At 35.5% G+C, this 72,089-nt stretch overlaps 1 protein-coding gene across 1 annotated transcript; it reads right to left on the reverse strand.

Moving 5' to 3' along the window:
* Positions 1-7,681: 7,681 nt before the first annotated feature.
* Positions 7,682-46,984, reverse strand: PCDH10 (protocadherin 10). The gene is made up of 5 exons (XM_067735072.1): positions 43,558-46,984; positions 41,889-41,947; positions 41,223-41,329; positions 32,928-33,233; positions 7,682-8,549 (listed from the first exon to the last, which is right to left on the reverse strand). Exons 1-5 carry the CDS (start codon positions 46,171-46,173, stop codon positions 8,530-8,532), a joined length of 3,108 nt encoding a protein of 1,035 aa, XP_067591173.1. The 5' UTR covers positions 46,174-46,984; the 3' UTR covers positions 7,682-8,529.
* Positions 46,985-72,089: the final 25,105 nt, after the last annotated feature.

Consider the following 72,089-nt stretch of genomic DNA (forward strand, 5'->3'; position numbering starts at 1 on the left):
AAAAATCTCATTGATAACTTCTCCCTCTCCCTCATCGACAGCTGACCATCTAATCCGAGAGGAAGTTCAATCCATCTATTATTTGACATGTCTCTCAATTCTGTCCTTCCCCCTCCATTTTTACTAGTCCAATCTGAAGTTAATTGTGCTCATTTGTTGTCTAGCTAGAGATTTACAACTTTCGGTCTGTCCTTATGAGTTATTTTACTAAATCTAAACTGGGTAATGCTTAGTAATTTGCAGCATTTATTTTTAGTCTTTCAGTTGTTATACCTCATGTCTATCTCATAGACTCTTCTATTAAGAGTGTTAAAAGAAATGTTACATCTTAAACTAAAACTGTATTAATATCTAAAATGCTAATATCTAAAGACTAATATTTTAAAATGCCTACTATGTACACCTTGTTCACTCCACGTAACTGATTTTCAGTTGAAAACTTGCTTCCCACCTCAGCAGCAATACCCTGAAATGATAATCACAGTGCTACAGCCTTGTCGTATAGATTTATGAAATGTTATGACAGTGTCACATGATTCCACATGATTTGCTAATGGTGTCGCCAATTCTTCCCTTGTTCTGTTTCCTATAATTACAAGTACATTATCTTAGGATCATTGAGACATCTTTGAACTGAGTAATATTTGCAAACACTGGGCACATGAATCCATACATCTTTGTCAAAGAAACAATGGAAACAAAGGACGCATATCTTCAGGCATCTCAATGAAAGAGTTTGGTATTACTATATTTTGAAATAAAATTTATGTATTTCTTCTCTTTTTTACTACTTCCTAGGGCATACTGCATCACTTTATTTCATTCTTTGTCATATTTTAACAAGAATTACTCAACAATCATTTATTTTTATTACTTTTCTCCATGTTTTAACTTACATATGTATATGACTACACAGACTTCAGATATCAAACCTGCTTCTCAGTCTCTTAAAACCACAGAATGAAGGAAGATGCTCGTAGTCTCTTTCTTTCTCCCTCTCTCGTTTCTCACTTTCTCTCTCTAATTCATCCTTACTCAGTGTATTTTATTGTAACCACTGTGCTGTCTCTTTGTGGTCTGTGTAGCCCAGTAATAAATAAGGGTGGTTTTCACAAAATGTCAAAAAAAGTTGATCACTGATTGCCCAAGTGTGGAAAAGCCCAAGCCAACTTGTTGACAATCAAATATTATTACCTTTCAACCAGGCATTTTGATATTCTAAACATTAATTAATGGAAGGGCACAGAATCTGTTTACCTATAATACAATTCTTTCTCTTCGTGTATTCACCCATATGAGTTTCTTTTGTTGTTGGTTAATACCTACCCATCACACACATACACACACATGGATATCAATTTTGAGAGAAAGAATTGCCAGAAAACTTTGAAAGTTGCCACTCACTCTGTTGTTAATTAGGAAACACAACTGAGAATGACAGTCTCACACTTTTAGAATAAAATTCAGAATTTCAGGTTTATGCAATTCACCCTGTCAACAATCATATTCTTCCCATTGTCATGATTAAGAGAAGAGTCACTCACACTGATAAGGGAAGGGGAGGGAATGGGAGTTGTGCTCCAGACTAGGTGATGGCAATGTTAATTAAATGGTCCTTACTCCTAAGTGGATTCCTTTAGGTGTTGCCCAATGATTATCAACTGCTCTCAAAAGTACATAAGTTAAAAGGAGATAAGACAAAAAGTATCTTCATCTACACAATATTCTCAATAGAAATTTTCACGTGGATTAATAAATTTCCTTTAAAATATAAATGTTCCCTTAGAAACATTAACTTAGTCATAGTTGAATATGAACTGCCTTATTTTAACTGATAAATTTAAATCCCATTTTTATGACAAGGACATAAAACTTCCAATTGATTAAAGAGAAAAAAGAAAAATGTTTAAACTTTTTGCACAGCCAAAGCACAGCTCTGGAGAACAGAGTCTGCCAGGCTAAGAAAGGACATATTCAAGAAGTCTACAATCAGAACCATTAAAAAAAAAATGCAATTTCCACTGAGCAGATAGTAAATACTGCCCAAATTCATTTTATAATATTTATAATGTCATATGCAAAAAATGTGATTCTGTCAGATATGCAGTTAATTCCAACCCACATTTATTTGCATGGAAATAGAATGATATTCAGAAAGCACATTGGGGTCAGGTCAAAAAATCAGGTAAATATGGCCTAGTGCAAACATACATATATATTTTTCTTTAGTAGGGATAGAGGGCAACTTGAGATTTGCAAAAAAGAGTTGAGGGAGATGACTAGAACTCAACAGCTGTGATTTTGACTTCCTGGACTCTGTACCACCAATAAATAGAGAGGCACACATGGGCTGAGCTGATGAGTGGATATCAAAATCAGGTCTCTTTTCATCTCGAGGTTTTGAAATTAGCACTGCTTAAATACAACTCTAAAGCAGTCTGGAATTTTGAGAAACGAATTATTTCCATTCTCAGACCGTATTCCATACTTTAGGTAACCAAGAATAAAGTAATGGAAAACAATATTAATAATAAAATATGCCACTTAATGGTGCGTTAACATTGTGCTATGCATTTCACATGCATCGATTCACATAATTCTCACAAAAATTCTACAACTAAGTGTACTTCTCCATATTTTGCAAAGGTAAAGATTAAGATTCAGATGCGAAGTGACTTTTCAAAAAGATCTTGCCTGTCTTTTCACAGCATTCAAAAACTTTAAATTTGAAATAGAGATCATATGGTGCAATGCTTTTCTAACATTTAGGACAATGTTCACAGCGAGAAATACAGTTCACATGGTGACCTATTTCACACATGTATCTGAAAAATGTTTTACAAAGAATTATTGGCTTTTACTATGAGTAATGAGTTTTGATACTTTTCTATGCTATTTTTTCCTATTCCATTTACTTATTTTTGATTTAATGCTGTCGTCTTAAAATATTGAATTGCTCTCATGACCCACTGTTGGGTTTTGACCACAAATGTAATCACTTAATTATTTGCTTATTTTATTATTTAATATTCTCCTCTTATTTCTTTCATTCCCAAAGCAGACTAGAATTTTCTTGAAGGCAGATATTACCATGTTACATCCCCTCATTGGTGAAACTTAATTTATGTTTGTAATATAATAAATTTAATTTTAGCTCTGAAAATTCATAATCTGGGTTAAATAGAAGAGTCCATGATATGATTCCCAGAAAGTATAATAATAAGGGGTAGGAGATACAGGTCTATAGGGGAACCAAAGCAACTTGTGGTTATAGCTGTTAACATTTCATTGAGAACTATCATTCCTGTATATTTTATTCAGTTCTTTCCCACCATAACGTTGGCATTATTAGTTGTTCAAATACCTAGTCTTCTCCTTCTTTGCTTCATAAAATGACCCTCTGTCCAGATATGTGTGGTTTGAACTCAAGAAAATAATTTATACAATCCACACGTGGGATTAAGAAGCATACATTTCTTCTATTACATTTTAGCTATTTCAGAATGTAAATTTCTATAAGATTCATTCAGATGTTTTCACATTACAGAAAAGTCTATTCCTTAATTCATATTTTTGTCTTGGGAAATGATACCCATATGATTTTTTTATGTTTCTATCAACTTTAAATATGAAATAGTTTGTTTCTAAATTTTAGATAAAGTGTTTTTTCTTTTATTGCTTGAAGGCACTCATATCCTATATAAAACCTTTGTATTAATCTTTGTGGACCTTTGTATTACTACCACTTAAAAAATTAAAAAGAAATATAACATCAGGTGGAAATATATATATATATATATATATATAAAATATTCATTGTGGGTATCATGAGAATCATATGGAACTAAATGCCTACTTTCAAAGCTATAAATATAGTGAAATCCTTTAAACCTAGCATATGTTGCTTCAAATGAAACAGTTTTGAACAGATGTCCCCTTAGACCTGATATATTAAGACTAAAATTACTAAATCAGCATTAGTTGTTTTTAAACTTAGAGCCATATTTTGCCACTGATTTTTATCCAAAGCTCCCACAGGCGTAAGTGGAAGATCCATGCATGGAAAAATGGCATAATATGTATCCTAGTTTTATTTATTTCATATGTATACAGCAGTATAAAATAATATATTACATTTACACTCATTTTACTTAGGTATCATTATAGCATTCACAGTAACAAACACTATAGTTAAGATTTAAACTCATCTTTTGTTATAATACCCTGTTTTCACTCACAGATAACTGTCTCAAAAATGTGTTTAGAGCTGAAATTCCCTGCTTACTTTCAGCTCAAGGATGTATGGATGTATTGGAAGTCTGAGTTCTCTCATTCAGAAATTTTTGAGTCTCATGTGAAAATTCAATATTTTTGCATCATTAATGCATTATTTTCATGCAACTCAAAAACATCTGGAGTGTAAAACTTCAAACTGAGCATGTGACAAGTTTTCAAGAAATAAAAGCCATTTTTCTAATTTTACAAATACTTAAAAAATAACAGTGGTTAGAAATACATGCATGCACACTAAAGGTATTAGAATTTTAGTCATATTATTGCCTGCAATACTCTGGCGGCACCCATCTACCAGCATTCTCAAAGAATGCTATAATCTAAAACCTATGCCAAGTTTTAGAAGAAAACAAAAATACTCTACCAAACAGTAGTTTCACAAATTACTGTCTAAGGATTTTTGTTTGACCTAGCAGAGGGATATTTCTTGAAATGCTAACAATATATAAAATAATTTTACTACTCCATGGCATAAAAAATATGGAATTTTGTCATTTTCTGTTTTTCCTTGTTAAAAAGGAACATAAAAAGGATGTTAAGTGCAAAGCCTTTACCACTACAAAATTAGAGTTGAAAAAGATAAATAACCCAAGAAATTGCAATATGAAAAATATAAGATTTTCAGAAAAATTATCAAGTATATCAATGTTTTCAGTATTTTTGAACTCCTTGGGTATTAAACACACACACAGAAATATAAAGGGGAGAAAAAAACCACATGCAATGACAAATAACTGCTATTATCAGTCAGTAACTTGAGTAATTTTCTTTATCCTACTTAACACTTGCAACATTCTGACTGAATAACTATATTAAAGATGAACTTTACGCCAGTAAATAACTTTTGGAAGGTAAAATGGTACAATTAATGCACAGTTATTAAAATTTATGTCAAAAATTGTGAGAATTTTCTTTCCACCTCTTACAGGAGATGCAGGAGGGTTTCTACATTACAAACGACCCAACAGCAAATTATAGCACTATTAAGAAATGAAACAGGAGAAAAAGTAATTAAAATCTTTAAATCTTCTACCATAGCACTTAATTTGCAATGTTTGATAAAGGCATTGCATTTAATATCTTCATAAAATAAAATATGCATATTTCCTTAGTATTTACCAAGAAAGATGATACTTATAATTATGCAGACATCATTATATCTGTAAAGTAATTCTGATGTGATATTTAAATATTTGATTTAAAATGATGTCACAAACTTATGTTCACAAGTTAAAAATTAGAATTTTACATACAGATGGAATATTTCTAAAAATTGTCATTTGACATACCTCTGAAACATCAAGACACTGTTTCCACAGAAAAATATTGACTTTTACTACTCTAAAACTAGCCATGTTAACAAGAAGTAAATGTCATGATTATTTTCTGAAATAATTAATTGATGAAATACTGTCTAATAATTTGGGTATTATTTTCCTTTGATATGTGTACAATTATGGAAGATTGGATATTAGGATGACTAGATTAATTATAAAACTTATTCTAAAATTCCTTTTCATACAAATCTCATAAATGTTTGTTTGAAAAACTTCATTATTGATTGGTTGCATCCTTGCATCTCAAGGTTCCCCTCACTGGGAGAAAACATTTTGATAAATGTTTAATAAAATCATATCTTTACTCTGTTGTAACTTCTGACTTATTCTGGATGCAATAGATACATTAATAGCTAATCTTTTACTATTTTTTGTTTAAATAATTCTAGTTATCCCACAGATTAGGTAAAAATTTTGTGTTTTTTTGTTTTTGTAGATTGATGATAAAATTTAAGAACTAAAATGCAAATTAGTATAACAGGTTACTATAATATATTAAAAAACAAATAGACAAATATATGGTATGAGAAGTTGGTTCAAGGGAAATTATACACAACGATATAAAGGATTAAATAATTAAATAAAATTTCTTTAAGTCAAATGAATTAATATAGCTGTTACATAGGAAGTGAGTATAACCTTATTTTCAGTGCGTGTAATAAGGCAGATGGATATGAGTTTCCCCCATAACTGTAAAATGGTGAGTGAAAAGTTTTAATTAAAGCAGAGTGATTCAACAAGAAAATAATTTTCTTGTTTAAAAAGCAGTTACAACCAACAGACTTTTTTCTAGTTAAATTATATAAAAATGTTTCCTTACTAAAATAGTCTATCATTCAAAATATTAATGTAGTAATGCCAAAATTTTAAGAAAAGCTTACTGCTGGATCTAGTGAGTGTGTGTGCTTTATGTGTCGTATGTGACAAATTAGCTTCATTTATTTTTAAAGGGTCCCCAAAAGGCTGGAACATCACACACATTACTTTGATATATAAATTGGGATTATGACATATTAATGTCTAATCTGATAAGAAAAATGAGTGATACCAAGATATCACTCAAATATACACATCAAGGACCTAGGAATATATGTATGCATTTTAATGTCAAATCTAGGAAAGTATTCCCATTTAGATGACATAAAATTAGGTGGAAAACATTTGTTACGTGCTAAGTTTAGTCTGTTCTTTAATAACATAGCATGATTCAAACTATCATCGAACATAAGATCTGTTAAAATTAAGGGAAATATTTCAAAATCAGTCTGCAATTTGGGTTTGGCAAACATTTAGACATAATGTTGAGGGAGTTTTTAGAGGGGAACTGTGACAGATCTGGTTTTTGCTTAGAAGATTATCACATCCTCTGATTCTTCTCTTTCTTAATTGTACTTCAACAAGCAAGAAACAGTATAATAAAAGGAAAATATGTAAAAGAAAGGAAAATGCATCTTACTGAATTTAATAATTAACCTTGTTGACATAAACATGAAAAGCAAACTTCACTTTTCAAGGCCCACTCATGAAGAATTTTCTCATTAATAAAACACTGACTACATTTAAGCTATAAAATTTTCACATATAACACTAAAAGAGTAATGTACCATGTTTCTGTCTCCAAATTTATGTAATTTGTTTTAAATTTAGAGATCCTTTATATCTTATGGTTATTCTTTACCAGTTCAGATATTTATGTACCTCTATATATTCATATAGAGTTATAGATTTTATATGCATGTGTTATTAGAAGTCACAAAACTATGTAAAACTATGTAAAATAAAACTTTGTGTGAATTATATGATTGAAGAACTTCATTTAAAATAATAATTTTCAATTACATATTTTACACCACAGAATGTACAGACACACCCAGTGTTGTTTTTTTTTTCCTAACAACAGATACAGGTGAATTTATAGATTCTTTATAAAATCTTTAAATGATTCTAAATTCAAAGCCATAGAAATAGAATCGAAATAATGTAGATTGTTAGATATTTTGATAATACATGTTCAGTGCTCCTCTGATAACATCGACAGCTATATCTTTGGCATTGAAAATCAGTACGAGTTCTTGACAAAATTTTGCAGCTTAGAGCTTCATTTTCTTTTAAACAAGGAAAAACAGGGTTGAATAAGATACAAAAACTGGAAGGAACAATTAATGATTATTTTTTTCTTAGTAAGTTTATCTTTGGGACCCTGAATTACCTTTTACTTTATTATATGATGTGGACTGTATGAATCCATTTAAAAACCAACTAAGTTGTACCACATTTTAGGAAAATTATATAATATAATATATATATTTTATATTTATTTAGAAGCTTTGAAATAGTACAGTAAACACTTTGCAACACGGTGTATAAACTACAGAATGTCTTTGATATTTTGTGGGTCTTCAGAATACAACATTTTTTATAACCCACAGGTGAAAAGAACATAATCACAATCTCTCTTGTAAAGTTGGAATAGTTTGGGGAACACTTGATCACACAAAAATAATATAAAACAGTCAAGTTTAAAACAGTGATATTGCATTTATAATGCACAAATTTCCTTTATCTTTATAACTGGCTTCTCGTGGTGAATATAAACATCTAAAGGGCTCAGTGACATTTGGAGAGAGAAAGATATATAGTGCTGTAAACAGGCACACACTGATCGGAGAGGCAAAATCAGTTGCCTAAAGTTTCTACAGTTCTGCACATTTCAACTCATTTCTCAGGCCTGCTGAGAGCAATTAGGTCCTATAATTGGCCGTAATGACTCCGCTGGCAATCTAATACTCAGTTACACACAACTAACTGGATGGCCAAGATAATGAAGTTGAAAAGTTGATGCTTTTGTTGGTCGACTTTGTGCAAATCATGCTGCTTCAGGTAAGTCCTGTAGAATTGACTAGCATATCCTTTTCCGTGCTGTGAAAAAGAAAAGAAAAATACTCTAAGAGAAACAGCCTGACTGTTGGTGTTTAGAATTGCACAGTATTGTAAAAGAAGCAAATACAGCTGGAAACAAGTTGTATCCCCCTACCAGACCCAGGTAGTGTGTCACCTTGGCTTCTAATAACCACAGTCATTCTGTTGTTTGGGTTTCTGAAAATGACAATTTTGACATTTATACAAATCAGTTTTGCATGGGAAACGTGAGCTTTATATACCAACCCTCAATTATGCGATTAACTTTTTAAAGTTATCTACAAAACAATCCCTACTTCACTATTTATGCACAATCAGAATAGAGGAAAAAATTGTGGTCCTTACATTTCTAGAACAAGTCTTTAGAATATCTATGATAAGTGGTTATATATTTAATTTAACAAGCTCTAAGTTAAATCTATTTATAATAGATTTATATATAGATTTATTAAATCTATTTATAATAGATTTATATATAAATCTATTAAATCTAAACCTATTAAATCTACATATAATAGGAGAAAACTGTACCAGGAAGTGTTCATGTAGTTAAAAATTAAAGGATGATTCACATTTTTGATGTTTATTTTATCTAATTTTTTTAGAATTATATAAAAACCAAATCTTTTTATGGCCTATAATTTTGTAAGGTAAATTTATCCCCTGAAAGGAATCAGTTTTCTTCTAAGGTGGGAATAGGCGAAGGGGAGAAAAAGATATTATTGAATGTGGCCCAGTCTTATAAAATGAATTATGAAGCAGGATGTCCAGATTCAATCATTCAGAATTTATGATCTTAAGTATTTAATTTATAATGATAAAGGATACTTCTTCCCACTTATTCATAATCTTTGTGATATTTGACCATGAGCACAATGAGAACAGAGACTGCATCTCCTAGATCAGTGTCTGGGACATAAGAGATGTATAATAAAAATGAGCTAAAAATCAAGATGGTTCAATTGTGATTAAAAAACACATATATGTGTGTCTCATTAAAAAATAAGTACAACATTAAGTAGCATAACTGAATTGTTTCAAACTGGTGAAAAGTTACTTTTTTTGTTGTCTTCTACGAATGTAAGAACATGCTGATGAGTTCACTTCCTCTCCTACGGTATTTCCACTCATTTCAAGTAGATTTTCTAGTTATATATTTTTTTAATTTATTTTCCCTGATTCTCTCATTTATTTTTCCTCACAAACTCAGTTTCTGACCAGACCATCAAGCATTTCTTCATTAGTTCACCTTTTAGCAAAAATACATCAATTAAAATTGTAAAAATCAGGTACCACCACTGACAGAAATCAAAGTGAAAATGGTAGCTATTATAACTTACCTGGTCATAATGCTACAAAGAGTATTCTATTATATAAGCAAATAGAAACTTCACTCTTTTAAAAGAATAGAATCTTATTTTCCTATGCCTTTGAATTCAAATTCTCTGCTTCATGATAAACTTTATAAATATGAATGATTTACATTTTGTTTATGTCAATCAGGATTTAAAATTCTCAAGTAAATTAAAATATTTAGCCATCACAGAAACTCGGGTTTATAAAATGAATTGGAACAAATAATTATAGTGATCAAATAACGTATTGTCTAAACTGCACAATTGTGTAGCTGAAAGGGAGCATTATTAATAACTACACAAGGTGTAATCTTGCACTTTTCTGGACAACCCAGAAAATATCATCATCTTACAAATAATATAATTTTTTTCAAAATAAGTTGGAGATATTACTTACAGTTTGAAGTTTTTCTTAAACAGTATAAATCAGAAACTACTGATTTTTAGGAAACATTCTACTAGTTCAAAATAAAAAAGAAACTCAGTAATGACCTATACTCAACCTATAAACTAACTCATTATGTGAAAAAAATGAATACACTGAAAAGCTACTTCTTAGTGTAAATGCAGAGATTAGTCAACCTAACACACGTTTAAATGAGTAAAATATTTCTCATTAGGTTAAAAGATTACTTATAGGGGGCTTCCCTGGTGGCGCAGTGGTTGAGAGTCCACCTGCCGATGCAGGGGACACGGGTTCGTGCCCTGGTCCGGGAAGATCCCACATGCCACGGAGTGGCTGGGCCCGTGAGCCATGGCCGCTGAGCCTGCGCGTCCGGAGCCTGTGCTCCGCAACGGGAGAGGCCACAACAGTGAGAGGCCCGCGTACCACAAAAAAAAAAAAAAAGATTACTTATAAAATAAGTTATTAGCCTAGATATTATACGTTCATTTGATTTAATTAGGATACAGAAAGAAATCGTGTTATTAAAGTGGTTCACTGTTACAAGAACACAGATGTTTAGCATATAATATACTCAATATCTGAAATATAAACACAAGCTTAAAAGGTATATTTTATTACTGCTTAGGCTTACATGTGTGCTGCTTTTATTTAAATTGCACCTATTTCAGTAGTTCTCCGAATAATATAATCACCTTTCGTTACATTTACCTCTTCCCATCTATCTGTTAATTCAGGAATGCAAATCTGAATAGGACAAGTGTAAGGGCTGAAGTTGAAGGTCAGAACAAATTAGAATAGAGAGGGAAGATTTCCTTTATTTCAAAAGCTAATTTCCCGAATGTTAAGGATTGCTAGACAAGCTAGAGAAGATAAAATATATTATTACTAAAGTTACAGTCATATACATTTTGTTTCAAGGCTTTTTTTTTTTTTTGTCCCACAGGCCTAGCCATTCCGCGGCATGTGGGATCTTCCCGGACCGGGGCACGAACACGTGTCCCCTACATCGCGGACTCTCAACCACTGCACCACCAGGGAAGCCCCCTGTTTCAAGGTTTTTAAAAGGTGAGTCTGAATACTGAAAAATCATTGTTCTTTGGGGGATATATGGGTTAATGTTGGAAGTAGGACACGTATATAAGAGACAAATTGACGCTATTATATTTTAGAGTCCGTACCAAGGACAATTATTCTACAGTATTAACGATTATGGTCATGCATTTGTTAAGCATTTCAGGCTAGAGAGTATGGGTCAAATACATTGAATCTTCATGCTTTCTGTTGTATTCTGTATATGTTTTGGAATTATCAAAGCATAGTTGGAGAATTTCTGCTTTTTCTTTTCATTTCGCAGATGCATTTTTCCTTAGCTATTCATCAGCATGTATAGGGATTTGGTTACTTGATATGAATAAAATATTTTATTTTAATTCAAGTCAAAAGTAATAGAAAAAGGACTATTAGCATTCCTTTTTTTATAACTATGTCAATTCTTCCTTAATTATATGTTTTAAAAAAGCTGTACTTATAAGTATTTACAAAATATATATATTTTGTAGAATTACACATATTTACTTTAAAAATTCAAAAATAAAATAAAATTCATTAAAAATTTAAAATTCAAACAGCACAGAAAAAGCCAAATAAGAATAAAAGCACTCAAAAATACCCCAAAAATGATAACTGCTGCTAACAACTTTGTGACTATCTTTCCAGATACTGTGATTCCAGATTACTGGAATTTTAATTAATTAATTAATTTGTTTGTTTTTACCTCTATTTATTCATTCAATGCATTTATTCTTCAAAGTGAGTCATATAAATGTTACATTTAACACATTTATCTTACTGCCTAAACTACAGATGAAAAATTACTATTAATGGAGAAGAGATTCAAATATCTACCTTTTATAATTTAGCATATATATGTGTGTATATATTTAACATGTATATGTATGTATATTTTCAGCATGTACATACTATTTTAATGAAAGTTCCATGATGCATATTTTTCCTTATACTGTGGAATCGTGTTACTGCCTTTGGTAATTTGTAAAATCTGATATTAAACTGTTGGACATTTAAAAATTCTGATGAATGACTTAAGAAGACTGCCTGTAAATATGTATGTTGCAAAATAAAATTGAAAAACATCACCAGCGATATTCTATTTCTTCAACATACTATAGTTTACTAAAAATCTGGTGAAAAATAATTTTGTATAATATATTAAAATGACAATTTAATCATTTGAATATTCACATTCCTCTACTTGCGTGGCAGGAAGCATAATACTCTTTATACTTTATGACAGCGTAAATCACAGAAGCTAAAGTAATCAATAAAGCTTATGAAGTGATCTAATCTATTTCTGCCACTGAAAGAAAGAACAGCCTTCAAATATCCCGGATGATGGAGACTCTCCACTACAGTGAAAAACTTCTAGAAGCTGAGATCAGTAAGCTACTCGGGAAGTCATTCAAATGTTTCCTGAGCCTCAGGGTCAGGACACTTCTTTATGTATAAAGTGAACCTACGGTACAAGAGTTTAAGCCCATTACCCCTTGTAGGAGTCAGAAACATCTACTCTCTGTTCCCTGTGTGAAAGCACATCATAAACTGAAAGATCATTTAAAAGTAAGCCCCATTAGAGATCTGTCCAGCGAATAATCAGTTCTTTTAACTTTCCTCTGTCTTATTCTTGAACCATTTTTGAAGATTCTCTTCAAATATGTCTCTAAAGAGTTTTTTTTCTGTTTAACCCTAAAGTGCTGAGATGAGCATAGTTGTGTTAACTATTAAAATGGGTCGCTGCTTTGTCTTTGATCTTCCCACTGGAACGCCCTTATATTTGCTTTTATTTTTTTAATATAGTTGTATCTTGTTCATATTGTAAATGTTTTCCTCCTCTCAAAAAATTACAAAAATATTTGAAATTAAGTATGTATATAATTTAAAAAATTACATGCTATGGTTTATTATGAATTATAAAGACTGAAAGCCTTCTGTTAGTATAATATAGACTGTCTTTCTGTCTAATAATTGTAGCTCAGAGCAATATAAACTTGCATTCTTATATTTATTTCATAATGTTCACAGCATCCTCATGTTAAATTTCCTTTCATCAAACAATATGCCTTTTTATTCTAGTTTGACAGTTAAGAGATTATAGAATATATCTAGAAAGCAAGAGTTCATTTGAAGGAGGTGATTCCCATTTGTAAACTTGATTAGTTTTTTAGAAAGGAAACTTTTTGAAATAAATGACTCAAATAAGACTTCAGACCACTCACCTAAGAAATACATCGTAAAGCCAAGTGTTTATTTTTAGTTTAGTCTATATATGTACGCAATGCTTACAACATAATTTGCAATTATTAAATGCCTATTAAATTAAAAGATAAATCCATGGGTATTTTAAGGGATAAGAAATCGGTAAGTGTAGTTTTGTGGATTAGAAATGTACATCAATAAATGCATCCTTTCTAAGATAGGAGACAAACATATTGAGCATAATATTCTCTTTATAGACATTTTAGCTCTAGAAATTCTGGCACCCCTAAGTGCCAGAACGTAGTTACCAAAACTGCTATTTTTTAGTTGTGATAGAGACTGTATATGAACTTGAGGTCACAAAATAGAAATGAATTGGACTTCATTTGCTTACTAAGAATGGTGTGGGCAAAGACAGAATTAATTTCATAAGCTGCAAGCTACCCTTGAGATCAAGCAGTGTTCATGCACTGTGCAAAGCCCTATATGTACCACCTGTGAAAATTACAGTATTTAGTATTACAAATGGAGCTTATTTTTAAACCACATTTTGTTGTTAGTTAAAAGACTTCATAGCCTTGAAAATAGGGGCTTCTATCTGTCTACAAGTAGAATCCAAAAGTATGGCAGAATACCATTACCTTCACATAGCTTTGTTTGAGCAAGTGAGTCTCCCCAAACATCATGAATTTCTTGTAGATAGAAAATCCATAGGCTTTTAGAAATTTCTATATACTTGTATGTGTTTGTGTGTATGTGAATATGTGTGATTTAAAACTACCTTCTTATTAAGGCAATAGTACATTCACCAAGAAATATCTACTCTATGGGTTACTGCAACCTTGTCAACTACCATTAATATATATATTTTTAACATTTTTATTGGAGTATAATTGCTTTACAGTGTTGTGTTAGTTTCTGCTGTATAACAAAGTGAATCAGCTATATGTGTACATATATCCCCATATCCCCTCCCTCTTGCATCTCCCTCCCACCCTCCCTATCCCACCCCTCGAAGTGGTCACAAAGCACTGAACTGATCTCCCTGTGCTATGTATTAACAGGGTAGGTGTAATTACAGTAACTCAATTTTGTTTGGTTTAAAAATCTTTGTCTCTAATTAATTACTTTAATTAAGAGTGCTTTAAAATCTACAACAAAAACCAGTGATAGTATATTAACTCCTTTAATTAGACAATATACTTTGATTATTATCATTACCTGAATTGATTTAAGCAAGATATCAAAAAACACATGGTAATCATCTAGACACAAAAATTGTCAATATTCTAAATATCTTTTTAAATGCTAAAGAAATAAACTTTTATATTAAAATATTTGTTTAAAAAAACTTAGCATGACAATGTACTTGCATTTTATAGATTGAATGGATGTATTCCAAACTTACCTAGAAATGTCAAAAATTATGCCTTGAAAGCTTAACAAATTTTTCCTGAGGGCGAAAAAAGTAATAGGACATGACCCTACCAAGAACACTTTGGTCACCATCCAGGCTCTCTTTGACAAACAAAACCCCCTTGCCTGAATGGTATCTTAAAATCAAGTCTGGAGACTGAATTCTTTTTAAATGCTCCGCCCCTACATTGGCATATATTTAGGAAATGGAACTCTCTAACACATATTGCTCTCCATGTTTATAATATCATTGAAAAAATTTCTGGAATTCTTTACCATAATGCACTAAAATGTGGAAACTTATTTTTTCCACAACTATTTGAAAATTGCATTCTTTAGCTGGCAATAAAGAAATACCCTTGAAACTTCTTTTGAAGAAAATCCACTCAATTAACTCTTACTTTAATAATGACAAAAGATCTTTCATTTAACTTAGACAAATACCTTGATTATGTGTCTCTACATTCTAACAAGACATCCATATGCTTCTTTAAAGAATAAATGGTTCCTTTTTTCTTCTTTGAGAATTATGGAGCTGATATTTACTGACATTTAGATACTTATATTTCTAGTAGTTTCCTTCAAAACAATATTATAAGGAGATCAAATTAGTTACTTCCCTGTAAGGTTGAAATTAGCATTAATTTTCCAAGTAAAGGTTTGGAAAATTCCTGCAAGGCATTAGTTATTCCTCTGAGTATAGGGATGTTATACCTGTTTAGACTTATTTGCAACAAACAACATCACTGTATCACAATATTAAACCAACTACTAGTGACATGCACAACTTTGTCTTCTATATGAAAACCAAGCAGAGAAATTCCAGCAATGAAAGATAGGGAAAACTTAAGAATAAATACATAAGATCTTCATTTAAAAAATACATAGCCATGTATCTAATTTATTAACCACTAATAGCCTACTTAAATAGTGATAAGATTTCAAAATAATTCAACTAACACTTTAGATAACTAAGCCATGAAAATAAGTGGAAAATCTTCTGGGCTGGTAAATAAAATACTAATAGCACAATTTTTACAAGGTTATTTTCAAAAAAGAGACACAACACACATGACTTAGAAACAGAGTGTAGAAGTATGGCTATTTATTTAATATACTTGATGATCTAACTTCCCCTAACATCATTCAGTTGCTTCTATGTCAAAGCAAATAGCAGATTAATAACAGGAACTGCAGGCTCAGAAGGGTTGAAATCTGACTCACTGAAAAGTGAAAGCTAACCACTGGTTTTCTGTATCTAGAAAAACATCCCCACACTAAACAGGTTAGGAACCCAAGACTACAGGTGCCAATAACTTCTTAAGCAGAGTTGCCAGATAAAATACAGGGTGTCCAGTTACAGTTGAATTTCAGATAAACAGTGAATAATTAGTTAGTATACATACCCCCCACGCAACATTTGGGTGTCATGTATTTTTATTTGTTAGATCTGCCAACCATATCCTCAAGATATCAGCTACATGATAGCACAGATGATACTAGTTACCACTGAGGAGAATGCTCAATGCTGTTTTTCCTAGAAAAATATTACACTATATTCTCTAATTAATTTGTAGAACTGTAGTTCATATAATATATTTTGTACATATTTCCATGTAAAATGATTTTAAAATTAAGATGTAAGAATTCAAAAGGAGATAAAATATAAAAAATCAGTTATCTATTATCATAGATGAACACAATCTTGTCATTTAAATTTTTTTGTATTATAATTAAATTTTAACCTTGATTTCAATTGAAGTATTTGTTTTTGTGAGGTAGATATAGCATATTTGATAAAATGTCCTTTCTTCTTTGCATAAGAACCATACTTTTTAATTATTTATTCTAAAATTTAAATCTAAATATACATTCTAATTTTAGTTCTATTCTAGAAACTCATTAAACTACCTCCCTCTTGGCCCTTCAATTTAATCTAGAATCAGATAATTAGAGATTTGAAAACCGATAAGCAGTGAATCAAACTCAGATTTAAAAACATCACAAAAATGCAAATTTGTTAAAATAAGATCACTACCATGCTTGTTAAACATTAAAAATCATTTTAGTTATGTTCTAATTAAATGACAAGAGTTAAATTCTTACACAGTTATATTACATTCCATAACTTTAAACTTTGTGTTTGATTAGGGTTTTTCCTAATTACTGCAAATATTTAACCACCTAATAAAGTCAATAAAAGTCATGTTATACATTTACTATTTATGAAAAGTATCACAATAAATCTAGGAAAAAGTTCAAGTTTTAAATAATTAACCTGTTAAGGCCAGTATTTGTTTAAATAATTAACCAGGTTAAATAGTATTTACAATGTATATTTATATATAACATATCTACAACATTATTAAAATATGACTAAAGTACAAATGTACCTACATGTCTCGTAATAAAATTCTCACAGAACAAAATAAAAATGTTGTATCCTTGTTTTAAAAAAAGTATCTGAGATACTCTTTAGTTGCCACAATGCCATAAAGAAAAATCTGAAAATAACTTGTGCAATACTGATGATAAACAAAAATACCAAAGGCTTAAAAACTGTTACATGAAAACCCCAGGAACCCAAAGGAAAGCCAGATAAATTACCTCTAGCCCTGGTTATCCCGTATTACAACAGTCTCCTGCTTATACTCATATCTACAGTGGATCCCACTTTATGTTCATGTATAAGATTACCTCATTTTTACTTAATGTTTATGTATATGTTTGCGAATTATATGCGACAGACAACTGAAAAGAAATAGACTGTGAAATTAGCAGTTGGTGATATTGAAATATGAGGATTAAGGAGTTATTAAAGAGAAAGCAATCATTCAGAAAAAAAATAAATAAATAAAAAATAAAAGAGCTAGTAGCAGTATATGTAAGGCCAGAATAAAAGAACATGAAAATCAAGGAACGTTGAAAAATGATGAAATCCAGGAGAGTGTATGTTAGGAGTGGAAATGGTTAGGTTTTGGGGGGTTGTTTGTTTGTTTGTTTTGCCATTCAGAGATTACTATAATTATATTAATTTATGTAAATTGGGAAGATGCCTAAATAACTAAGGAGAAAAAGAAATGCACTCGCTTCCTTGGTTTCAGGGTGGTTCATTTATTGATTAATTGATGTAGTCTAATATGGCTTTATGGGTATTTACTTTGCTCCAGACAAAGTTCTGGGATTTGAGACTGTAAAATGAATACACATGGATTCTTCCCTAAAAGATCTACCAGTCCAATAGGCTAACAATTGTTTTATAGGATAGTTTAACAATAGCAATTACATATAACATCTATAACAAGTTACAAGAAGATTGGATATATCTCTTTGTCTGGGAAGGCTTCCCATTAAAGGTAAAAGGAGTTGAATCTTGATGGATGAGTAGATGGCCAAGCAGCCGGGGTGGGAGTGGTTTTTCCAATGAGAGAGCATTCCAGAGGGAGAATGGAATGTCAAAGTGCAAGGGCCTGGGAAAAACAGTGTATCAAGAAGCCTACAATCACTGAATGGCATGAAACTAAAAAATGTAGGCAGGGTTTAAACAAAAAACTTTTAAAGCTAATAACAGCGTGAACGTTATTGCAGCCGAAACAGAAAGCCTCTCAAGATTTTTAAAGAGGAACATATTAAAGTCAAATGTCTATGAATATAAATAAATTCTCTAATTATTTGACAGTGGAAGCCAGACAGAGAAGTAGAGGGGTTTTCATTAATTTTTGTGAATTAGGAAGAAATGACTGGGTTCGGGGAATGCAAAAAAGAAAGTACGCCTGTGTCTTCTCACAGAGCCCAGCCGAGGATCCAGGGTTTATACTTTACACATCTGGAAATAGTTTGCATTCCATCACCCTAAATCTTCCAAAAGTGACAAAGTGTTCTGCAGTCAGAATGACTGCCTGGATGTTTCGTGGTTGATAACTCAATTCTAAGATAATTGTGACAGAAAAAAAGCAGTGATATGAGCTGCTCAAGGAAGTGATTCTATCCCATTGTCTCAAGCCTCAGGTTCTGTCAGCAGCAATTAAAGCCAGGAACCCGTAGAAAAGATGGGACATTTTTTTCCACAGATTTTAACAAAGAAAAATAAGGCATATAATGATCACAAATATTAAATACACTGTATAAGATTTATATATGATTTATGTAAGATTTTTATATGAATTTTTTTTAAAAATAAAATACTGCTTCAGGGTTTATTTTTTTCACAGAGAGACCCTCACAAGTAAATCTCACCCTAGGAACATCTGGTCTGCAACTCACAGAAATGGTGAAGACACAGGGACAAATTTAATCATGGCATTTAAAATAACGTATTTAAAGTGATTAAATGTCACATACATTTGATCAAATCTTTCCTATCCAAAAATAACTCCCGTTGTATCTCGATCTACTAGTATTTTCAGTTATCATCTTCCCTAGTATCTACTTTTCACTTCTAAAAATCTTAATTTAAAAAAGAAAGCATACTTGTTTTCTACACTGTCTCACAATTAATTGTGAGATTGGGGATGCAATCTTCTCCCAATCATGCAGTCTCAAGACCTGAGAACCATCCTTGATAACTACTTTCTTTGCCTTTTATTCTTACATTTATAATTCTAATACTATAATTTTTTTTCAGAACGTCTCTGATCCTTCCCCTATCATTCTCCGTCGGGCCTTTATTACCACAAAAATTGACAACGGCAGTAATGCTCTGCTAGTAAACCAAAAACAAAAATTAAACCCCATGTAACAAATCCTTACTGACTTTCTTCTAAATAGTCATAAAGATAAAAAGAAATAAGCACATATAATGCATGGAACTGGGCACTGGAACTTAGTTGTTAGGCCTCTTGTTTTCTAGGCAAAATCATGATACCTATGCAGAACTGATGGGAAGGTAGAAGACAGAAAACAGAGAATCATAAAATCAAGAGAATTACACCTGAGAGAGTTCAGTGAATAAGGCATAAACAAAAAAGTAAAGTTTGGGCAGTTTTTCAGGTGTTTCTCAAAAGGGCTTGTGACATCATTTGCTAGTTCTTTCTGACTGTGAAAGACAAAAATACAAAAATATAAATATAAGGGTAACTGAAAGAGTTTATCAGATAATAGGGTTTTAGGGAAGAAAAAGGAGGCAGGAAAATCTTTGGGCTTCTGCGTGTGAAGACTGATTTATGGCAGACATAGATATCTTTGGTATATCTTATAGAAAAACCCAATTTTCCACACTAATAGACTCTTTACATTTACTTTTTGTGATAATTTTAGGGCATTTGTGTCTCTCACACAGGGATATCAGAACTCTTTGGAGTAACAATATCTTGCCTAAGGCCAGAATTTATCTAAAGGGTTAGTACAATTGTCAAAATGTAGGTTAAGTCAAATTGGATATGGACATCTATTTGTATCACTTTAAAAAATTTTTGACCTGAAGAAATAGTCTTTATTTTTCTACAATCATCAAATATAATATGCTGCTTTCTATATGAAATAAAAATCAGTTGTTTCAAAAAAGAGTATTCTTTATCAGTTTATTTTTACTGTTCATTGCTCATAATCAAATATCTCCACTCATTGGACAAGTAAAATAATGAGAATACGAAATGTTTAAAGTTATAATCATGCTTCGTGACTAACATCTTATAAAACAAATAAAGCTTAGTCTTTACTGGGCATTATAACTTTGGTTCTCATCTATCCATTTCATTAGTTTCACAGATGAAAAAGAAAAATAGGGATACTGTACTTTTAAAGCATATGTATTATGTGAAAGGATATACACTGCAGATGTAAAATAGTGATATATCATGAAAAGAACATTTGGAGTCTGATTTTTCTCTGGGAGTAAAAGAAAGCATAATTAGTTCTATTTAAACCCAGAATTTAAATTTTCTCCATACTCAGGCTGATGTCATTGTTCCAATTTTAACTGAATATATGGTTGCCCTGAACACCTAATGAGTGCTTCCTTTGGGCCAAGCACTCACTGCTTTAAATATGTTAAATAATTTAATCTCCACAATGAGCTTTTGAGGATCTATGTCACAGATAAGGAAAATGAGTTACAGGAAGATTAAAGAAATTACAGAGGTCACACAGCTAGTAACTGGCTGGATCAGTATTTGAACCATGGCAGATTGGCAGATTGGCTCTATAACTGGAGCGCTTAACTACACACAACTTCTCTGATGTGAGGACCAGTATAGAGATCCACTCTTGTAATTCTGCAGCAGGCTATGTGTCCAAAGAAAGTACATGCATACTTTGAGAACAAAATCAGAAAACGATGTCTTGTGAAATTAAATGTTCCAAGCTATCGTAAAGTCAAAATGAATAAAATTAGTGATGCTTAGGAAAACCTATCCTGAAAATAATGACTAGAGTCTTTTTTAAATATTTACTAAGGACACCACAATCCAAGTAGGTGAGCAGGTGGTACTCCACATACATCATAAAGGAAGAGGAAAACTTTTCACTGGTATTGTAATATGTCCGAGGTTGGTTTCTTCATTTTTTTCAAAACCACTTCAAAGGAAGTTTGTATGAGGTATTATGAGGTATGGAGTGGAGAGATATCAATAATTGAAAATGCTTTTGCATGTTTCTAGCACGGCCCAGAGCAGATGACACTGAGATGACTTGATCCGAGTTGATTTGATCTGTGCAGGAGGTATAGTATCCTTATAGGATGAGGATGCCTGAGGCTTTGATCACTAGTAATGAAGTTGATCTGATGTCCTTTACACCTTCTCAACCACAGTTCTCATAGTATTTCTATTTTTCCCCTGGATATCTCCAGGAGTATTTCAGTTGATTGTTATTACATCTGTATTTTAAATTAAGATATTGATCCTATTTTCACATCAGTCTGTGATAAGAATCATTTTCCTATATGGCTGGCCTTGAGAACATTTACATAATCTAGATCTACGGCAGACAAAACTGAAGGCCACCATGCCTACAATATAGTATGTCTTCAATAATAAGTTTTCTTGAATGTGGGTCACACTGTTTTTGTCAGTAGCTTGGGAAGGTCAGTTTAAAACAGCTGGTTAAAAACCTTTTTACAGTTTCAAACTACCATAGCACTACTTTACAATAAAGAATAGTGTTATAAACAATAGGACCTATTGATATCTACCCCTCAGAATTAGAAAGCAGTTGAAATGTGAAAAACTTTAATAGATTTTTTAAAAGACATAGATTTAAAACGAATTTCAAAACAATATAATATACCCTTTGTAAATTATGTTAAATGCTTTTATTTAAAGCAAAGGTAATATTCCCCCATATTGAATTTTTTAGCACACCTTTTATAAGCATTAAGAAATCACAGTTCCTATGAAGAATTCCTACAAGGCAAGCAATTTAAGTTCTTAAGGATTATGTTTGTAGATTTCAAGGTCAATTTTAAGTCTGAGAGACGAAAATAAAATTATTCAATGTCAAGTATTTGCCTAAAAACAATTCTAAAGTAAGCCTGCATTAAAAAAAAAACAAAACTTTCCCAGTCACATTTCAATAGAGTCAATATTTTGTTGTTATAATTTGAGAAATAATTATCTTCCCACCGTTTCATAATATAATTTAAAAATATAGATTTCTCAAATCCTTAGTTTTAATTCAACTTCAAAGGAGTTAAAATTCACTCCAGTTTATCAATAAAAGGCATTTCTACATTGTCCACTACCAAAAACCCCTTTGCCTATATAAAATTGAGTATATTTATATAATCATAAAATATTCTCAAACATTTCTAAAATTATTTACTATAATCTGAAATTCATAGAGCTTATTTTATGACCCTTAATTGATGAGAAGAACTATCACTTTGTAACACTGGTTGTATATTTATGAAATTGTAGTGTGTCATTTCATCTTCTCATGCCTATAAAATAGGCACTCAGTAGTAGCTACTACTGTTCTTAAATCAAGCATTAATGTTTATCTAACACCATTCCCCCATTTGACTGTTTTCCCTTTCTTAAGTGCATGATTTATTCATGCCTCCACCCTTACCAAGCTAATGCTACATTTTAATTTACTCTCCAAAATATCAATCCAAGATATAATGATCATATATAGCCTATTTGCTATATCCTCCAAAATAATTAAGAAAGCACGTATCATCACTAGGTTTAAGGAAAGTAGGCCACTTGACCCTGAGTCACTAATGATAGCTGCTACAATTTTATTTGTAAGTCATTCCACAGTAACTGACACCAAGGATTTTCCTTAAAATTCAGCAGAGGATAATATGATACCAAAATGGAAAATTCTTATTATAAGAGAAATAAGCCAACTCAATAAAGAGAAGATTCAATATTTGATGAATATATTTAAAATATTTAAAATATCTTCATATAGATATTAAAATCTATAGTCATGTCTTTTATAAATTATTATATATAATATGAAGTCTTAAATCTTTAAGTTGTAATGCATACTTTTAATAGACATACTCTATGGTACTTATTGCATATATAAAATATACTAGACTTTTTCATACTCAGCTTTTGCACTATATATATTTTCCCAAATTTCCTTCTAAAACTAGGATTTTTAAATTTCTGTTCCTAGACATTTAATCATCCATTGCAATTCAGTGTGTGAGAGGGAAAAAAAGGATTTAGGAAGCCAAATGTTTCCTTCCCCAAATTCCAAAATATGAAAGATAAGAAGTCATCTGTGTAGAAACAGGAAGGAAAGGAAATATATAAAAATCCAAGCTTTCTCAATTGCCTTTCCTTTTCCCCTAGTAAAACTGAGCCCCATCCTTCACTCCTTTAAACCAGACCCAGTATTAGAAAAGCATTCTGTGGGAATACATCACAGGGCTAGAAAGTGCTATTCCGCCAAATTACAGTTGGCGTATGCATACGTTTGTAGTTTGTAAAGCTTTCTAGGTAATGTGCTTCCATTTCTCTTAGGAGCAAATACCAATGTCAAGGTCAGAATATTTATCTGTGAAATATTTGTTTAAACACTTAACATTTGTTTGGTCACCTCTCCCCTTTTCTTCTTAATTCACAGTCCCTCAATCCTTTAGAGTCTCTTCAGATAGGTTATTTTCCACAATGTTAATCTCTTTATTCAGAGTCTCCTTTAAGCACCATAGTCTCCAGTTTGCCACAATCCTCTAATCTAGGCTCAAAGAAATGCGAAATAGACGCATTTCAATTTTTCTACTCTTTTGTTATAATCTGGTATTCAAATCAACATATTTAAGTATTTGTTTCTGTAAAACACCACTAAGTTAACAGAAGATTATGTTTCAATCAAAGAGAAGATATAATGACAAGTATCAAGCATTTCTGAAATACTAGACATGATAAGAACTCCAAAGATAGTAACAGAAATCATATCCAAGGAGAAACATCCTAACTAAATTATCTTTTTAAGCTTACACACTGATATGTTTTAGCTATGATATTTGCTTTCCCTATATTATCAGAGAGACTAACCAGCTATTACATTTTAGTTAAACTCAAATATATTACATTAGTTCATTTATTCAAACTATGTAAATTTTAAAAACCAGAAAAATTAATCTTTGGTTAGAGCCCAGGACAGTGGTAACACTTTGGGTGGTAGTAACTGAAAGGGGACAGAATGGTGGACTTTTTGAGATCCTAGTAATGTTTTGGCTACTGGACACAGTACCCAGTTAGTGTGGTCACTGATTACACAGGTGTGCTCCTTTTGTGAAAATTTCTTGAGTTATACGTTTGTGATTTTTGTACTTGTCTATATGCATATTGTACATCAATCAAAAGTTTTAAAATAAAAAATAAAAGTGCGTTGCTATCAACAAACCTTATTTTAATCATGAATCAAATTAATTGTAAATGTAAATAATAGTTATGAGAAAATTATGGAAATTTGAACAACAGCCAATCAACGATAGCAAGAAAATTTTTTTGGAGGAATATTATTCCTGTGGTTATGTTCAACTTTATCTTTAATAAATATGCTGAAATATTAATGAATTAAACAGTAGGGTTTCTGGGTTTGCTTTAAAAATATGAAAGAAGAGGAAGTGTATTAGGTTTTGGATGAAACAAATTTGTCAAGAATTGATAATTGTTTAAGTGGAGAGTTTAGTAAACTATTCTCTTTTTTGAATAAGCTTGAAATTATCCATCATTTAAAAAATGTTTAAAAATATAACTTAGTAGAATGTATGTGCTGTACATAATATCATTCCCTATTACCATTGTTCTTACCAAAAAGATTGAGGTAATTCAAGAATCAATATATATTCACCAAAACAGATCTAGATTTCATGACCTCCAATGTAATCATCTGATGAATAATTATATGGCAAGTAAACCTTAAAACCACACTACTAGTGACTAGCAAGGGGATTGGTTCTGGCATCAGATTTATTAATAGTGAAAGAAAAAGGTACAATTATTTTATACTAATTTTACAGGTCAGTTTCAAGGTTTTCTATATATTTTTTTAAGAATAAAATGATAGCAACTGTCAAACTATAATTTTAACTCTCCAATCTATGGACCTATTACTCCTACCACCATTTTGATTAAACCTACATGTGAAGTATTATATTTTAAACACACCATCAGGTGTACATCATCAAGACAACTTATTACATTTACTTTATCTACTGTTGCCATTTTTGACTCAGAACTTTTTACCAATATGTTGCCCTTTGAGACAAAGCCCGGTGATGTTTAGTTAGGTATGAGAGAAGCTTTCTGCCCTGGCTATTTCTTTATCCAGGGTGATTCAAAATTTAACCCAGGAAATATACGTTTGATATTGATTTTATTTATGTATTACTTCTCGGCTTAGGACTTTTTTATTTTTCCAAACACTTATTTTGACAAAAACATTTACAGATATGCTTTTTATGGAATAACGTAGTAATTATCCAATTTTCAGCTGAAACATAGTTATTGGCATAAATATGAACCTTGGAACACTTGATGACAAACTAATGTCAATTTTCCAGTTTGTGTAAAATATACAATTAAATATCCAACACAAGTAATATTAGAATCTTGTGTAGGATTCCAGCTAACACCAACATTAAAAGAGAAAAAAAAGCCCTACTGATTACAACATTTTTACAAGCAGTAAAAATAATGTCTTCCTCATAATACAGAGATCTATTTCCTCTACAGTGTCATGGTTAATTTTGTTATATTATGCAATATGAACTCATCCTCAAAAAGTACAACCAGGACCCCAAAAAATAAAGGAACAACCAAAATTGATTGTATCACTTATCTGTTTCTCAAAAAGCACCATATTATCATGTTAACAGCTTCCGATAATGAAATAGCCGTTAGTTAAATAAATTTACTCTTATGTTAAGCATAATCTCTGTCTGTTCTTTCTCTGGTAATTGATAGATATAATTAAAAATTAAACTAAATTAAAAACATAATGCTTCTCTATGGGTTGCAAATATGCACAACTCTATCCATACAACAGAATCATTAAAATAGAACACAGAAAATATATTTATAATCACTTGTTGAACTCAATGATTTAAAAACTCTTTGATAATTTAGACAACACTTAAGAGGACAGGTTATAAAAATTTTATTGAAATAAATTTCACATATAATCTTTTCAATCCCTACAGTTAAAAGAAATGTATCTCTAGGAAAAAGAATATGGTTAAGTGCCTAGACATAATTTATAAATATAATGTCATATACTATATCAATTAAAAAATCAGAAATAAAATCCTGATTTTTATCTGTAAATTTTCCAGCTTACAATTTGTCCATGTCTTTTTGTATGTAATTATATTTTGGGGTTCAATCTTTCAAATCTTCTATACTGTCCCCACCTAAACTGATGTAGTTAATTAGAAATCACTAACACAGTAATTAGGGAGTCTTATTAGACCTAGATATAAAACTTCCAAGATTTTTATTATAATTTAGGAAACATTAAATGGACTCACATTATGCTGAGTTTAGTCCTGATTCAGTAGTATTATTTAATCTTGAACAATGAACCTTATAGTCCAAAACAGTTTCCAAGCTATATTGTCTAAATGATACTAATTCCTATTAAAAGGATTTCAGAAGACTCAGACTCACTCAAAAAAAGTCTGGCACGTTGAGTATTGAACAATGTTTAATAATATTTATAAGCAATTGAATTTGTATATTCCAGACTTATTTACAATATCTTTATAATTTGATGCATTTAAATTTTGACCCAAAATCTTCAGTATGATGAGGCAGGAAAAATTCCCAAGTAGATATTCCTTTTCACTGAATAATTCTATTTATATTTTAATTGATAATCTTCCTTTGTTAGGCTCACATGATGCACAAATGCTTATATGGATTTACTTCCAATGTACAAAAAAAGAAAGAGAATGAAAATGGTCTGTAATATAAAATGAGGTATATAAATATATTAACGTGCTAAATGTTGATTCAATAAAATGCAAAGTGTGCGCAAAGTAAACTGCTTTATGTAGATGAAGAATCATTTACGAAGCAGTGTAAAACACTGAAAAAGATATAAATTACTTTAACCAATTGTCTTCTCTATATGACCTTAAATGTTTTATTTCACCATGTATCCATGAACTCAAAAATGTAATTAATAACATGTAAATAAATAACTCCTACCTGGGAACTAAATAAGAAATATAAGTGACCATAATGAAGAAAATGTATATATGTATATACATTAGCTTTATAAAAATGTGAAGGATGAGAGCTAAAGTATGAAAGCTTTATTAGTAAATAAAACATGTAAAAGATTGTTTTACAGACCTGGTAAGAAAGGGGGGCAATTAATATTCTAAGAGTGTTAAGAAATTAAAAAAAAAATTAATTCCCCCTTAGAATATGAGGTAAGACCCTTGAATAAATCAAAAGAAGTTTAAAATCTTAAAGTACTGAAAAACACCATCATATTTCACAAAACATCTTGGTTAGGTGTATTTCAATATTTTGAATGAGTTCAATATCTATCTTCCCTCATAAAACCTTGTAGGTACTATCTAGAGAGAAATACAACTAATTTAAAACATGTTTTTTTAATTGGAAGAAAAGAAGAGAGTTTGCCTAGAGATATCAAAAGCTGTGTGTAGATGTGTGTGTCAAGTAAAGTATGATGACAGTATTAAAGAAAGTTTGGGTGCTTTAAAAACACTCATTAGTCCATTAATTCATTTTCTATCACATAATTATTTTGCGTTTATAATATGCATGGCTGGGTAATGAGTCTAAATATGCCAAGGGAGTATTGGATATTAACTAGTTTCAATGCACCCAAAGGCACACATTTTAAATGATATGTGATAAGTCACAGAGAAGCACTGCTGTCTGAAAAAGTAAAACACAAATTGCCTACAGAAATTGCCAGATGTATAGATGTAAAATGAACAGTTCTGTTTCATATCTGCACCTCAGAAAGATTTTTATAGCTTTCATTTAAATCCTATTAGTTGAGGCAGACCATTGCTCAACAACTAAAGGGAGAAGAAACAAGATAGTCTTATGATATCTCATTTATCTAGAGCATACAAAGGTTCCAGTCAGCTGCTGCACCATTTAACTGGAGTAATTCCATAAATTGTGAATAGATTACCATTTTTCAAAGAAGTGAAATATTGTAAAATTCAGTGAACATTTAATTCTAACAGTAGATATATGGAGAATATGAACTGGGATCAGGTTTTTTCTGATCCTGAGTTGTCATTTGTTTCTTGCTCACAGAGTTGATGTGAGTAAACTATTTTGATTACGAGAGATTAATTCATAATTACAGAATAAAAGAATTTAATGGAAAAATAGAAATACTGGTGTGATTCAAAAACCAGAGATTTGTCACAAAGAGATAAACTAAAAAAGTAAGAAAATTAGTTAGACTCACAAATCTATAGGTATTCTTATAAAGACAAGTGAGAGAACAAAAATCTCAGAAATAGGATATTATTAAAAAAAAAAGTAGCACAACTTGGAGAAAAAGTGAACAGAAACAAACATATCTATTAAAAAGGAAAAATTACTGAAAAAGACGTCCATTCATTAGTAACATATGGACCTAACAGACAAAAATGTCAAAAGGCCACCTATAAAAATACTTTCTGTGGAATTTAATATTTGATAAAGTGATGCTATGCTTATGACATTAGAGGAATATACGAATTCCAGAGAAAACACTACACAGGGGTACATAAGTATGAGGGTAATCTGTACCAGTAAGAAAAGTCATTTTATTTTGAATACTGTATATGCTCCTATATATATTTCATAATTCGTTTGACTTCAACAAATTATGAAAACTTAGAGGGCCAACTAAGATAATGAAGGAATTGGAAGACGTGTGACTCAACAAAACACACTCTACGACTTCAAAAAAGTAAAAACTTGAAGTGTTAGGTAGAAATAATATAGATGCCAAAAAGAATGTTCCTAAAATGAGGGTTACTGAAAAGAAGTCAAAGTGTCAGCAGCATTTTAAATGCAATGTTTCAAAGTTCTGACATCTTTTCTTACGTTATGATATGTATGAGTTGGGTTGAAATTTCAAAAGGGCTCAAAAGTAGGCAAAAACAAAGTTAGGTCAGGAGACAGCTGCTTTTTTGACACACCTGGACTAGTCTAAATGTTGTATGCTATGAAAGCAGAATCAATTGTAACACTTTTCAATAAATGGTTTCCTACAGTCCTACGATTGTAGAAAATTTCATGGATTTAGGATTTAAAAATCATGATGTCCATGTAGGTTTTTTTCACTTTATTCAATATAATTTATTATTGTATGACCTTTTAAACAAATGAAAGAAAGATTTCACACATACATTTTAGATGAAATTTCATTGGCCATCTATCTTATGATTGTTTTCAATTCTTAGGGAATGACTAAGTTTTTGACAAGAAATCAACAGGTTTCCAAATAACAAATCCTCATACCTTTAGTACTGTATTGTTTAGGCGGATTTAAACTGAAAGATATGCTTGTTTCCAGACAAAAAAAATCTGAAGAGATAATGTTCAAAATGTGAAACCAAAATCATAAGCAAGAATGATTACAAAAATAATATTAAACATGTTGTTTTAACTTTTGGGCTTTTCTAAATTACATTAATGCTATAACTTTTACCAGTTATATTCTTGAACTTGAATTATTTTTATGATCTTTATTTTTTCAGACTATCTAGATGTTTTATGTATAACTTACTGTGTCAGTTGAAAGACTCAGTAATTTTAAATAACATGTCAGTAATTTTAAAGAAATTCTTGAATCCTGTATGAAAAATATAACTAGTTTTAAACTCCAGAGAATATTTTTATTTCATTTTAATAAGTGTTGAAAACAATTATTGATTTTTATTAAGACAAAGTATTTTCATATTTTTTATTACTTTAATAAAAATTAAAGCTAAATTTTAAAACATTTTAAGATAAATCTAAACACTATATTTTGACTATATGACCATGTTTAAATTTATTTCCTCCATCTTTCAGTGTATCCCTTTGGTCCTTATCAGAGTATTAGCAATATACAACATTATGACAAAAATAAGAGGAGGCATGCTTGTAAAGAGCTCATGACTAATGAGACAAGGTTTAAGAGATATGCTGAAAATTTCTCCTGATTAAAAAAATAAGTTCCATTCCATTAAATGTATTACGTATAGTCTTCATGGATCTTTTCTTATACATTAAAAAAAGAAGAAATATAATTGTATATAGGTATTTTTTTAGAAACACAAAGTACATTGTTTTTAATGTGCATACATGCACTTTTATGTAAAAGTTGTTTTCTTACAATTTTTAAGTTTAACTTTAGCAATCAGAGGTGTAGAAATGGAAAGTTCTTGGGTGTAGACAATGATCTCATTTGTATTATTAAGCGTATCACCATTTCCCTGTCATCATTTTATAAATGACAGTGGTAGCCTGATTAGGCTTTTTTTAGGGCTTTACAAAAATAACTAAATATACAGTTACTTTTCTTAACATCAAAATATTCATTATGTTCATTAAAAAACAAAATGCATGTTTAGCAAAAGAAAAACTGCTTCCTCAATAATTATTTAAACATTCTGATTTTAAATAAAGGTAATTAGTGCTAATTTTTAGCTTCTTTAATTACATAGGAACGTGCTTTTCAATTTAGAAGATGAGAATATTTCCATTCCTGATGATAAATGATACACGTATTAACAACTACCACCATGTGAATTTGGGGGGCAAAATTGTCAGGAATGGAGGGTTTTGGTTTAGCTTATACAGTTAGATTAACCATAAAATTGACTATGCCTATTAAATCAGAGCTAGGAAGTAATTTTAAAGATAACTGTGTGAGACTAAGATGACATTAAACACTAGAAGTTAAAAAAAAATTCAGACATGATTAAAGTTATATGAAGAACTGAGGAGAGTATAAATAAAAACAACAAAATGCTATTTTTCTGCTTCTTTTTCATCCCGTCCACACTTTATCCCAAACCCTAAATTTTGAGCAGTATGAGCTGAGCTGGCTAAAACAGAAGACGGAAATTGTTATTCAAAATTAATTAATTATAATACACATCGGGAATAATATGCAAACAAATCTTAATTTTCTTGGTAAAATAATAGATGCATTCTTTGATTTCTAGCAGCACATATATCTGATAACACATTTTATAATCCCTGAAATCAGGGATCTAAATGAAATACTAGATTATTAAAAAGTAGAGAAATTTGCGTTAAAATATATGTAGCATTAATATTTTTATCAACAAAAATTGTTACCATGATTCTTAAAATTAAACAGAAAAACTAGTCAGTAGAGAAAAGACATTTGTAGATGTTCAAAATTTCAGTTCTGTAATGTAAGTGAAATTTCCTCAAGGTTGGTACTCACTAAGAGTTAGAGGTTGAACTGATTTTTCACTATATTTGATGTAGATTTACCAGTTAATATATGCTAACAGGAAATATTTGTATTTATTTAGAAATACAAATTTGAATTACTCTGAATCATATGCCCTTTGAATTTTTACCTTGAAATTATTGATAATGTACTTCTATAATGTATATTATTACTTTAAGTGAAACACTACTGAGAATATGTTGTGTAAAATTTGGAAAAGCTTGGGTTTTGATAATAAGTAAAACTTTAAATCCAGAAAGAATGAATAAAATTTTAAATCCAGAATTTAGTTTGAGGGGCAAAGACTGAATCAGAGTCCTTATTTATTAAAATTTGATTTTTAGGCTACTTTAATAAATATATGCTAAAGAATCTCAAAGCATTGTTGTTTTTCAGAGTGGTTGTATAAAGTTATCCACTTCGAGACTATGGTCCCAATATCAAAAGAGCTGACTACAATTATCAATGTCTCAATGTTAGAATAAGCTACTATTTTAGATAAATGAATAATATTGCTGTGTTGATATGCTTTCATCGTGTAGTTCCTCTGATTCGGATAAGCAACGTGTATCCATGCCAACATATTACTAAATCACGTAGAATGATCAAACTGATGGCTGCAATGATTTCTGAATTTAGCTTGTGTTTAATGTCATTGTGGGAAAAGGATGATTAAGTGATAATGCTGGTAAGCAATAAGAAAACGAGATCTCTCAGTGACTTAACTGTGAAGAGATGTTTTTCCACCTTAAGCCCTTCAAAACACATGGAAATCAAGTCAGCAGGTGAGCAGTATTCAAAGGAAATAGGAAGATCATTTGAAAAATGTTTTCAACAACATCAAAAATTATCCTTGATTGTAGCCAACCACCATGTCCTAACCCAGGAATTTGTCTTCTTGTTAAGTATATCCATTTTTCGATTGTAAAGTGCTGTCTGCATCCAAGAGTCACTTTTATCCTTGTTTCTGAAAACAACCTGAACTCTATTTTTACTAAGAAGAATGGCATGTTGAACTTTATTTCCTGAAAGGGAATACTTTGCTACAGCCTTTTACGGAATACTTACTCAAATATGGTGGTTTGTAAGGCGCTCGTGTATTAGACAGCAGTCCATCCAGCTCTTTCCTCTCCAGGGTGCTGTGAAGGGCCTTCTCTTTGCCGAAGGTGGAGAAGGACCTCTCCGCCCCAGGCTGGGCTTCTGGAGTTTCAAACACCTCAGTGTCTGGAACAGAGTCCATGCCAGGAACATGCAGATTGCTACGATAATCAGCAGCCTGGCGTCCATCAGAAGGGACAAATGAAGGCATCCAGCACCGATCTGAGTGGCCCAGGGCTTTACATTCCTCGGTGCAGTTGGAGAAGAGATCCATACCTGCGAGCAGAAAACACAGAAGCTATGGAGGAAGCCTTCACCAACATGACCAGCTACCTAGAAGTGAAAAGTTACAGGCAGCATAAAGAGCAATGGGGGAAGGTATCTTGACAAATTTTTCTTGTTTTAACCTGACAGGAGCCAAAAATCGCTTTACATTATTTTATAAAGGGTAAGACTCTTGGCAAAGAGGCCTCTGAGATAGATGTTTCTAAACTACTCAGGATATCGGGGGGGGGGGGGAAATGTTGGCTCTAAATTATTTAAATAACTAGAAAATAGTGAGAATGAATATTTTAAAAAATCTCTCGTGAAGTTCATAACAGAGAAAAAACCGAAGTGGAAAACCTTCGTCATCCATAATCTCTAATGATGTTAAGTCATCTGATATTTTTTTTCTTAGAGACAAAAAAGGAAGAAATATGGGAAGTACTAGTGATGACATTTAGATTATAAAATCTGGACATGAAATAAAAAGTGAAATTCAACAGAAACATGGCATACATACTGATACATCAGTAAATAACAAGAATAAAATAAGATTACATGACCGGCCAAGAGCATGCTTTCTTAGGTTCCTAGAAAATGACTTCCTAAAAGTTATTTTTCAGTGACACTCTCGTAGTCCATATTACTACAAACCACTTATCATTTACCACCTTAGACAAGCCCAGAACAAATGACTGTAATTAGTGAAACCAAGGTAACAAGTGCTATGTGAGTCAGCTGCAGACGCTATTGACAAATACTTTATTACTTGTTCTATATTGGAAAACACTTGTCCTAGACAACACAGAGCTGTTTGCTTACTAATCCTAGATAGAATACCAAGACTTCAAACGACATCTTCAAGTTTCATTGTCTCCCATAGATTGACAAGAATATTAAACACGTTATTTATCAAGAAATCTCACTCACTTTCTTAAGAAAACATAACAATTTGGGGGCACTATAGAATACCATTTGTTATTCATTTTGATAACTAGCAGTAGGTGAAAAACTAAGTACATAAACAAAATCACATTTTAACGTGTTTCTAAACAGAGCAACGCATTTATTAAATATGTTTAAAAACAGGATCAATTTGAAATAACCAAGGTGTGATTAGTCCGTACGTCTGAAACTCTCAAATGCATGGAATGCCTGGTGTGGAAAAACTAGGGATTATTTTTTTGACCAACAGAGTAATATTTATGTCACGAACACACTTGATTTTTTTTCTTTAAATGTGATGAGTGATTTGAGCTCTTGAACAAGTTTTAGTTTGCAAATTCCTAACGGTATTCTACTAGTACTAATTTACTTTTTTGTGTATATATTTTAACATCTCTCTATATAATATAAAGAAATCAATTTTTCACAATTATTAACCCTCCAGATTATCCTCAAGTATTTTGGAGTTAAGAACAGCTAATTACATGTATCATGTTTTAAGAAATAACACCAAGCTTCTTATCATATATTAATCTCACTTTATAATGACTTTTTTATTTTAAATTAAACTATGTATAATGCTAAGTCTGACTTCAAGTCTAACATTCCATTGATAATTGATGCATAAGCCTGGAAGTAAATTACTGATCAGTGAACTGTTGAGGAACGTAAACATGAGCTGAAGCCAAGATAAGGAATCAGACTAAGAACAGCATGTAAAACATGTCAATTTTTCTGTAGACACCAGGGAAGTTCAGTTATCCTATGCCTGTAAGGAGATAGGTATTTAAAAAAAAAAAAGAGGAAGGGAAGGAGAATATCCCTGATGCATACTGACATACGAGCTAGGTAGAAGTTAGAGAACCAGAGACATCTCTTTTTGAGGCACTGTACTCTAAATGCTCCCTATTTATAGTGTGATAAGGAATAAAAGGCCTTTTTGATAGGTGGAACTACCATTAATAGTAAATTATGAGCAAATATATATTTTAAAAATAAATTCATGTCATTAAATTTGAAGTTGATGGAAAAAATTCAAATTTTAAGACAGAATTGTTTTATTGGATCCTGATAAAGATGGGTACTAATGTAAAATTTGATATTAATACAGTTTTTCATCACATAACTGATCAAACCCTTTCAAATATATCTCATGAGACCATTAACAATCTTTCACATCTGTTTGAGCACTGTACCCAAGTATTCTTATAATTTTGAAAATGATAATCACAGAGAAAAATTTTAATAATCTAGTCTCTCAACATTATCATTAAGATGTTTGCCTATGTTAGAGGGTACTTTTAGTAGAATTTGTTTTTATGGGTAGTTCATATTCAGTTGTGCCCATTTTCTTCTCTCGAAGTATATGTTTTTCTGCCTCTTTGACTTATTAGAGGCTAGTTAAAATTCCCTTAGATGATGAAGTAAAGTTCTCATGAATTGAGAACCTGTAAAACAAAACGTATCATGTGCATAACAAGAAAAGTGAGGAATATGATAAAGTTTTCTGTTGGAAGAACACTGTTACTTGCCTGAAAGGGGAACACTTGTAAATAATGTTCTTAACAAATTTATGAGCTACTCCTTTTGAAGTGGGGTCCCCATAGTGATAACACAGCTTTATATAACTACAAGGAAAGGGAATATGGCACACATTCTGCCTGTAGATGTTTCACCAGTTTTACTGATAAAACAAGTATACTAATTTCTCATGAGGAAAATATCAGGCACAGAAACAATTTTTTAAAATCATATAAATAGTACATCAATCAATTTCAAATAAGTTTTAGAAACATTCACTGAAAATGTTTTTTTTCATTTGTCTTAGATATATAGTTTGAGAACCAAATACATCTTGCCCATTTACTGGTCCTCACCTTAGGGAGCCATTGACTAAAATTATTTTTAAATTATTTTATCTTTTTTCATATATCACTAATCCCATTAAATATATATATATATATATATATATATATATTTTTTTTTTTTTTCGGTACGCGTGCCTCTCACTGTTGCGGCCTCTCCCGTTGCGGAGCACAGGCTCCGGACGCGCAGGCTCAGCGGCCATGGCTCACGGGCCCAGCCACTCAGCGGCATGTGGGATCCTCCCGGACCAGGGCACGAACCCGTGTCCCTGAATCGGCAGGCGGACTCTCAACCACTGCGCCACCAGGGAAGCCCTAAATATATTATTTTAATAACCAGATAAGCAGAGGTATATTTAAGTTTTGTGGTGGTAAATGACTGCACAGAGGACAGGAATGTCAGTTATTTCAGTACATGGGACATTTAAAAATGCACACCTTTCACATTGCTTTCAGAATATTTTAACAGCTCAAACTGAAGTCCCAAGAGAAAATAAGTTTAACTTCTTTTTTTTTTTTCTTCTTGTTCAAATGCCCTTACTTTAGAACCTGTGGGATTTGTATAGCAGACAAATACAGGCCAAGCCTGAGTTTTGAAGTTCTGGTAATTCCTAAGAAGCATTTCAACATACATATTTTATTTACAATTTCTTATCCTATTTATTTATTTTTTTCCACTTCTCAGGAATGTCTGTTCTGCAAGGCATGACAGCTGAAGTAATAGACTGCCTGTTATGCAAAGATATATTCAGACAAATTTTAAAATACATCTTTTTTAACTAGCAAGTAACTTGATCCCTTACAGTCAGAGGCAGTGATATTACCACTGAGAACAAACTGATTCCAAAAAGGTATCTGTATTCAATTTGTGCTGTTTTCTGATGAATGTAACACTATAAAATTACATGCTCATTTCTCTCTCACGTACCAAGCCTTCAGAAAATATGTGGGTTTTTTTCCCCAAATATGATAAATAATTTAAAAAATCAACACTCAAGTTTTGGAGGAAATTTCAAGTCTTCCTTTAATTATTTAACACTGGAGAAATTACAGATATTAACTCTAACCATAAAAATTGCTCTAAGTTTTAGAAAAATTTGATTTGAGAGCAGAGACTTAACAACATAATTCACCCATGAAAGAAATCAGAACATGCACATCAAAATTTTCTCCTTACTTATCTTGCAAAACGTTTATATTTTTCTCTGTTTTCTCTTAACATTGGTCTTATATTGTTTCCAATTGTAAATGTCTCCTCATTATCAAGTTGTAGCTCACATTTTCACCAGAAACCTTAACAGAAAGTTTTTGCTTATTCAGGCAATGGTATGAATTCACTTTATTTATAAAGCCAGAAACTAATTGCCATTATCTAAATTCTTATTGGAGTCAGGAAAGGGGAATTTGTATTTTATGACAAACCAAGAATTCTCTTATTGACATTGTAGTAGTGCAGTGGCTTAATGCATTTCATGATATACTTTTATCTACTAGTATGAAAATACCAATAATACGAATCACTTAATTTTTTAAATTTATAGCCAAGTTTTGACCATGTGTCATGTATAAATCTCATGATAATTAGGTAAGAAATTGACACATTTAGAAGCTAAGTTCCCTTTATAGCTAAAAGAAAAATTTACAAGAAGAGAAATTTGAAAATTTTCAGGTAAATATAACAAGTAACATTAACTGAATCATCACTTACTAGTGTTTTCTTCTTCAATACATATTTCAAGAAGGCACAATTATTAAAAATAAACTCATAATTAATCCTAGTATGTACATGGTAAGTATTTAATAAATGGAAAAAAATTTCTCACAATTAAATAGATTGCCTTAGATCTACCTCCAATAATATTAAAATGTTTAAGAATATACAACTAAAAATGTTGTATCAGTATTTAAATTAGACAAAAGTTCTATCTTTTAATCTAATGGTATTATAAAATTGAAAATATATTGGTTTTAAGTTCATTTTATTGTTTTTTTTATCTTTTTTTTTTTTTTTTTTTTTTGCTATTTAAGCTGTGATTAATCAGTTTCTCCCCTTGTGATGGTTTATGTAAGCGTTTACCACATCTCCTTGGACTTCTGCCATATCTAACCAATACATCAATACTGCACTGAAAAAAACGGAAAGCACCTTGACAAGGCTATAGAAAGTAAGTGCCACAGAGCAGTGGTCAAGCCGAAGAATTTCACACATGGAGCCAGGTGCAGTGGAAAACTGAAAAAGCTTATGTGATTCTCTGTGCAGCTGCCTCCGTGTTTAAAGCCCTTCTATGAACAAGATTGGTGACTGCAAATGGCTTAGAAAGGAGAAAAGCAAGGGGCGGAGGGAGGAGAAAGAACAAAAAGGAAAACTATTCATAGAAGAATAAATAGAAGGAATATCCAAATAAATAAATACAAGCTAATGTTAACATAGAAAAAGAAAGTGGGAATAAATAAAAACTTAGGAAGTTTAAACAGGTGAAGCACTAAGCTAAACAGTGTATATAATGTAATATGAAATGAGGTACAAACTAAAGAATTCAGAATCTATTTCTTTTCAGTGCTGTTTTTCCTTGATAGTCTAACTTTCCCCCTTTATAACCTAGCTCAGTGGGATCTGCTTATTAGCACAAAAGTTTTTCATATTCTAAACCTGGAAATGTATGTGCTATGAAGAATATTCTCTAAATATTGCAAAATTGGAAGACCATCAATACTTGGTTTTAGAAGGTAATAAAACAGATGTACTTATTTACCTGAAATAGGCTTAACTTTTTGGAAATACTGTAGCTACTTGGTGTAAAGTTTATAGTACACAACAAAGAATGGACAGGAAAAAGTCATTAACATCTTAATTCTCTGCATTTAGGGTTTCATACTTTACAAGGTAAACACTTCAAAATCATTTTTACAATAAAATTAGACATATTAAATCTGACTTAAATTCAGCACACGAAGGTATAATTACTTCTTAATACGAGTGTGTTATTACAATTTAAAACAGCTATCATTGTGCCCAGTATGTGGTGGCAGCTCTATAACTGCTAATGAAGTAGATTGTTAATTCTGTAATACTTTTACATGTTTAAGAACTTAAAGATAGAAAAAAGAATTTGCCATTTTGATAAGAAAAACTGCCTGCTTTTAAATATGTTTTCCTTACACAATTTAGCATTTAAAATTTCCTTTTAATGTTTTGACATCTCAAATAATTTAAAAGAAACATTACCGAAATGGCAACATTGAGCGCCTGTGAAATGAAAGAGCTAGTGGGAAGGCGCACTGATAAGAATGTATTCCCATCCATGTTCCAAATTTAACACTTTTTGCAGATGTTTATTCATTTCTCTTTTTTCGGTTAAGTTATTATGGCTCATTATGTCTGAGGGGACTAAACTAATTGAAATGTTCATTGAGGTTGGAGTGCTACAGAAAAAAACCCAAAAAACTAAAAAAACAAAGTAGGGGGGAGTGGGAAAGGAATAAAGTGCACCCAAGGAACCATGCAGCAGTGGATATTCTTTTTTTTGTTTTTAATATCAAGCATTTTGTTTCCAAAGTTTTAAAAGGCAGACTATTAAATTAGAAACTGTGAAAAAAGGAATAGGAATGAGCAATTCTAAACATATACCTTTTAAAAGATAACAATAAATCATATGTCATATATAGGCCAAAAATGAAAGGGACTTTGTACTCAAATATAAACTTCTGGCAAGATCTGGTTTGTTGTCAGGTTCCCAGACACTAAATAGATGCTCTGTTCACTTAGCGTGAAGGCCCGCAAGGGGCAGGGACCTCCGGGAATTCTTGGCAGTTCTCAAGTCTCATTAGGTCTGCATATTAATGACTTGCAGCAATATAAAGAGACCCTTGAGCAGTCTTTTTTTCCCCTCCTCCTGCCTGCGTTTCCCAAGGCTAAGGCAGCCTCAGACACGGCACACATAAGCCAAGTGAGAGGCTTGCAGCCACCACTGCTGCCAGGCGACCGTGGGGCTGATACTGCCCTTTGGCACACTGCGTCAGCACCGTTCAGAGGCCCAGGGAGCGTGTTAAGGAATGGGTGCTCTCGAGGATCAATGGTACCTTGAAAATGAGAACCCTATCACCCTACACTTAATCACTAACCAAAATAAAACTCAAAGCTCAAGTGAATGAAGTTGGACCTTGAGACAGTCCAGTGATGGGCGTCTTAGAAGTTATAAAAGTTAGCTTGCCTTTGCCTTTCTTTATGTGTCAGATAAACACAAAACTCAACTGAAAAAGCAAAAGCAAAAAAAAAAAAATCAACAAGCACCCTTCATAGTTGAAATGCAAATTAAGTGGAAAGAAAACCCAAACCTTGTGAAATTGTTTTCATTATTTTAAGGTACATATTTTATTTCTTTTAAGTGTTTTTCTTTAATTATTAGTAGTTAGAGTTATCAGGATCCTATAAAACTTAAAGGGTAAATTTATATAGAAAAAGTAAAGGAAGATAAAGTAAAACAAAGTAAAAAATACGTATCACATTGCAACCTCCATCAGTGAATACCATTAAGCCCGCATACAAATATACCTAGAGTTCAACTTTTGAACATGGATCCAATGAAAATATGAGGGAACCTAGGATGCTTCAGAAAATACACATTATCAAATGTTAACTAGTGTCCTGAAGCCTAAGAACCCGGGATTGGAAATCCTGCTTTCAACCTATTCATGATTTTAATCACCATTCCTTCTCTCATTCAATATTCGTTGACATGTAAAATGCATTGCTCTGGAAATGGAGAAATTTGGATTCTGGTCCCCAGTCATCCACTCATCCTCTTGTGACCTTGTGCAGGTCAACCAATTTCATTCATCTTCAGTTACCTCATCCGTAAGCAAGTCTAATAATATCGTAATTGACTGAAGACTGAGGACTGGACCACGCGAGAAATCTCTGGCTTTTGTATGCAGTATAATTCCAGGAAAGAACATTGCATAAAAAAGAAACGTTTCATAGTCTAACATATTCCACAATGAATTTCTAGCTTTCATTCTCTGAAGGAACAGTAAATATTACAATCCTCTTCGAGTATACAATTGTCGACATAGGATGGCACCATTCTTCTGTAGATTTACTAACACTAAAAATTACCTAGAACATCATCCTTTCAGGATTGATTTTTGAAAAACACTATAAAAGTCAGCATTGCCCTTTGATCACACTTACCAGCTGACTGGCCGCGGTTGGTGGCATCGTGATCACTATCTCCCTGTTCGCTGTCTCCATGGCCACTGTCCTTAGAGCTTACTATGTCGGCTTCCTGGAATGCAGAACTAGAAGTACAAAAATGTGAATATTAGAATAAAAAAGGTGAAGAAACACAGAAAACATTCTTCTGCCACCACATGGTCACTGATGGTGCTGCAGATGCCTAGAGCTCTCAGGTGGCTTTATTTCTGCTTAAAGCTATTTTTCATAACCTTAAGCCTAACTCTCTAAAATTAAACATTAGCAGTTAGTTGGAGCTGTTAAGGCATGTAAAGTTTAGCCATTATTCTGTGATTGGAACTAAGCATATGTTTATATCATTTTCAGAGAAGATATATATATGTATATATCTGGAACAGCTAGGAAGATTATTAGAAGCAGTGTAGGAGTGTAAACTGACAAAATATTCAAGTATACTTAGTGGTTATATGTAAATGAAACACACCAATATTTTTAAAGTTTATTGTCTAGGAAACCTAACGTAATCAGTATTTATGTCCTGCCCTAATTGGAAATACTTTATCATTTTCTATTTTGATATTGAATAATATACCTAATTCCTACTTTTAGTAGGTAGTAATTTGTCCATACACCAAGGTAGGAAAAAAAAAAAGGAGTCCATACCTGTTAACTCGGCGAGGTCTGTCAACTAGATAGCTGAGCTCTGCTCGCTGGTGTTTAGTCTAGAAAAAAAATAAATAAATCAAGAGCATTTGAATGCTAAGGGTTTAACTAACAAGTCTGCTTTTGAAGTTAGGAACTAATTCTAGCTTAAGTAATTGTGTACATTTTTATGAATTTCTTAGCTGTCCTAAAACCTCAGACTAGTGATTGCTGGGTAAAGGCAAGAAGATATGCAGAGACACTTCAATCTAGATTTTCAGTAAAGGTTAAAAAAAAAAATGCAGAGATAAAAGGCCAATTTTAAGTGTGTGTGTGTGTGTGTGTGTGTGTGTGTTAAGGAGAGAATGCAAATGACCTCATAGCTGGGGCTCATAAACTATTGTCTCCAATAGGGTCAACCTAGTTATATATGCTGCAGTCTTTCTGTTTCAGTGGCCTAAAAACAGTGTTTAGGTGCATATACTGGTTGACACAAGAAAAACAGCACGCTCAATAAGAAAAAGTTTGGATATTTTATGGAATTATTTGGTTGTTTATTTTCAAAATGTGCTTAAGATACAAATGAGCTGTACAAATATTCATGAAAGTCAATGAATAATATCTAAGACTCAAAATAAATGAAATAACCTGCCAAGAAAGGAGTTCATAATCCTCCCTTCCCTCCTGGCCCCAATTCTTTTTCCCCTCCAAACACCCCTTGCCTTCTCCTCCCCGCCTCCAGCACCCACACGCCTTTTCCGGTCCAAACTTTCTTTTACAGAAATCAACTCCGTTCTCCCCCCCTCCCTCCCTCCTTTCAACTTCGCTACTTCTCCATCTTATAAAAAGAAATCGGAATTGACAAGCCAAATTCTTGGATGAAGAAAGCCAACAGCAGTGAGTTATCCAAAACGGTGGCAAGAAGGTAATTATTAGCTAAAAGATATACTCAAGACAACAATTGTTTAAGCCTTCCGTTAGTTTACGTTTACAGGGGTTTGTGCCAAAGCAACTTCATTCAAATTCACACTGTGTGGGCGTTCGGCTTCAAGAGCGTCTGTAAATGCTGTCCAGAGCAGAACTGAAGGCTTTCTTTGCAACCCGAGTTCAAACGACAAGGATCTGATAACTCATTCACTAAAACATGCATTCAAGTTTAGACAACTGTGCAAAGTTAAACAATCTATAGCTTACTTTTACACGCGACTGAAAGCATCGATAAACAAAGCAAAACAATGAACTTTATTAACGCCTGGGACAAATGCAAAGAGAAAAAAAAAACACCTTTGCCAGCGCCAGAAGGTCCCTCCACCGCATTTCCCTCTCCCCACAGCGCACTTTCCCCTTTACCCCCAGATTTCTAAGAAGGGAAAAGACTGAGAGGGGGGTTGGGATTTTAAAGGAAAGATGCCAGAGGGAAGAGGGAAGGTACCAAGGTGGCAAAGCACCAAAGGAGGGGAATGAAAATAAACGTGGAGGGGTGGAGCGCAGAAAATTAGGGACAACACGAAGTTTAAGTTATACACGAAAGTGTGGGAGAGGTGACTCCCCATTCCTGCCTCCACAAAGATACAAGTGAGCTAATATCCTAAAAATAAATACACAGTGCACCAGAGATACAAGGGCCGGGCTAGAGGAGGCTTTCGGATGGAGGAGATGAGAGATGGTGGTCCTGGCGCTTCAGCCTTACCTCGTTGGACAAAATGCTTCCGTTGGAGATGATGTCGGGCTGCTGGTCTGTGTAGCCGGTGACGATGGCCCCGCAAGGGTTGTGCTCAGTGTCCGTACTCCGCGAAGGGCTGCAGGGTTTAAGGAACATCAGGTCGGTCTTGGCGGACTCGGGGGTCAGGCAGACCTGGTAGCAGTAATTCTGGTTGTGGTGATGGGAGCCAAAGCCCCCGGACTCCTCCACCGGCACTTGGGCCGTGTTACTGGGTACGTTGGAGCTTTGCACCAGCATGATGTCCGACTTGCTGAGTTTCTTCTTGCGCGCCCGGGCTTGGCGGCCGCAGCAGGTCGAGCCGCCACCGCTGCAGCAGCAGCAGCAGAGGCAGCAGTCGCTGGCCAGACACGTGTAGATGTTGAGCTTCTTCTCTTTTTGGCAACGCACGGCAAGCACGATCATGGCCAGCAGGAAGATGAAGGACACCGAGCCCAGCGCGATGATGAGGATGAGGGTGAGGTCCAGCGAGGTCTCCCCGCCGCCGGAGCGGCTGGGGCGTTGGTGCTCCCCTGACCCCCCGCCCCCGCCCCCGCCCCCGCCCTGGGGCTCGACAGCGCCATCCACCAGCTGCACCACCAGGGTGGCGGTGGAGGACAGGGGAGGTTGCCCGTGGTCGCGCACCTCGATCACCAGCTCGTAAGGCCGCTGGGGGTCGCGCTTGGCCGGCACCCGGCGCGCCGTGCGGAGCTCCCCGGTGCGCCAATCCATGCGGAAGAGGTTCATTTCGTTACCCCGCACAATGCTGTAGGTGAGCCGGGCGTTCTCGCCGTCGTCCGCGTCGACCGCGGCTACGCGGGTCAGCAGGTAACCGGGCTCCGCCGAGCGGGGCAGCACCTCGCGCGCCGGAGTCCCGTTGCGCCCCGGAAGGGGCGCCACTATGGCAGGGGCGTTGTCGTTCTGATCCACGATGAGGATGTTGACAGTGGCGTTGCCAGCCAGCGCCTGGGGGCTGCCGGCGTCCCGGGCTTCCACCTGGAAGCTGAAGTCCTTGAGCTGCTCGTGGTCGAAGGAGCGCAGGGCGTACAAGTAGCCGTTCTCGGAGTTGATGGATACGTAAGTGAAGACGCTCATGCCCTGGATCTGGCACTCGAGGATAGAGTAGGCTAGCTGGGCGTTGGCGCCCTCGTCACGGTCTGTGGCGCTCACCGCGTAGATGTAGGCGCCCGGCACATTGTTTTCGGTCACATACACGTCGTAGACCGGCTGGCTGAATCGCGGTGCGTTGTCGTTCACATCGGACACCTGCACCTGGATCGACTTGCTGGTGGAGAGCGCAGGCTCGCCCTGGTCCCGAGCCACCACGGTCAGGGTGTAGGAGTCCCCCGCCTCTCGGTCCAGAGGGGCCTCGGTCACGATGGTATAGTAGTTTTTGAAGGAAGACTTGAGGCGGAACGGCACATCCCCCAGCAGCTCGCACTGCACCTGCCCATTCTCCTCTGAGTCGCGGTCGGTCACGCTGAACAAGGCCACCACCGTGCCGGGCGCCGCGCCCTCGCTCACCGCCTCCTTCACGGTGCTGAAGCTGATCTCCGGCGCGTTGTCGTTAGCATCCAGCACTCTCACGATCACCTTGCAGTGCGCGGGCACGGCGTTGGGGCCCAGGTCCTTGGCTTGTACGTACACTTGGTACACCGGGCTCTCTTCGTAGTCCAGCTCGCCGCTCACCTCCAGTCGGCCAGTGCGAGGAGAGAGTCCGAAGAGCTCCCGCGCCCGGGGCGAAATGTGGCTGCTGAAGGAATACACGACCTCGCCATTCTGGCCCTCATCTGGGTCCGTGGCGTTAAGCTGGATCACGAGCGTGCCCGGCGGCGAGTTCTCTGGGAGGGACACAGTGTAGACGGGTTGGTCGAAGGCGGGCACGTTGTCGTTGGAGTCCAGCACTCGGATGGTGAGTAGGGCCGTGCCGGTGCGCTGCTGTTGGGGGAGCAGGCCCCCTCCCGCTCCGCCTCCTCCGGCCCCTCCTCCCCCGTCCACCGCGGTCAGCACGTAGCGGTGCACCGCTTGCTGCTCTCGGTCCAGCGGCTTCTCCAGCACCAGCTCGGCGAATCGGTTGCCATCCCCCTGGGTCTGCACGTCCAGGGAGAAGTAGCTGTTGGGTGTGATCTCGTAGTCGCGCAAGGAATTGGTGCCCACGTCTGGGTCGAATGCGCTCTCCAAGGGGAAGCGGGTGCCCGGCGTGGCGCTCTCAGAGATCTCCACGGTCAGGTCCGGCTCCGGGAAGGAGGGGGGGTTGTCATTGATGTCCAACACCTCGATCTCCACCCGGAACAGCTCCAGGGGGTTTTCCAGGAAGACCTCCAGGTGCAGGACGCAGGAGGGGCTCTGCTTGCAGATTTGCTCGCGGTCAATCTTCTCGTTCACGTACAGCACCCCGGTCTCCAGGTTGAGGTCCAAGTAAGGGGTCCGAGAGTTGGGCGCCGTTTGAAACCCGCGAGCCGAAAGTTTTGTAATGTCCAAGCCCAGATCTTCAGCGATATTCCCCACGAAAGTGCCATGTTCCTGCTCCTCCTGGACCGTGTAGTGAAGCTGGGAAAAGACTCCTTCCACCATCCAGAGCAAGGCGAAGAATAATAGCACAATCATCTCCAAAGGGAAAGGAAGCAGCTTCCCGCAGCCAGCCAGCCACCCAATCGCCTCCCCAGCCACCAAGAAAAAAAAAAAAAAAATCTCAAATAAAAGTGCGCTCTGTGTGTGTGTGGGGTGGGGGGGCTGTCTTGTGGCTTTCTGTCCTTAAAAATCTAATTCCTTTTGCCTCATTTTAGGGTTTCCCCCAGTTCAGCCTAATTTTTCAATCTTAGCGCAGGAAGGGTGACAGGCGTCCCCTTTCCTCATCTGTAATCTTCCCACTGACCAATTAATAAAATAATAACAATAGTCAGCGTCCTTTATTCCGACAGTCTTGGCGCAACGCGGTGCTGGCAAAGCCCAAGGAGGAAATTTTGATATTTCAAGACTGTCCTCGGTTTGTCTTCTTGCTGATGGGAGGAGAAGAATGAGGTGGAAGAGGAAGAGGAAGAGGAGATGCTGTTGGCACCGCTGAACATGCCTCTTAACGTCAACGGCTGGCAAATGCAGAAGAGCTTAAAAACGGCGAGAGAATTTTGTGCCGAAAAAGCATAGAACGGTCCTGCAGCATAAAACTTTCATTCTCTTCATTTCTCCGGATGGATGTGCTTCTTGGCATTTTTTCCTCTTTCGCTCTATTTGTAGTTTTTGGCTTTCATAGTCTTACTCTCTGTCCTCATCTCCACTGTCGTTTGCCTCTCTGGAAGTGTGAAGAGCAGTTTCTTTCTTGCTGTTTCCTTCCCAAGCCTCTTCCCTCTAACCTATCTCTCTTCTTTCCAGTCCTTCCCTCCTCCTGCCTCAGCCCCAGAGCCTGCGATCTCGGCTGGCAGTTTCTGAGCTCCGAGCGCTCCGCTTCTCTGTTTTTGCGCAGCGCCCTCATTCTGCCAACCAATCGCTGAGGAGCACCACCCACCGAGCCACCGCTAATTGGCCAACCTGACCGTCAAGCAGGCGCGTCACGCAAGCAACCGGGCCGGGCTGCCGGGGTGAGTGTGAGTGTGAGCGCGACCACAGCCCGGCAGGTCCCGAGGCGCTAGCTGGGACTCTGCCACGGAAAGTTCCCAGTCCCCGGCCGCAGGTAATGGAGAGGGAATAGAGAGGTTCCCCTGCTTCCATCAGCAAATGCGAAAACATAATAGCAGCAGCGGTATCCTCTCCCAGGAGCGGGGTTTCCAATGACGCTAGCATTCTTTTTCCTTTAAGGTATTTTCCTTGCTACTGTTCGTGGAAATAAGTCACCGAGAACAGGAAAAAGTTGCAGAGGGGCCACTAATTGGCAGGGGTTACCTAATTAAGGGACTCTCGTGGAGATTGGCAGGACTTTTAAAAAACAGATACGATAAGGACTGTGTTAAACTAAGCGTGAGGGTCTGACGGGGCCGTGTAGGAAGGGGTGAAGCTTAGGTGGGTCCTGAAAAGCCGCGGGATTCAAGCCCAGGGTTGAGGGCTGGCGGCTCCTATAGACGTGCGGCCGCGTTAGACTTACCTCTTCCCTTCCTAAACGTACATCCACAATATTCTTACCAAATAGATTAATGCGCTTGGGGACCCGGGTTGAGCTGTGAACCCTTCGGTCAGTGACTGAGGAGTTTCATCTGAGCTCCGCTTTGGAGCCCGCCCGCCTAACGCCGGCCTCGCGGGCCTCTGGCTTGTTCGCTGCAAGGCGCCGCGGATATCCCTGCGCGTCCCCCCGGCCAAGTGCGACGCCGCGGCGGCGCGCACAGGCTTTTTTCTGCTTATTCTGACAATTGGAGAGCTCCCCGCTCCGCCCTCTGCTAGACCGGAGCACCGATTCTTGCCCAGCTTGGGGCAAGACCGCTGGACGAGGGCAGCTGGGCGGCGGCGAACGCGGGCGCGGGCGGAGGCGGGGGTGGGTGCATGGGCTGGGTCGCTGCACACGCGGGGCCAGAGTGTGTGCCGCTGCGGCTATCTGCGAACGCGCTTGCACATTCACGGTGCTCGCATCCATCCTTCCTGGTCCAGCGCACAGATCTGTGTAAGCCCCAACGGAGCACCCTCCACCCCTCCTCCCGGGTCGCGAAGGATGCGCTTGACGAGCTCCGAGGGCTCACTCTTGAGGCGCGGGGGCAAAGCGGCGCGTAAACGCACCCAGTTCCTGTGAAGTTGAAATAGAGCGCGAACTCTTCAATGCGAGAGAGTGGATTGAATGTTAATTCTCCAAGAAAAGATTAAAAAAAAACCCCAGAAAACATAATTGTGTATTAATTAGTGGGCTGTAAGGGGTTGTTTATTCAAACGCAAGCCGCCCTTGTTCAGTTTCCTTCTTATGCCACAGGATGGGAAGGTCCCTTGGGGCTTCCTGGTAATGAATGACCTGAGAGCAACACCGCCACAACCTGCGGGAAAAGGAGAGTCGTTTCCCCGACCCCGAGGTACGTTGCCATTCCCTCCTGGCGGGGAATTAAGGAGGGCGAGTGGCCATGGGCGTGATTATAGACTGAGGCATGCCCCTGCGAGTGCGTGTCTGCTGCCCTAGCCCCCCGCCCCCCTTGGCTCTTTCATGGAGATGGGTCCTGCATTTGAGCGGTTAGAAGGAAAGGATGCCAGCAAAAATGGCTAATCCTTTTCCAGCTGCAGTAAATTGACGATTGGCCAAAGCCAAGCGAAAACCGCTGCAGTTGAAATGATTTTAGCATCACGTCTGCGGCTGCGAATGGAGCGTCAGTTTATAAAAGGACCTGTGGATCAATGAAAAGGAGATTATAGTGTATCTGAAAATTAATAACGGCATTGCATCTGTACTTTCTACCCCTCCCCCTCCCTGTTTTTTCTTTAGATCTGAAGGATTGAAATGACACGTTTTGAGGTCTTCAAGCTGACTCATCAGAATCCTGGAGCATTTTTTAAATGACGGTAATTTTCTAATATTTCATTTGTACATACGGAAACACTTGTGTGTGTGCCCGTGTGCGCGCGTGTTTGCGTGTGAGAGACATGCGGCTGAATGACAATGCAGATCCGGAAATTGTTTGCGGGAGTCGGTTTGTGCTCTCAAGATGTAGATGAAGTTTGAGCCGACTTTGGACGTTCGCTGAGAGCCAGAGTGCTTCCCGAGGTGGAGATGAGAAGATGGCCAGATTTGCCTGTAAATAATCACTACATCCACTGTTAACGCTTGAGCTGCATTTTTTTTTCTTTTTGGTAGCAGTTGTGTTTGAAAGGGGAACTCTCGCCGCAAACGTGGGTTACAGGCGTCTCCTAGCGGCGAAAGCAACACAGGGCATGCCGGAGAATTTCGCTTTGGAGCTCTCATTCGACAGGGCTGGCCTGTTGGGGGCTCTTTAGGATTTCTTGGGTCGCAGAGGCCTGCATTCACCCCGGCGACGCCGGCCGGGGTCCTGTAGAGGTCTCGCCTCTGACTTCTAGTCTCCGAGGCGCCGTGGTATCGGCGGGGTGACGACGGAGTCTTCCGCCTGGGAGAGCAGACGCGAGCCTGGCCGTCCGCCTCCGTCTGGGTAGCTCCGGCCAAGGGCGATTGCAAGAGTATTTTGTCCCGGGCCAAGATTCAAACGTTGGCATCAGCACCCTTACTGACTTACTTGCCTCCTTACTCTGGAACCTTAAACAGACCCCCCTCGCCCCGTCACCCATGAAACAAAACCACACTTTAAATCTGCCTTTTAAAAATGCTTTTGAAATGAAACCCGTGTACTTTTTTCCTTGCTGTGTCAATCCAGCAGATTCCCCCCCTCCTTCTTTTTCACTCGGCAGACCCCAGAATGTAGTGAGGCCGTGATTACATAGATAACAGCTTCGGCGGGGGGGGTGGACGACCTCTTTGAAGTGCAGAATACAGTTCAATGCAGCGTCCTTCGACCCCCTCCCCCCCCAATTATTGAAACCGGCCGGGAGAACCAATTCCTAATGTAACCCTCCCCCAAACCCCACGCCCCCTCCAGGAGCGCCAACCATCTGGGCCCAGACAAATCGTATCCTAAGGCAGATGGGGAAAGTAGCTATTATTATTTGGAGGGGGTTTATCAAAATCAATTTTCATAAAAAATCCTGGTAGGTGTGTGAGTGATTATGCACCCTCGTCTACTTCATTGTCCTCTAAGGGCAGCCGAATGGGGAGGGGGGCGCTAAGGATCTCACCGTCGCGTTTTATGTACATAGTTACAAACTTTGAAAGCAGCTAACCGGGCTGCTTTCTTCCCTACCCTTTTCTGTAAAAGGCGGGAGGGAAACAAGTTTGTTAACCAGCGTTTGGATGAATGAGTGTTTGCAGTGATTTAATTTGACTTGAAAGCAATTTGTTTCTAAATCCTCTTATTATTGCAGTGTGCCCAGGGCTTTGAGAGAAAAAAATTTTTTTTTAAGAAATGGAAGAAAAAATATTTAAATTGTCAATAAGGAGTCTTTCAAATGCCAGGCCCCTTGCCAGGGTTGAGCTGAGTGGTTCCTGGCACTTGTCATTCCCAGCAAGAACAGTGCAGAGAGGAAATGCAGAGTACCTGGAGTGTATAGCATCTCGAATGGGTAACCATGAAATCAGTTTATTTGTAGTAATGTAACCTAACTTAAGAGGTGGAAAGGCAAGGCTTCACAGCCAATGCCACACTGGTCGTTCTTGTTCATCTACAGTAGAGTGAGTGTTGACTAGAGTTTCTGGAAAAGATTTATAGCATATACATGCTATTGTAAGCATTCAGGTAACTCTTTTGTTACTGTGTTCTAATCCTTTGGACCCAACAGAACAAACCAACCCAGTTTCGCGGGCTGAGAATACCAGCTCTTAAGTGTTACTTGATATTTGAAGTAGAACCGTTCTTCTCCATTTTGTTTAACCTTGTTAATATTGGTGTGGCTTCACATTTCAGTGTCTTTTCGGTTATCAGACAGGGCCAGCGTTTTGTTAAACTCTACAGTGAATTAAAAGCACTGATGAGCTGAAGCAGCCCTTTAATGCAAAATGACAAATTGCACTTAAGCAATACATGAACAAGAAAATGATTTATGGATTTTTACAGTGGTCTGAGCAAATGAAAGCAACATGAATTATACATCCTAAATGCTCACGATATCATTTTCTAATAATACTGTTTCAGTTCAGATGCTCTATACTCTTATCCTTTCTATAAGAGATACTGATCAGTAAGAAGTCCAGGAGTATTTTTAAATTAGACAACGGTGTTTGATACTGGTTCCAAATACATATATGTTTCCTGAGTGTGGGGTGGGTGATCAACATTGACACAGTAACATTCTTGTCAGCTCCCTCACGTATTGTGTCTTTTAGTGACAAATAGGTAGTCCTTTGGAAACTTATGTTTTGTTCCACACCTTCTTTCAAAATGTAAATAAAGAGATCTGATACGGAATGACAATCTTTATTACATCATGACCTCTTTTTCTGAAAATCAAAATGCATTACCTCATCTTATCCTTTTCTTAAAAATTGCTTTGGATAGTGAAATATCTGATTTCTCCAAAATGTCTCTTATCCTCTTCATATTGGTTTATCCTGTCTTTTTTTTTTAGAACATTGTTTAATTCCTTAGTGTGTTAAAGACACACCTGAGTGAGTAAAAATGTCACGTGCCTTAGTATTTTGGCATTAGTAGACAAAATAGATCTATGGCTGTCTTAAATTACAGAAAAATACTCAATCAGGTAAAATTTTGTGTGGTGCCTCTCTGAAAAAAAAAATTAGTTACTTCTGTGTTATGATGAGTGACTACTCCTAGCATTTTTATTTAATCATTTGTGGCTTATATAACTAAATATTTTAGAATTTTAAGTGAAGACATTGTCCTTACTGTATTACATACTCAACCAGAGGAAACTTCTAATTACCCAGAGGCCTCTAGAGTCACATTATTAGGCTTAATCTTAATGATCCAGGTTATTAAAAAAAAAAAAGAAAAAATTGAATCCCAGCCTCTGCTTTTGACAGCATTAATAATTACTCTTACTGAAGATTACTGAAATCAATGATGTGATTAGGATTGTAAATAAGAACTACAAGACATCACATTTAAAAAGCCAGCTGCTTTGCTAACAGGGATGATGTATGGGTTTTACTGATGGGGCCCAGAGGTAGAAATGAAGCTTTAAACATTAAGGTCGATATAGAACAATTTCAAAAATTAATTGCAAGCCCTGATTAAGTTTATATGAGTAAGAGAAAAGATGTCTAGAAATCTCTCTTTTTTCTTCCCCAGGGAGTTTGCTTCTTATTTGACAGTGATACAGTCAACACAATACTAGTGTGTGTCTGGAAAGTATAAATTGTTTTCTTAAGGGGAAGCCCCTTGATTTTATGAATACAGAATGAGATTACTCAAATCGTGATTAGGGTTACAAGTTATAGCATTATTTTCTGAAGGGTTTGAAAAACGTTATTGGAGACAGGCACCATGGAAAGAATATGAAACGTAGAGTGAGAATTACATTAGTAATTAGAATTACAATAGTAAACAGAACAAATAGTAAAGCAGATACTTCAATTAAAAAAGGTATCTCTCTCAGTTTGGCTAGTTACTATAACTGTATAGGAAACTTGATTTCTGTGATGTCTTATTTAAGTAGACTTGCAATGCTATACTGTAAAATGCTTTATTTGATTGCAGTTTCTCGGGGTTTTTTAGGTGAAAGTGACGCCTGGTTTTTAAACAGCTAGTATATGCCAAGCATTCTTAGATAAGTTGTGGTATTTCCCCGCATGTCTACAGGTAATATCATCCCAACATTATAGGTAAGGATACTAGGATGTTCAGAATTTAAATATCTCACCAAATTAATACAAAATGCGGATCTGGGCCTTTTGATGCTCAGGTTGAGTCTCGTTTTACTACACTGTGATGTTTTCCTAGTCTATCTGATTGAACTTACTTAGGAGGTAAAACAAAAAATGAATTAATTTAGAGATTAAAGATGGAGTTCAGGGCTTCCCTGGTGGCGCAGTGGTTGAGAGTCCGCCTGCCGATGCGGGGGACATGGGTTCGTGCCCCGATCCTGGAAGATCCCACATGCCGTGGAGCGGCTAGGCCCGTGAGCCATGGCCACTGAGCCTGCACGTCCGGAGCCTGTGCTCCGCAATGGGAGAGGCCAAGATGATTATGGAATGTTATCTACTTACTGTAAGTAAAATATGTATTATGGTTTTGGTAATAAGTACTGACAGAAGAGAAATATCATATTTCTTTTAGAAGTGTGCCCATTATTCAGAATATGTGTAATGTAGGCCCTGTAAGGTAGGTTCTATATCTGACTAATTTCTGAAGGCACCCAACTGTGGCAGTTGATGATACATTAAATTATGAAGAATTAAAGCAAATTGGGCTCAAATCCCTGCTTCTCCAAATATTTGAACTCGGCCAAATTACTTAACTCCTTTGAAACACTGTCAAAGTGTGTTAAACACTCTAAACATCTGTTAGAATATGATGATATATTTACCTTGTTGAGTCATTGTGAGGCTTAAACTGAAATGATATATGTAAAATTCTCAGCCCATAGTAGACTTTCAATAAATATTAACTATTATCATAGCAAGATTTTTTTGAATGAGATAGTCCTTAACTAAGATATTTATTGAGAATAATTAGTATTGATTTTCCTGGTGGTTTTATTATCTTCATGAAACCCAAACTAAAGTATTTACTTTGAGGACAACTTTACATTGTCCTTATTTTGCAGGAGATTATAATTTTAAAGAGAATGCAAATAATAAATGAAGAAGACCAATCTAACTAAATTTTAATTAAGCATCAAAACATAAAAGTCAATGGGCTTTTCTTCATAATCATGTTGCTTTAACACTTTTATTTTCTTCTAGGTAAGTTTAAATTTTCTGTAAGTTTTAATTTATATGATAAAACTTATGTGTAGATTTATAAAATCATTTTGATATAAACATGGTGTTTCATTGTAAAATACCGTTTTTTTATTTCTATATTTATCAACATTTTAGGATTAAAGGACTCTTATTTGACATATTCATGATTTTTCCTCCAATTCCTTGACGTAGAGTCTTAATACCTACTACTGTCTTCATGCTGATGAGTACTAAAATTCTCAAAATTAAAAACGAATTGGTGAAAATCACTTAAAGTAGAATGAATTTATTAGAATGACCAGTTCTGAGCCTCAAGCCTCAAATGTATTTGACTTTCTCTTCAGCATTCTCCTCTTTGCTATATTTCTGTCTAGCATTGCCGTTATTAGTATTCTCCTTGGTAGCTTCTTATACTTTTAGAAACAAAAACATGCATTGGTGCTTGTGTGATAGGAGCACAGCTGTAGGGATACTGAAAGAATGGAAAACAAGGGAAATCATGGATATATTTCTCCAGAATTCATCCTCAATTTGATAAATAAAGAATATGCATAAAAATGTTTTAATAACTTCATTAAACAGCATGGAAAATACATTTAAACATATAATGACTATGAATGCTGAGTGCATGGGGAGTAAAGAAAAGACTAGAATAAAAACATTTAGTTAAGCAAAGATTTCCAGAAGAGGACAGTTTGTGTTAATGATTTTAAGGGCAATAGTACTACAGATTAGCAGAAAGAAATATCTGAAGCAGGTTAAAGGAATTGGCACAGTAAAGAAGTGAAAACAGTGATAGCAACAAGCTTTTCTATGGAGATCATAAGAACAGCAAATTAAGCTTTTCAATTACAGGCCAATATCCTGACTTCGGACCTAGTTACTTGAATCTATGATGCCAGGCGGCTTCAATTTCGTTTCATTGGATTTACTGCTCCCCGTTGTCACCCGCAAGAACTTGGTCAGATTTAAGGTCAGCAGAGATGGGTGAGATCCTCATTTAGCATTCACACCTGAGTAATACTTTTGGTAGGGATTGGGCTAACGGCCAATGCTCAGCCTTAGAATTATGATAAAACCTAATATCATTGCTTGTTCATTAGCATATATATTTGAGAATCCTGGCTGCTGCTTCTAATTTAATGGTGAAGTGATGATAGCTGCTTTTCTCAAAATATTTTTAGAATCTTGTCTGATTAGACTACCTAACCAAGTATCTAATATAACAAGAATATATTTTCATTCTGCTGGGCAGAATAAGGGAGAGAAGTATTGCTTAAGCCCAAGGAACCTAACAAACATTCAGGTGAACAGTCACACTTTTGATAGATTTGTGGGCTGCGTAATCAATGCTTAATAAAGACGTGCTGACTAAATGAATGAATGCTTGACTTTTTAACTTTCCACTATTATTCTTCTTAAAAATATGTCTAAGATATTATACTCAATTCCAAAGGCTATACTTTTAATAATCTGTATTTGAGAAACGTCTTTTAAGTTGGTTATTTCAAAGAAACCTTACTTAAAATGGAAAATCCACTGTACATTACAAGTGTGTTCAAAACACTTGATCTCTCACTTACAACTCATGAAATGCATTCCTTCTCTCGCTGAACTGCTACTATTCAAAAGTGATGTACCATATTATAATGTTCTTTGTTTTCTAGTTTTCATCTTATTTCATATATACTACGTTGACTGTATAACTATGACCAGAGTAAGTACAATGGCCAGTATTCTGAATTGTTTTATTCCTTTTATAAGGTCAGAATGACAAGCTAAGAAGGAGTCTTCTGCGATTAGAATGTTAGATGTTAAAAGTAAATATGGCTGATATGGGAGGGCATTTGCTGCCTTAGGTAGAATCAGGAGATATAATTTAGAAGTGTTTCAGGGTTAAGTTAAAAAGAAAGGTTGACTGACTTGATATATTCAAAGCAATGTCCTGAATTTTCAGCCAGAGTGGACACTTTATTTTTTTAAATTAATTAATTAATTTATTTATTTTTGGCTGTGTTAGGTCTTTGTTGCTGCGTGCGGGCTTTCTCTAGTTGTGGCGAGTGGAGGCTACTCTTAGTTGCGGTGCACGGGCTTCTCATTGTGGTGGCTTTTGTTACTTCAGAGCTCGGGCTCTAGGTGCATGGGCTTCAGTCGTTGTGGCACACAGGCTCAGTAGTTGTGGCTCACAGTCTCATAGAGCACAGGCTCAGTAGTTGTGGCGCACAGGCTTAGTTGCTCCGCGGAATGTGGGATCTTCCAGGACCAGGGCTCGAACCCATGTCTCCTGCATTGGCAGGCGGATTCTCAACCACTGTGACACCAGGCAAAGCCGGGGACACCATCTTGCTTCTAGTTTCTCTGTTCTTCAGTTTTCCTGAAATGAAGGGATGTCAGTTCCAAAAAAGGACTGTTGATCACCATAGTATACATATATTTTTCTTTTCTTACCCCCAGCTTCCTTTTTCGTAACTAACAGACCTGTATTGTTTGTGGTTTAGATATTATGGAGTTTAGAAGTGATTCTTTAATTCGGGTAGTAATTATTTTATACATTCAGGATTAAGAGTAATCTGAGAGGTTTTTCACAGGCGAATAAAACCGGGATTAGTTGACCAGAATGAAAGGGTTTAAGTATAAATATAAGGTACACACACAGGTTCACACACGTAAGAAAAAAAAGAGCACAGTAGTTAAAACCATGTTTTTCGTATAAGAAAATATATTAACATATCAGTGAAACAGGATAGATCAAAGTTGAAAGATACTATATGTTTGCTTGATTTACAGTGGAAAAGTTCCATGTCTGTTGTGAAAGGAAAGGTTAAAGTTTTTCATCTTATACAATACGCAAAAATGAACTCCAGATGGATTTGAGCATTAACTCAAAGTATAAAACCATGGCATAACTAGATCTGTAATAGTATTTGGCAGCCTAAATAAAGAGGTAAACTGAGGCAAGCTTGAATTACCAGGAATTGAGTTCATTTGGGAATAGCAAAGGACTACCATTGGCAAACACAAACCGCAGCAACCTACAGGGATGTCTGTTAAGGGTCTGAAGCGGGACGCATTTACGAGCAAGGAGCGCAAAGAGCTGGAGTCCAGCCAGAGTCCAAGCTGTAAATTCATTGGCTTGAGGATGGAGGGGGATTGATGGCGGCTGTTCATTGGCCAGGAGATGTTTCCGTCTTATGCAAATCAGGCATTTATGGGAAATCAGTCTCTCAGTACTTATGTTCTATTTTCCTGAGGGCACGTTGGTGAGGCTATTCTTTTCATAACTTCCTTTTCCATTTAAGATACGTTCACATGTCGAATATTTACACCCATCCAGATAGGTTTCTTAAAAGAACTTAACGTTGTGGTGTTCAGGGCTACTCCAGAAAGCAGGGAAAAAAAAAAAAAAATCCCCTAACAAATATCTGAGGGACAGCACAAATGGGAAGCTCGTCAAGTGGAGTGTACTCGGGACCTACTCCTATAGGTAGCATCCGTCAACTGAAACTGCTGATGGTGGCAACAGATGGAGAGTCTAGAAGGGGAAATGCAGGCTTGAAAGTTTTGGGCGTTTATGTCACTGCAAGGTGAGTCCCTTTTGACATTGGTGTGGGAAGAGGGGGAATTAGGATTGTTAGGTTTTCTGTATATTCTTCACTAGCAGGATAAAAAAATAATTCTAATTTTCGGTATTGAGGTTCTAGAAACTCTAGGAAGAGGCTTCTTTCAGTTGGTGAGTCCTTAAATAGTGAGAACTGTTTTTCAGATTCCAAGTGGAGAGTCCTTTTGGAATGCTGACGTGTTTCTAACATGCATAGATAGTTTTGACAATCTCTTCTGATTGGGAAAAAAAAAACAACTAAGTTACTGGTTGTTTTACGGTTGTTTCTTACTGAAGTTCACATTAGGATTTTTCTAAAAGTTGTTTGCTTCTAATTTATGTTTTAGTATATTGTTCCTTATTTGATCACTGTATTTCTTAAGATTGTGTTTATCTCAGAAAGGTAGAAAGTGAGTAGATATCAACCTAGAACATGTGATTTATTTTTAAAATCTATTATTTGTTATCCTGATTCTTTTTTAAAAGCACATCTGAAATAAGCTCTGTTGAGATGAGAAAATTTATTTACAATTTTAAAATGAATGCCCCTTTAAAAAACATCATTTCCTTCTGCATGGGAACATGAGTTCTAATTCGTAGATCAGAGACTGTAACAAGAACTCCTCTATTTATTTCTGTGCTCTTAAATTTTGCCCACATATGAAGATGAGCTTTAGATATAAAGGCAGAAATGTTATTGCTGTTAGAGTTTTATTTCAACTTTAATAATTATGAATAAAATGGATAAAGGAAAAAATAAAGGCTATGGCATTTAAGGACATCATTTTAATATGGTGCTGTTGTATTAAATTGCTGATGGTTACACAGTCCCTGTAGAATTTTTATTGTGTTCAGGAACATCTGTGCGTTTCCTTCTATCTGAGAAGAATGTGTTATATTTCAGTGAATTATAGGTGGCAGTATACACAGCTAAATTCCATGTTTTATTGCAAGTGTATAGAAGATATTTCAATTGGTTAACAATTTTATATTTAAGCTTTTTGTCATTTTAGCCCCATTTTAAACTACTCCTTCCTTTTTGTTGTGAATATAAGAACATCAAATAAACTCCCTTAGGTAAGAGAGGGCTCTTGTGAAGTATTTTAAGTAACAGGTTTATTCTGAAACATTGTTAAAAGTTTGTTTCTTTTTAATGTTATTAAATAAAGATACATTAGAAAGAGTATTCACTGACCAGTTGATTTAATGTTAAAATCAGAATTTTAAAGCTGAAAGGATTTTTAGAATTATATCTCAAACCAAAGACAGAGAAATTTTTATTCTGTCTCTTTACATTTTCTGTTTTAAAAGTTACAGGCAAATATGAGTTGACTGCTGAGTGGTAAAAACGCAATACCTTCTTGATTTAATGTCCTGAGGTCTGATAGCTATCTCTGAGAATGTTAAGTACAAAATTGCTATTCTTTATGCCTGCTATCTACTCTAAATGCATTATATTCATGAGAACAATAATACAATTATGAATGAAGTAGCAAAACAATAAACGTTAAATTGATGATCGATAGCCATACTGTGGCATCTCGTGGAGAATAAGAAAGTTAGGCATTACAGCAGTACATTGAAACCATTCCTTCCAGAGACATTCACAAGGTGCGTCCAGGGTTTCCTGACCGTTACCCACAGACAAGTAGAAGTGAGAGCCCAAGAGGCAAGCAAGTTTTCCTGTTTTGTTTTACTCATTGAACTTTGTGAAATACCACACCCCTTTCCCTTTTAAACTAAAATCCTTTATCTAATCCAGATTCTTCAGATATAGAGGAGAAAATTGAGAGTTGAGCAGATTCAGACACTGACCCAGAGACAAATCAGTAATTATCAGTGTAGGGCTGACATTACACGTTACTACCATGGATAAGTAAGCAGTCCTAACTTTCTATTTATGTTTCCTCCCGTATTTCTTTTTTCTTTTTTTTTTTTTTTTGTGGTACGTGGGCCTCTCACTGTTGTGGCCTCTCCCGTTGCGGAGCACGGGCTCCGGACGCGCAGGCTCCGCGGCCATGGCTCACGGGCCTAGCTGCTCCGCGGCATGTGGGATCTTCCTGGACCGGGGCACGAACCCGCGTCCCCTGCATCGGCAGGCGAACTCTCAACCACTGCGCCACCAGGGAAGCCCCTGTCCCGTATTTCTTATTTGTTTGTTGCCTTTGTCCTCTTTGCCATCATAATCTGTTTATTCATCTTAATGCACTCAATTACTTTGCAATTATTGGTCCATATGTAGCTTATCATTTTCAAATAGATGTGCTTGCTTGCAGATCCTCACATTACTGCTGGCCAGTTGTTTTAGGATCAGTTGGTTCTCTCAAGCTGATATATAAGCACGATTAATTCTAATATGAAATAAGCAGAAAAAGAAATTCAGATAGAAACTATTTCTTCAGATTTTTTTCCCCTGCCTTTTCCTAGGTCAATAAGATAAATTCTCTAAGCTTGAATGTTTTTTAAAGTGCTTTCCAAGGAAATTTATTGTGTTTTGATGAGATATAAGTTCTCCAGCATTTGGAATTCTGAACGCTGTTAGGCATTTGGAGTTTAAAACAGGAATAAACCTTTAGGAACCCAAGGAGACTTTGGCTAAATGTATTGAGCTAAGTTCATCTTTAAAATAAAGTGAAGCCATGAAAATCTGCTAAAATAGGAGACTAACCCAAGGTCTTCTATTTGGGTTGAACAAATGCAGTGGGCCCCAGGTTTTATCCTCTCTATTTTTGAATAATTTACTCTCCTGGAAAGCTTCTGAGTGACATAGCAAGTTAAGTATGAGTATCCTTTAACCTGAAACAAATATGCTTAGAGCTAACCTAATCCCACTGGATATGTCTTCCTAAAATGTTTTTAAGAATATATTGGTTGAGATCTCAATCCTTCCCACTATTGATGCTTAGGTTTAATAAAAAATAAATATCTTCAAGATGTGGGTATTGCAATATAAGTACAGCTGACTTATTTTGCATATTTGCCTAGGGCCTAAGAGAAAAAAAGGATCATTTCTTTAGGTTGTGCTTGCATAGATCTATATTATAATCTAGATTTTAGACCTTTTTACTTTTTTTTTTTTTTTTGGTACGCGGGCCTCTCACTGCTGTGGCCTCTCGCGTTGCGGAGCACAGGCTCCGGATGCGCAGGCTCAGCGGCCATGGCGCGCAGGCTCAGCGGCCATGGCTCACAGGCCCAGCCGCTCCGCGGCACATGGGATCTTCCCAGACCGGGGCACGAACCCGTGTCCCCCGCATCGGCAGGCGGACTCTCAACCACTGCGCCACCAAGGAAGCCCTAGACCTTTTTACTTTTATGAACTCACATTTATTAACTATAGGGCCCTCCAGAAGCTAATAATGTGTAATGCTCCATGTAACTTGAATCTGAAATGAAAAATGGCAAGAACTTTTGGTTGATTGATTAATTCATTTATTCATTCAAGAAATACATATGGAGCACCTACCGATGTACCTTAGTATTTAGTGCTTGGGTACATTATGAATAAAATAGGTGTTCTCAACTTCGTGTGTGTGTGTGTGTGTGTGTGTGTGTGTGTGTAATAAATAAATAAATAGTCTAGTATCTTAGAAGGTGAAACGTTCCATGGAGAATAGGAAAAGTAGAACGGTTTAACAGGATCTCTTAATTTAAAATTAAGGACTTTTGTCCCCTCAAATCTGTGAGAGTAATAGAACTCCGACATGAAGTAGAGTGGGTTATTAGTAAGCACGCATGTTTGTTTCGCCATGAGAAGAGAAAACAAGCACAACTTTACATGTTCTTTTTTAAGGTTTCCTTCAGGAGTTACTTTAAAGTAGATTTCTCATTAGCTGCTAAACTGAATGTTTTCCCACTAGGCAATTTGCCCCTAACACTGAATTAGTGGGAGAACCATTAAAACAAGTCTGTCATTTAATGACAAGAAGGTTTTTAAAGTAAAGGTATGTCTACATGGGATGTCGAGTTGGTTTCAGTTTTTTGATAGTTGCTTTTTTTTTTCCCCCACCGGAAACATAAGGCAGTATTTAAGCAGATACGTTGGTGGAAGCAAAACTTGGATTTAGGATATTAAGTCCCCAGCAGGAGACTTTAGAAGAATTTCTTGGTTGCCTCAGTAAAACCCCTATCTTCCATGGGGAATAGTTAAACAATTATAACAATAAAGAAATTAAAGCAAGGAAATATCTAGTGGCTGTTATTTGAGCAAGTACATTTCACGGGGAAACCGATGATAAACAACTTTGTCAAATTTGACTGCTCTAAGAGCCTACCCCCATTGACCTTTGCAAAAATAGGACTTGCCTTCAAGTTGTAATGAAAGTGCTTAAACATGCTAAATGTCAGTATGATGGACTCTTCTAGAATGTGCTGTCTGCTAATAGTATAGGTGTGCTGGCTGTACACACTTTATAGGGTTTCTCTCAACGCATTGTTATATAGTTGGACGAAGAGTGGTCTTAGAACAAGTAATGTCCTCTGTCCTTGCAAAACCTGTAAGTGCAAAATGCTTACTCTTGTAGTGCTCTGGATGATTTTCTCCTGCTAAAATTTCGTTGTTTGATTTTTACCAGTATGCCTATCTATCTGCCAGGCTTCTTTATTTGCTTACTAACTTCACACATTTATTTACTCATTAAGAAAAGTATGAAATGAACTCCTTTATGTTTGGGGCATTGTGCTAAGTACTTATAGAGATCTGGATAAAAATGTTTTCACGTGAAAGGCGGGACTGCGGTATTGCTAGTCACAGTACGCAACTTGAGAACCACTAGTTCTTTCTAGGTTATAGCTGTATATAGATTAGGAAAGGAGAGGTGGATGATAGTGAAGACATAGTAGTGTCACTAGGTTTGGAAGCAGAGAGACAGAAACTGGATTAATTCAATTAGGTGCTACGCATGTGACAGTCATAATGATGACAAAGAGAAAATGTTACATGCTGTTGCTTTTATTCCTCTTAATAAGGCAGAGGCATTTTAATACATTGCAGAATTATTTCAACACAGTGGTCCTTTATGTGAAGTTAAAAACAAATTACATTATTGATAATAATTGTTCACATTTATGTATTCAAGTAGTTTGTAAAGTTTTTAAAGTTCTTTTATAAAGAAAATTACTTTGAATGGATGATTTTATTTTTAGACATGGATGGATAAATTATATCATTACAGATTTTACTCAATCTATGTATTTAATTGTTCCATGTATATTTTATCTTACTGACTTGCGGCAAACCTGTTTTCTTTCTGTAAATAATTTCTTATGCTTTATAGAGTTGCAATGCAATTAATTATCTAATCCTTCTAAACATTCAAAGAATGATGTATAAATCATTCTTCCACCTGTATGCAATGAGTTCTACTTTTGTACAACATATATAGAATTATTTTATACATACTTATCTGTGGATGTCTAATTTCTAACTAAATTTCATCCCATAGAGTTGGAATGTTTTAGTTTCTTCAGTTTTATATTGTGGCTTCTATAGGATGATTGTGAAATTTCATATAATACCTTTCTGGGAGAAATTAAAGTAATTAAGAAGCACAAAGGTACCTATTTAATTAGCCTACTTGTATCCTCAGAGGAATCTTTAGTTGTGAAAAGTCTGAGGGAGCTTGCCCTTAGTTAATTGACTCAGAGCATTTTCCACTTTTTACATTTCTCCTCACTTATTTGGTTTAGTTCTGTTCTCCAAAATGACTCACTAAAAAATTCCAGACTATATATTTTCTCCTAAGTAATATTTTATTGAAGACTATAAATCTGTGGTCAAATCTAGGATCAATATCAATCCTGTTTTGTTACCAGCAAGGCATTGAATGTATTTTATGATAAGAAGGTATTCAAATATGAAAATATATCTCGTTGATCTTTAAGAGTAAGGAATTTAATATGCTGACATCTATTGAATAGTTCAAATGCAGTTTGAGAGCTGCTTAATCTTCTTTTCGTGTGGATATTGCTAAACCACAGGTATGGAGAGCTTGGCTTACAAATAGATCCTTCCTTCCCTAGATGACTGTAGTATTTACTAAGATGAACTTTATCTGTTTCAGCTTAATATTTCTTTGAAAGGGCAGTCCTAATTTAAAAGCAAGTGAATAAAAGGCATCATGCTTTTAATTACTTTTAGAAAGGAACTTAATTCTTTCCCCTTTGAATACTCTAAATTAGATTAAACTTTTTGGGGAGAGACAAAGCAGAGGGGAGTTGACGGTGGAGAAGTGTTTTGAAGCCAAAAGTAAGTTACCAATCCGTTTATGGAATAAAGGAAACTGAGAAAAACAACAGCTGCCATTTCAGCTCAATAACTCCCGTACCTCCTAGTGAAATCATTTTGAGACTGCTGAGTAGAAATAGTTTAAAGGTCTATTGTAAAAGAAACAAGAATTTTATTCATTAATTAGACTCGTCAGAGACTGCTTTGAGTTTTGCAGAAATGAATAACCTTTTATTCCCTGATTATAGTTAAATCCTTAAACTCATTTGATTTCCTGTGCCCCATTCCATTTCACTTTAAGGTTTCACCTTTACAAATGCATTATACTAGGCCAGTCCCGGAAAGGTTTTCATTTCCCTTTCACGTTCGTAAAAAGCAGAGTAACTTTGTAAAATTAACACACAACTGGGGGTATATAAATTGCAGAATTGAAGTCTCTTGATAATGCATAAGTGATAGAGTGAGGGAACATTTTGTTTATGTGTTTCCTACCTCAACCTCAGATAGATAGTGAAGACTTTTTTTTTGTCTTAACAGTGATGGTTTTATGTTGTAAAATATTGGACTTTTATGGAGATTATTTTCAGTTTTGCTACTTTACAGTTTCAAAGGCAGAATTTACGGCAGCATTTGGAATTTTGCTGTCTAGCATCTATCATAAATTAATTCACACTTGATTAATTTAGAATTTCTGAAAATGTGAGTCTAACATTGAACTTTTTTGACACAGTGGAAAAAGGCATGCCAAACAAATAAATAGCATAAAAGATTAGATAGGAAAAGTATACGCACTTAGAGATCAAGCAGTTTTCAAAGTTTTAAAAATAGTTGAAAATGTTCAAAGCATTATTTTTCAATCACTTTGATATGACAGTTTCAGCTCACTTATTAATTATAGCATTTATCTTCCTAAGAAATAGTTGTCTGTTTTAGATGACATATTTCAAGTTACTACAGTTTCTTAAAAATAACTGTTTTTTAATTTAATATTTTCAGTGTAATAAATTAGCATATATCTTAACCAAATAGAACAATGTGCAAAAAATTGAGGTCTTCTGCTCCGACTCTCCCTGCCCAAGATACCCAGTCGTCAGGGGCAAGTATCTGAACTTTGGAAGCTCTTTCTTTTGGTATTTGTCCTTATATATCTAAATGGCTTATTGATATTTCTATTTCTTGACTTCTCGGTTTTACACTATATGTATCCATTAATGTCCCAGAGTAGAAGCTTCTTTAACAATCTGCTCATACCTATAAAAACACATATCCTCCACCTCCATTATTTCATTAGAGTTTTATCATAACTTTTGGTTAAAACATTATTCAGTTGTTACATTATTATGAGTAAGTAAGTTCGTTTCTATCTCAGCTAAATGCTGTGTACTATGAATATAATTGCTTTCTTATGCAACTCTTTTTATCTGGAGTTAATCACTGGTTTTATTATGTGTTTAATTTGTACATCCCTATCACTCCAAATTCTCCAGAAGTGCTATAACATTCTCTTAGTACGAACACATTGAAATCTAGGTGTTTTTTTTAAACTGTCAGCTTCTTATTCCATTCTGCAATGGCTGTCAATCGAGAACTTTCTTTCATCATCATCCATTGTCCCCAGATCCCCTTTGCTTTTCTCTTTGATTTCTGTTTATTGATTTTGTTCACTCTTTTTCTTTGAGAGGGATATTTTATCTGTGATGCTCATCCATTTAGTTTTTTTTTTTTTAAGATTTTTATTTATTTATTTTTATTTTTGGCTGTGTCAGGTCTTTAGTTGTGGCACGTGGGCTCTTTGTTGCCGCATGGGCTTCTCGCTAGTTGTGGACTGTGGGTTTTCTCTTGTTGAGGTGCATAGGCTCCATAGTTGTGGTGTGCGGTCTTAGTTGCCCCGTGCCATGTGGGATCTTAATTCGCTAACCAGGGATGGAACCTGTGTTCCCTGCATTGTTAAGGCGGATTCTTTACCACTGGACCACCAGGGAAGTCTCCATCCATTCACTTTTAAATGCCAAACTAAAATGTTGATTTCATGCTCAGAATAAAAGGGTTGACTGGATGCTCAGTGTGCAAAGGTCAGCATGAGAATGGAGTACTTCCCTCACATTAAGGAGAGTCATTTAATTGGGGATTCTTAAATATCAATGTCTAGAGATCATCTATCCTGGGCTAATTTTCATAGAGCAGAGTCTTCTAATCTCTTGCAGACAAATGGGCTGGGGAATTCCCCTTTGACTATGCAGACTTTGAATCAGGCAGATCTTGGCATGGTTAATTGAGATATAAAATATAAGAAAGAAGTTTGGAGGAGACAAATGTTGAATTTGGTTTTGAATACATTAACCTTGAGGCTCTTTTGAAATATTAAATAGTAACCTGTAATAAAGGACTGGAGCTCATCACAGAGGTTTGGTCTAAGTATATAGAATCAACTGGATTAGCTTATCTACACAGAACAGCAATACTCCCATATCACAGGTGCTTAAATAAGAAATTTATTTCACTCATGTGGAAGAGCATGGTGGAAGGCACCTTAGGCTGAAATGAGCCCTAAAATGTCATTGAGATCTCCACTCTGCCATCCCAGGGTGTGGCATTCCTCCCACAGGATCCAAAATTTCTGATGTAGATGCTTCGTCACAGTGGTGTCTGTGGAGGAAGAGAGGAAGATCGCATAGCTCCTCCATTTGAAAGAGACTTAGTCAACCTCCAACCCATTCTGTTTACATCTCTTTCACCACAATTTAGTCGTATCTCATCAAGCTCCCAGGAAGCCCTGCCAATGTGGTCTTTTATTCTGTGTGGTTATGTGGCAGGCTAAAAATTGGCTTTCTATATTTAAATAAAAATAAGGGAATGGCTGGAGTATGCATCTCAGAGTCCTAAATTAAGTCACTGGCATATAGATTGCATTTGGAAATATGGATATGTGTGAATCACAGCATGTATATTAAAAACCTATTTTTAATCAGATTTTTGTGGATTGAGCAATGAATGGTAGGTGAGGCGCTAAAGAGAAACAGAGACAAATCCTTCAAGAAGCTTGGATGAAAGGTGAGAGCGATAGGACAGTAGGCCCAAAGTTTAGGTTTTGTGGGATAGAACAGTAAAGTAAATTCAGAAAGAGGTGAGTTGGGACTTCCCTGGTGGCACAGTGGTTAAGAATCCGCCTGCCAATGCAGGGGCCACGGGTTCCTGGTCCGGGAAGATCCAACATGCCACGGAGCAACTAAGTCCATGCGCCACAACTACTGAGCCTGTGCTCTATGAGACCACGAGCCACAACTACTGAGCCCACATGCCTAAAACCTGTGCTCCTCAGCAAGAGAAAGCCACCGCAGTAAGAAGCCTGTGCACCGCAACAAAGAGGTGTCCCTGCTTGCCGTAATGAAGACCCAAGATGGCAGCCAAAAAAAAAAAAAAGAAGAAAGGAAAGAGGTGAGTCAGGGCTTCCCTGGTGGCGCAGTGGTTGAGAGTCCTCCTGCCGATACAGGGGACATGGGAAGATCCCACATGCTGCAGAGCAGCTGGGCCCGTGAGCTATGGCCGCTGAGCCTGCGTGTCCGGAGCCTGTGCTCTGCAACAGGAGACGCCACAACAGTGAGAGGCCCGCGTAGCACAAAAAAAAAAAAAAAAAAAAAAAAAAAAAAAAAAAATGAGGTGAGTCAAAAATGAAGGACGTGATAAGACTGATGACCAATTAATATTGTTAAGTGATGCTATCGATGCTGAATTGAATTCTTTTCTATGCTCTAACCATTTGCTGTATGTATTATTACCATCTTCATTTTTTAGGTGAATAATCTTAGGCCAGAAATATTAAATAACTTAAATTGAGACACAGAGTTGCTAAGTACCAGAGCGGAGATTAAAACCACCTGACAGTTTTAATCTTTAGAACCATGTTATTATACTAGAGGATCAAATAAGTGTAAACTAGACTAGAGAAGCCCCTTTATTTCATGGAGTTAAGCCTCTGCTGGGACCAGTTGCTTGGTGTTCCTGAAATGAGTCTAAGGCAAGTTAATTGAATTTAATTTTATAGCATCACTACAATTATCTAATGTGTTCATCTCCTCATACGATGGTCTTACCTCAAGAACAGTCCATTATTTGTGGCTCATTGTGAGGAGAGGGTATCAATGTGGGTAATTATGTGGGCCCTGCATATATGACAGTATTGAGCTTTTTAAATTACTTTTATTTACCCTTTACTGTGACGTTTTCAAGTTGATAATAATATTCACATGATAATAATAATTATAATAATAATATACACATGAGTAAACTGAGGTTAAAAGGTACTATGAATTGTCCAAGGCTTGTAAATGGTTGAGTCAGAATTGGAACCAAGGCCAGTTCCACAGCCCGAAATCTTAAGGACTCACTCTACAATGTTGTCTGCAGAATGCACATATTTGTTTCCTAGGGCTGCTGTTAACACATTACCACAGACTTGGCGGCTTAAAACAACAAAAATTTGTTCTCTCACAGTTGTGGAGGCCAGAAGTCCAAAATCAGGGTGTTGGTTCCTTCTAACGGCTTCTGGCCTTTTCCAGCTTCTGGTGGCTCACAGTTTTCCTTGACTTTTGCCAGCATAACTCGAGTTACCAACTACATCTTTGGATGGCCTTCTTCCCTGTGTTTCTGTGTCTCTCCTCCTTTTTTTGTCTCTTTCTCTTTTTTTTTTTTGTGAAAATTTTTGGTCCCCAGCTTCATATTAATGTTTAGATTTAGAAACTTGGAGTTTGATCTTTTTTTTTTTTAGCATCTTTATTGGAGTATAATTGCTTTACAATGTTGTGTTAGTTTCTCCTTTATAGCAAAGTGAATCAGTTATACATATACATGTATCCCCATATCTTTTCCCTCTTGCATCTCCCTCCCTCCCACCCTTCCTATCTGGCCCCTCTAGGTGGTCACAAAGCACGGAGCTGATCTCCCTGTGCTATGCGGCTGCTTCCCACTAGCTATCTATTTTACATTTGGTAGTGTATATATGTCCATGCCACTCTCTCACTTCGTCCCAGCTTACCCTTCCCCCTCCCCATGTCCTCAAGTCCATACTCTATGTCTGCATCTTTTTTTGTCTCTTATAAAGACTCTTCTCATTGGACTTAGGACCCTAATCCAGGATGATCTCATCTCAACATCCTTATCTTAATTATATTTACAAAACCCTTTATTCCAAATAAGATCACATTATGAGGTTCTGGGTGGACGTATCTTTTGGGGCACCACTATTTAACCAATTACAGTGGTCAAGGATGAATTTTTTAAGCCTTTTAAAATTATGAAGTATAAGAAAAGTACAGAGAAATACTTAATATATAATGTAATTAGTAATTAGTAGGTGATCAGCTGAGTAGCCCCCACCTGCATGGAGACAAAGAACATTCCCAGCACTCTGAACATGCACTGTTTCCTTTAATAATCATTTCCTCATCCCTCTTCCCTAGGATTATCTGGACTTTATGGGAATCACTTCCTCACTTTTCTTTAAAATTGTACTCATGTAGTAAAATAATACAGTTTTACATATTTTTGAGTTTTATATAAATGAAACAATTATATATCTTATGTTATGCTTCCTTTCATTAATATTATACTTATAAGAATCATATATATCACTGACGGTGGTTGTAGTTAGTTCATTTTCTTTACAAGTTGGTTATTCATTCTACTTTTGTTGCATATATGTGATATATATATATATTTTTTGGCTATCACAAATGCTGTTGTTATGAAATTTTTGTATATTCTAGTATAACTGCAGTTTTATGTGAGATATATGCTTATTAGATGATGACAGTTTTTCAAGGCAGTTGTAGCAATATAGCTCTCGTCAGCAGTTTGTGTGAGTTCCCATTGCTCTCAAATGTTTAATAGCTCATGGTGTTAGCTGACATTTTAGTTATCTGATGATTTCATAGGTGTGTAGTCATATCCATGATAGTTTTCACTTAAGTATCCTTAATTACCCGTGATATTAAAAATAGTTTCATAGTTTTATTGGATTTATATTTCTTTAAAAACAGTCTCAGATTCCAAACTTTTGTACTAGATCCAAACCAGTGAGGGGAGCTACATGTCTAAGGTTATGAGATAGGCAAAGGAAGTGTTGAAAAAAAGTGAGAATATAGATCTTTTGGCCAAAGATATATTTTCATCACAAAGAGATAAAAATACAGTAATGAGCTGATAAATTTTGAAGAAAATGCAATGTCTAGATGAATACATACCTTCAGATGACTTGTGAGATTTTCTAACTCCCATTTACCTTCTAGCTAAGGCTATGAACAATTTATTGTTTAATTCTTAGCAATTATAATATTATCCATAGAATACTGAATTTTAACGAAAATTTAATTATTCAAAATAAGATTGAATCTATCAGACTTGTATTAACCTACTAAGTGATAAGCTATCTTCTGCACATTCTCCTACCTATGGTCATTTTTTAGTATTATTTCTCATTTTGAAGATTTTTAGTAGTTCCTAGATTTGCAATCCTAGTTTACATATACTTCTTTAAAATAATTTTTGTGCTTTATAATTATAATCACATCTCTTTCAGGAGAAGAAAAATAGAAAAGGTGGCCAGTATGTGTCAGTCTCTCAGATGAATTATATTCTGTCATGCTGCTCTTGTCCAAATATATGTCTTCCTAGGAGATATAGATTGAAATCTGAGTAAATCTGTATTATCATTCTACTGGGTGTTGGGGAGTTTCTCTTAAAATCATGCTTCTCAGTTTGCCTTGAGTCTCTTTGACTCCATCTCCTGCTGTTGTAATCATTAGAAGTCCATAGAGAGTGGAATTTCTCAAAATATAGACAGTTTTATTCAGAACGTGAGCCCTGCAGGCATTTCTTTTCATTTTTACTTAGCTGGGGGTATACAGATACACCTTTGACTTTCATATGCTTGTTACAGAGCCTGAACACAATGTATGTTTCCTTCTGCTTTTGAGATACAGATGGCAAAAATCCTTAGTCTGCCAAGAAACTTTATTTGCTTCTAAATTCTGACTGTCCCATTATATGACTTTGTTATATTACGATTTTAATAGAGCAGATAAGGGTCAAGGCTTCTTTGTTGTTGAAATATTAAATCACTCTTTGGCTTTCTTACATCTGACAGTTATTTTCTACTTCATCTTTAAAAGCGGAAGTTCATGAGCTCTTCATCCAGTGGAGTGGTTAGATTTTATTCATGCTTAGACTCATTGAAACCTGCCAACCATATAAAAACAGTTGCCAATATGGGAGAAGTCTTCCTTGTGTTGTGATAGCAAGGGTTTCAGTGTTGAGACATGACCCTAAAAAATGTATTCCTCCATTAAAAAAAAATGTCACTGCTTGTCCCAGGTGGCCTTTCTACAGGAAAGAGGAACAAAGTGGATTATTTGATAACATCTTGGATCTTAATTTATTTTTCAAACTATATATGTATGTGCTTACAAACATATATTTTGTATGTGTGTATATCTGTATGTATGTGCACACACATACAAACACACATACATATATATCCAATGTTAGAAACAGTTTCAATTTAGTAATATGAAACTGGATAGGAACTTTCTTTGGACTTGTTTTTTGACAAACTATAGGAAAGCAAGCAAATATTTTTCTTTTTAAAATTGATGCATGTTTTTCAGGCCATAATGGAGTTGCAGGCATCTGGATTTAAAAAGTATTCAAAATGAGCTGATTTTTTCTTAGTGAACGTCTCTTAGCACAAGTATGGTTTTTCTCCACCACCTGGATTCTTTTGTTGGTGGGATTGTTATCCATCTAATCATCTATAACTGCAAACATGGGGTCATAGTTAAAAACACTGAAGTCCTGTTGATTTTGCCTCTTTGATGTTTTCCAGTCATTTCTTCTCCTTCTGTTCAAACTGGTTTCCTCAGTTCCTAACATCCAGATTTTTCCAAGTTTCTATCTGGCCATTTTGCTTTCCAGTTTCTCTCTCCTCCAGTTCATTCCAAATGTTACTTTCAGTATCATTTTTCAAAAATATAGTTCTTATCCCATTATTTTTTCTGCTGGAAAACCTTCCATTGATTCCTGTTGTTTTTGAGTTAAGTTTCAAATTTCTTAGAAACTACACAGCTCCATACAATAGCCACTGGCCATATGTGGCTATTTACATTTAAGTGTAAAATTAATTAAATGCCACACGTTGATGGTGACTACTGAATTGGATGTCAGCAATCTAGAATATTTACATCATCACAGAAAGTTCTATTAGACAACTGTCCCTTAGAATGTTATACTAACCCTTCCATAGCCATGCTCCAGCTTAC

Source organism: Pseudorca crassidens, chromosome 4 (genome assembly GCF_039906515.1).
Source record: "Pseudorca crassidens isolate mPseCra1 chromosome 4, mPseCra1.hap1, whole genome shotgun sequence".
NCBI classification, from domain to species: domain Eukaryota; kingdom Metazoa; phylum Chordata; class Mammalia; order Artiodactyla; family Delphinidae; genus Pseudorca; species Pseudorca crassidens.

Excerpts from the sequence above, each read along its gene's own strand:
- PCDH10 (XM_067735072.1), bottom strand. The coding sequence starts at position 46,173 with ATGATTGTGCTATTATTCTTCGCCTTGCTCTGGATGGTGGAAGGAGTC. Across the intron at positions 41,948-43,557 it reads GAAGCATTTTGTCCAACGAG|ACTAAACACCAGCGAGCAGA; the intron begins GTAAGGCTGAAG and ends TTTTTTTTCTAG. Across the intron at positions 33,234-41,222 it reads CAACCGCGGCCAGTCAGCTG|GTATGGATCTCTTCTCCAAC; the intron begins GTAAGTGTGATC and ends TTCTGCTCGCAG.